A 72089-nucleotide genomic window follows, 5' to 3' on the forward strand; every position below is an offset into this window, starting at 1 on the left:
ATTTATTCAAGGTGGAGCCGCGTTTATGTCTATTAACACAATAAGTTACTCCGTACATGTTTCACTTCTGTGGACGTATGCAGACTCTACGCCATCGATAGCATCCAGTCCTCCCAGTGCGTTCATAAGCGGCTGTAGAGGAGATGAAACACCAAAAAATTTGCTCCAAAACATCGGAGCTTTCAAACTATTGTCTTGTCTTCTGTTTCATACTGTAGTGAGTGATTGATTCAAGCATCTGTATCTGTTATCGGTCTGTCTAAAACAATTCATCTCTACTGCCCAGCTGCTGCCGTTGTTATTGCTGCTGAAGTTGGAGCTGCTATTTTCGTTTCTGCGCTTTCCTCTACCAGTTAATGTGTTTGAGCCTCATCACGACTGTAGCCACGAAGGTTTTTACGGCGTATCATTCAGCGATGGATGAGCACAAATCCGGGGTAAATCCTATGGTGAATATTTGAATGTCCTTCTCCAGCTTTACTCGTTCTTAACTAAAACGTTTGCAGTGAATGGCCACATCTTCTGCGCTCTCAAATGGATTCGAGCAACTACGGCCAAAAGGGTTGACAGCCAACTAGAAATGATGTAAGTATTCCAAGAAGCAAACGTGTCCAGTGAGCAGCTGAGTTAGGTATTAGTGGATATCGCTCGCCATGCTTCCTATTGAGCCAACGTTAGAGATCTGATATAAGTTAAAATTCTGAAACTGATTTAGAAAGAAGTGATTACTGTACTAGAAATTACTACAGCATTCGAAAAAATAAATGAAAAGAACTGTTTCATTGAAGTACTGAAGAGATTTTCATTCAGGAGAAATACAGAAGATTTGAAATGGTTATATTTCACTACTAAATACAAATATAATTGGCGAAGACATAATTTTTTAGGTTTTTACCCGAGTCTCTTTTTAATTACTCAAAATGCCTCTTAATGCTGTCCTACAAACTATAACTTTATTTGAAAAAAGTTTTTTTTTTATCGTTTCCTGTTTCATATCATTGAACTTTGAACCAACTGAATGGTAGCTGAAGGCTTTCGCACTTACGCAAATAAATAAAATACAAGGTACTCCTTCAAAACTAACTTTCTAGAATTTTCCATACCTATCAGTTCCCTAATAACTAATAACTAAGCAAAAAATATAAGATTTTCGTTTTAATATGCAAATTTTATTTTACTTGAATATCTGTTCTGTAAATACGCTGTAATCTCTTCACCAATCTGGTTGCTTCGTTAATCTCATCCACTTCGATGCTCTATGTAATTCTCACTGGTAATTGAAATGATCCGATTACTTCGAGTGCGCTAACGGAAATGATGTTAACTTCTTCTATTACATTTACTAGCATTTTCTTTTCCATTTTCAATTGCGCTATTTTATATTAGTTACTGCATACTTATGCGCACACACAAATACACGTATAATATTTTCCAGCTGCCACTTGCAATCACATTTCAAGGTTCGCAACATGACACGGAAGCGAAAGAAAAATTGCGACTGCAAGCGGAATAAAAGAGTACAGAGTAGAATTGACAAAGGGGAAAAAAAAAATATTTTGCGTGCATAGAAGTGAGAATTAATTCTTTTTTTTATAATTTAAAAACGATCTATAAACATATAATAACACAAATGCTGTTGGTATATCCAAGGATTATAGATTGCCAGGTTGGGCCATTAGCATGGTGAAAAGATTTTTAGAGGTGTACAACCAGCAGACCGTAATTCGGCTCTGAGCAAATTTGACAGATATGCGGACGTCATTCGTTTTGAGTTTCACAAAATTTAGCTTTAGCTTAGTGTAGTGTAGACTCCAAAGTTCCCCTCAAACAAAATTTTTTCTCCCATACCTAGCAAACCTTGTATCTATCACCCTTGGGCCAATAGCTATGGTGAAAAACAAAATTGTTAGAGTAACTTCGACAGCCACTCCAAGAATGATAGATTTACCAGGCTTGCCCTTAATATATATATATAATTGGCGCGTATACCCTTTTTGGGTGTTTGGCTGAGCTCCTCCCTATATTTGTAGCGTGCGCCTTGATATTGTTCCACAAATGCAGAGACCTACAGTTTCAAGTCGACTCCGAATGGCAGATATTTTTTATCAGGAGCTTTTTCATGGCACAAATACACTCGGAGGTTTGCCATGGCCTGCCGAGGGGCGGCTGCTATTAGAAAAATGTTTTTCTTAATTTTGGTGTTTCACCGAGATTCAAACCGACGTTCTCTCTGTGAATTCCGAATGGTAGTCACGCACCAAACCCATTCTGCTACTGCCTGCCCTTTAGCTTTGGTGAAAAAGAAAATTGTGAGGGGAACTTTAGCTGTCACGTCATATGGGAGATTTGGCAGCAGAATCGCACTCGTCCAATCAGTTGTTGTTCAGACGGCAACGAAGTGATATGAGTGGAGACTTTGTTTATTTCTTTCGTAAACGAACCGCTGTCATGACTCCGGTACGTCAGCCAATCAGCTGATTCCTTCAAAATCGCTGAGAGCCAGGTATGATCTTGACCTCTAAAGAACTTTTCACCATTGAGATTTCACCTTTTTTGATTTTTGAGAGTTATGACCCGTTTCCTGATTTTATTCAGTGTTGGTGTCAACAATTGATAAAGAGGTCTGCATTTGAGCGCTACAAAGATTCAGTTGACGTAAACATGCTTTGATATTGTCACAAATTAGAAGTTACAGCTAGAGTAAATAACTGGAGATTTTTCGGAAGAAACTTATCGAGATATAACCCAAGTTAATATTGTAAAAAACAAATATTGTAGATTATTGCAGATACAAAAACTTTAGCAAGCAAAACAAAAATTACAAAAATTACAACTTTTTACAACTCTTTTCTTCGGAGAAGTTTGGGCGTTCTTCCGTTCTCCGGTCCCGCTGTTCTACAGGTATGTGGTCGCGCACGTGCTCTCCACAGCTGAGAGAAAAATGTGGCTCACTGCCAAAGAAATTATAAAGCAAAAACAATTCAGTGCTAAATAGCACGACACAATTACCAATTATACTGGCACGAAATCCAGTTACACCTGTGTATATAAAAAAATTCAGACGTTTTTAGCAACACCCAGATTGGTTATCCTCTCGAGGCTGTGGAAAGATTATTTGTGGACACACACATCCTCCTGGACGTTAAGAGCAAAGCGACTACCGCAGCAATAAAGCTACCTTTGCATAAAAATTAAATGAGTATTTAGCTGATGGCTCGATTGGCTGCGGAGTCTGACAACAGAACAAAGAAAGTTTTGGTTTTAAAATACAATGTCGCGTATCATCCATTTTGGAAGTTAAAGGCATTGTTAGAGACATTAGATGTTACTCATCCGGTGCCCACGGACAAAAATTGTTGTCTTCTCTATAAAGCATTTGGTTCAACAGAAGAGCGCAACCTGCCTTATACCAAACGAAGTGAAAGATTTTTAAAGACAGAAGATAAATGAAGAGTTATCTCGCATCTCAGTGAATGTGAATTGGCCACTATAAACATGCAATGTGAGACTGACCATGAAACCAAAGATGATAATTTTTAATAATTGAAAATTGCCTTCCGCATGAACGCGGAATCTACGTTCTCTATTACAATAAAAATAATTAGACTTAAAAATACGCAGTCCTATTGAATCACCCTTAATACGAATGCCAATTCAGCTAAGCTGGCAAATCCACGCACTCTTATTGCGTGAAATCGCTGTTATGTGTTGATTGCAGCTGCACTATTCTTGGAAAATAAATTGAATTCCACCAGACTTCTGCAGTCAGCGTCGACTGATTTTGCATTTGAAAATTAGTTTCACGTCTTTTCTATGTACACTTCTTTTGATACACACATATATTAAAAAATATATTATTGTTGTGCCTGCCACCCACTACAACTTTTTCGTTTATAGTTTAGCAATGTTTATTATCCCTAAGGTGCGGACAAGGGGTCGCACAGACCGCGCGTGCTTTTAAATTTCGGAGAGTTATACTATCAGCGAAATTTAATTTATAAGGAGAAACAACATTTTTCGATTGAATTTTAATTTTAACGCACTTCTTTGCCACGATGAGATGCAGTCGATCAACGTGCAGTTAGAAAAATCCAAGTTGTGTGTTGTAAGTATAAACAGGTATATTTGACGTGTATCTCTCCCTATGGATAAAGTTTTTATAATTTAGAAAGATTTATCAAATATAATTTAATAGTTATTATAATGTTAAAAAATAAATTTGACAATATTCAAGAAAGATACCGAAAAGGTCATTTACTTAACTCTTGCCTTGGACTAATTTTGGATAGCAAACTCTCATGGAAGCACAATATATTGGAGAGGAAGAAAAAGGCCAGTAACGCACTATAAGCATGAAAAAGAATGCTGCGAGTTACATGGGGTCTATCTCCTTCAATAATGTATTGGTGCTACTCAGCTGTAATAAAGAAAATATTACTCTATGGTGCTCTAGTGTGGTGGACGTCTTGCTGTTAGGTATGAGTTATCGGACCAATACGGACTATATGACTCCGAAATACAATTGGGTGCAGAAATTCCGAAAAACAATGGAAGAAGAGGGGTGGAAAAGTGATTTGAAACCTAGCCCCAATATGCTTAATATACTTACTCACGGCACAAAAATGATAGACGGAGTAGGTGCAGGCAATATACGAGGTTTGTTCAAAAACTATTTATTTATTCATTAATATCTATTTGGCACCCCTTAAAAGTAATCCCCATGAGTTATTATGCACTTGTGCCAACGTTCTTTCCATCTTCGAAGCTCTTCAAAAAATCATTTTTTTATCCTGCTCAGCTCCTCCTTCGATGCCGTCTTTATCTCGTCAATCGTAGCGTAGCGTCGTCCTTTCATGGGCCTCTTCAGTTTCGGGAACAAGGAAAAGTCACAGGGGGCCAGATCTGAGGAATACGGTGGCTGGGGCATCATTAGTGTGTTGTTTTTGGCCAACAAGTCGCGCACAAGCAACGATATGTGAGCAGGGGCGTTATTCTAATGCAAGAGCCGATTTGTGTGCTTCCACAAATGCGGGCGTTTCTGGCGGGTTGCTTCGCTTTGCGCAAATTGCGCATAACTTGCAAGTAATATTTCTTATTGACCGTTTTACCCTGTGGCAAGAACTCATGACGCACAACGCCCCTACAATCGAAGAAAGCGGTAAACAAAACTTTTACAATCGACCGAACTTGGCGCGCTTTTTTCGGTCTTGGTTCGTGCGGCAGCTTCCATTGAGATGACTGAGCTTTGGTTTCCACCGTCATAACCATAAACCCATAAACTCACCATTCGTCACCAGTTATGACCCTCTGGAGCAAATTTGGGTCGTCGCGGACAGAGTCCAATATCTCATGAGCAATTTTGGTACGAAATCGAATGACACGAGCCAATCGATATGTCTAGATCCTCAGCAACTTCTCTAACGGTGATTCGACGATTGGCCAATACCATTTTCTTCACTTCATAAATTTTTTCGTCTGTTGTTGAAGTGCTCGGGCGTCACGCTTTTCGTCGTTCACATCTTCTCGGCTTTCTGAGAACATTTTGAACCACCGATAAACGTTTCTTAGGTCCAAAGTAGCTGCTCCGTATGACACAGTCAACATGCGGAATGCATCTGCGCACTTAATTTCGTTTTTCCCACAAAATTTGTTACAGGTTCTTTGATCCATCTCTTTCAAGAAGACGAGCTGAAACATGTGCAAGCAAAGCAGCTGTCAACAATTAGCTGAATATTCAAAATGGCCAAACTCGTCGGCATGAGTGAGAGACATGAGTACCAACATATCGCCACAAAAAAATTAAAATTCGCGATACTTTTCGTACTCATATGAAATTTCATCTAAATATGTTCTAAGGACCAGGGAATCCATAGAAAGATGAGCCGCAGACAGACGGTTACACATCCATTGGGTAAGGGAATTGCAGGAAATGAAATTGTAGATGAGATTGCCAAAAGCGCTGTTTACTGACAATTCGAACAAAAAAATGATATACTGAAACCCCTTAAATACGATATACAATGACATCGCTGCGGGCACGAAAACACGGATAGACAGGAGTTGGAATAATCTAGCCACTTGTAAAACCGCGAAAATCATGTGTACACAGAATGCAGACAAATACGCCAGATTCGTACTAGCCCTGTCTAGAAAGGAAAGCAGAACTATCGTAGGTATACTGACAGGCCACAATTTGTTAGTGGCACACGCATACAACATGAGAATTGCAAACAATGAAAGCTGCAGATTTTGCAATGAACTACAAGAGAGGGAAACGCTTGAACACCTTCTTTGTTCTTGTCCAGCATTAGCTAGAACCAGAATGAAATGTGTACGGGTTCTACAATATGTGTGGTTGGAATGTCTCTCGGGGTTAGAGCTTCGGAGCTTACTTAGATTTGCAAAAGACGCAGGCTTATTACAACAAGCCTACTACTAGGAAATGTAAGGGTCAAGCTCCATCTGGTAGCACTAACGGCCAATAGGTCTGTGTCATGGCGTTCAGCCAGACAGGCCAACCTAACGTAATCAAACTCTTGCATCCCATTTATGTAACTTCTATATCTTTTATTTTTTTTATTTGATCCCTTTCATATCCCCGTAGGGTAAAGAAAAACTGAGGCACAATTGTCATATTTCGTTCATAAAATTATTAATAGTTACATCTCATAGAAGTTAATAAAACTACCAAACCACCAATATTCCTTCATCTGCAGTATTCCATTGAATTGCAGTTGCGTGACTTTTATTGAAAATGCATAAAGTGTAAGTTAAAAGTTTTCGTTTTTCTCAATTGAAAACTAAAGAGAAAACAATTTATAGAATAGAATGTGAGAGAAGTGAAAGTAATTTTATCGAGAAGTGGAAGAAAAAGAGAAAGAAAGTAGCTTGAAAAATGTAGTTTATTTTTATATAAAATCCACTCATAAATAAAAATATGTATCGGTTGTTCTTTTAGCTGCGTGCGTGAGACCTATCGATATCGATAACTATAGTTTGAAAGCTGGGAATGGCAAACTGTGTTGGAATTTTTGTTTACTAGCGTTCACAAAGCGGGTTATCGAAGAAGACGTCGAAATATCGATTTTTCATCCTTCTGAACTTCTTGTTAAATTTGTCCTTCGACTACGTGGAAAATTGTACGTAAAGATCTTGGCTTACGTGCCGATAAAATACAGCTCGCATTTACTTACAGGGACCAGCCCTGGTGTAGCCAGTGGAACCAACTTCACACCGCTCAGACGGGTATCAGCTGTCTGCTAGTTGACTAAATGACAGTCCAGAGTATTATTTATAAGCGCGCAGAAGCATTTTGCCGAGAGTGTGAAAATCAGTAATGGATTTCAAACGTAATCGTGTGATTGCAATATATTTAGTTGGAAAAACCCAATCGCTGGTTCGTGAGCTCGAGCGCCTTAAAGTAACTAAAGTTTTAGTTTATTGCACCATTACTCGTTACAGTGATACTGGTAGTATCGCGAAATGTCATTGAGGCGATCATCAAAAGACCCCAACGTCACGTAAAATGGTTCAAAAAGTGAAGAAGCAACTTGAGCGAAATCCCCAAAAAAGTGCTAATCAAATGGCGAAATAATTGAAAATATATTGTATAATATGACCGTAGCATCCATGATCTCAAAGTCAAGCCTTACAATATCCAAGAGAATCACATCAAAACAGCAACAAGTCAGACTTGAGAGAGCGAAGGAGTTGCTTCGTTTGGCAGAACATTGTGTTTGCTGACGAGAAAATTTTTCAAATTGCAATACGTAAACTCCCAAAATGGTAGGGCTTATTTTACCGACCGTTCATATGAGAATTTGAGGCATCGATTAGCCACCAGGAGGCAGCACCACAGCCGCAGTGTCGAGGCGCAAGTAATGATTTGAGCCGCAGTAACCGCAGATGGGCGCTCTCCAATCGTTCTCATCGAGTCTGGGGTCAAGGTAAATGCGAAATATTATCGGGAAAATATTCTAAAGGTTGCTTTGAAGCCGTGGGCAGACAAACTTTTCAGCGGCTGATCATGGACGTTTCAACAGGTCTCGGCACCATCTCACAAAGCTCGAGTGAACCAAGAATGGCTGAAAAAAAACGTTTCGAACTTTACGACGTCCACCAAATGGCTCTTAAATTCACCACACGCAAATCCAGTGGATTATTCTCTGTGAGCCAATTTGGAGAACAAGATCCGAACTGAAAGATTCACCAGTCTCGAGGCGCTGAAAAATGCTATTGCCCGCGAGTGGGACAAAATACCTGCAAGAAACATTCGTTCAGGCTGTGAAAATTAATATAGATGTACTTCTTTAATCTGCGAGATCGGCGAACAAAGAGAGATTGTGGCAAAGAGTTTTGAAAAGTACTCGCATTTAAATGGACTTAGGTCGTAATATTGGTAAAATCCATTTCAATTATACGTCTCAAAATTATAAAATCTCCTGGATTTTGAAGGCCAGAGGCGATCTTATTTATCTCGGAGGCCACACAATACTAAACTGCTCTCTTTGCAATGGATTAGAAAACATTCTCAGGAAGGTGCCCTATTTGGAAACAAATCAGGTATTTTGGGCAATTTGACTTAGACCAAGATGAAGTTAATAATAGACTGAATGGAATTGGTTCAGGCGGATGGAATAGTCTAGTTCGCCACTATTTCGTCACTAGTGCTTTGAAATAAAGACAGTTAAATGTAAATGAATATAATTAAGTTTCGCTCATTTTATTTGGAACAAATTTGGTTTTAAATGTCAATTGAATTATACTTTTCCAGCAGAGGACCATTTGAGTCATTGTTGTCTATTCTTTAATAAATAGTTTTTAAGATATTTAAGTGTATTTTTTATAATCAAGAAAGTAAGCTATCTATTTGTATAAGTTAAGACCACCCGCACAAATTCGCTAACTATGTACAATTAGCTGATGTTATATTTTTTGTTAAAGCTCAGCTTACGCTTTACAACACTACTTTTGCCTACGTGACCAAGATCGAGCGACTTTATGATGGTAACAACCATTGCTCTCACACTTTACTCAAAACTAGTTTTGACGAAGAACTAATGAATTATGAGTTGCATGGCCTAGCGAAAAACGTTGGTGAAATTCCATCGAGCTGGGGTTTGATTGAGCGAAGCATTTAAGTTAAAGAACAGAATAAAGATTGATCTTGAAACCGAAGGTACAACTCGAGTTTTTATAAAGTTATTAAGTTATATAATAAAATCTAGTCTACCTGTAAGTAAGTATTTTATTTCCGAGCTCACGCCCTATAGGGAGGCAAAAATATGAGTTTCATGGTGAATGTGGTTTAGTATCCTGTTAATGAGGTTGGATCAATAATACTAAGCACGACATATGCGCGCATTTTTCTTCGTAGTAAGTTTTTCAGTTCGGGAAATCACACAAGAGCAAGCTCGTTTCATTATTGGAACTCGCTAGATCATTTTAATGCAAATCAACTATCTAGGTTATACATAAAGAAAAAAATTTAATTTTAATGCAAATCAGCTGCCTAGGTTAGATATGAATAAAAAAATGGCGCTTGCTCTCTTTATGGAGTATTTTGCTGAGCTCCTCCTGCATTTCTGGTTATGTTGTTCCACAAATTGAGGGACTTACAGATTTATGACGAGCTTTTTCATGGCGGAAATACACCCGGGGATTTGCCATAGCCTATCGAGAGGCGACCGTTATTAGAAAAAATCATGTTGGTGCTTCGTGCCTACAGCGAGTTCCAACCCATTCGGCTACGGCGGCTGCTATTTATGTTTCTTTAAGAAGTTAATGGTAGTCAGATGCCCAAAAAAATTATGATTTTCAATAATTTTTTTTACTAGTGAATTGCTTTATTTTACAAAAATAAAAACATAGCATTAATACACCATGTTGTGACTTGACTTTAGAAAAATTTCACCAAAAAAAATTAATAATTGGAAAGGTTATCGCTGTTTATGTGGAGCCCGTTTCTCCAGATGTCCCTTGCGGTGATCATCACAAGTCCTTGGAGATTCATCTAAAATCAATCGGACAAGAGAAATTAGTTTTATTAATAGATAATCTTGTGCCTGAAAGAAGCTTTTTTTCAAAAAACACAATATGGTGGCCTCATCGAATATTTTTCAGATTTTCGAGAAGAAAACCGACAATTAATTGTTGAAAAAACCAAAATATTTAAAAAAAAAACCCTCGATGAGGCACGAGGTTTTTATGTTTTTCAAAAGCAGTTTTTAAGTCACAGTGATCATCAGTTCAGAAAACATGGTTTTGAGAAAAACGCATTTAAAGTTCTGCTATCGATTTGTGTGAGTTGTACGAATAATTTTATTACTTACACTGTGCCATCTATTCCAGGGCTATATAACAGCTCTTCAGCCGTCATAGCAGCTTCCAAAATATCGATTTGCTGTTGCCTACGAAGCATTCTACCTTCTCGAGTGTTATTGTTAACGGACTCCGGAGCGCCCGAGCGCTCTTTGTTAATTGTTGAATAACTCGAAAAGGATTTGTCGGATTCACTTCAAATTTTCACTTAATATTTTAAAGATGATATACTTTAAGAAAATGTTATAACATTATAAAAAAATCCAATTTTTTGAAAATTCTAACCCCTTAACCATTTTCATTATTTTTTTTAACACGTTTTAAAATGTTCGATTACTATAAAATTTTAGCATTACGAAATTGAATTGTAGCACTACATCGAAAATAGCAAATACGCACTCCAGTTTAATATAAAAATACTTTTATATGTTTAAATCTTTCTGCAAGTTGGTGCGCTGTTCAGATGATCATTTATCATTATCGTCCATTGCTTTAGCCACTAAAACTAATCAAGACTTAGCGCAACTAAAATTTAACTCAGCATTTATATTCTGTATGACTAACGAAAATGATATAATGAAAAACATACTTAATCCGCATGCAGGAGAAAATTGTCGATCGCGAGCGAAAAGCTGCCAACGATTACTAAGCGAGAACCAAAGAAAACAGAGAAGCATAAATAATAGAAGCATACAAATAGGATGAAGAAGCAATACCACTAACTATCATATATACATACATGCATGTACTCGTTTTCCAACACGCTTCACAAGCGGGCCTCGTTAAGTTTCCACGTACGCATATGACGTGCTTGTATGTATGCGTGTGTGCATGCGGTGGCAGCATCAGCCATCAGCAATCAACTGGCAACATAACTCAAAAAGTTGCCAACTCACCAGTAGTTCAAACAAAATGAAAGAGGAAATAATATATTAGAAAAAGCACAGCGAGAATGGAATGAACAGCAAAATTGGAAAAATAGTTATTGGCTGAAAAAATGATAGCAGAGCGTGCGAACTCAAATGATGAACTATGCTTGGTAATTTAAAGAGCTGTTTGCGGGTTGCCTTAATGCATTTGTGTCTGTGTTTGAACATATGCTTGTGTGTGTGTGATTTGGTAAATAAAACTGTGAATGTGTGTTAAGAATTTATTTCCACATTCCAAAGGCAATTAAATCGATACATTTGTTACTAAGCACTTATTGAAGTGGTCGGGCAATGCATCAAAATGAGCAGCATACCAGCGTACCATACAGAATGAGAAGGAGTATTAAGGAGCAGCAGAGAACACAAAGAGATTTATTACAATTAAGCAGCAGAATGGTGGTGAGCAAATGTTTGCGATAGAGTATGAAAATAATCAGCGTGACTTTTGGGTTTCTGTTTTTTAAACTGAAATAAACTATACAGTTGAGGCTGAGGCTGAGGTTGAGGTTGAGTCTCTTTGTTCCATATAGAAAGGAAACGATCAAGTAAATGTCTCTCTATAATTCCTCTGAATTCGATCACTGAACTGCTAAATAAAAGTAACAAACTAATGGGAACACAACTTTCTTGCTTCATTGAGTGTCAATTCTTAATCACTAGGTGTGGCAAGTCGTGCCTTTTAGCAACTTCAATCAGGTCATCTAGTGCAAAGGTGAACTCCTGTTTTTTTTTGTTTTAGTATTATATTTCATTCGCTCAGTTGGTTGATTGGTTAAAGTGGTGATTCTTCCAGCATCCAACTGGCGCTTCCGCACCATTTTGTAGCTACATCCTCGTTACTAACTTGTTTAACGGTGATTTACAGCATGACTATATCCAGTCTGTGCAGTTTAGGAACCTTATCAGGTTATTGACGTCTAAGCCAGACAGTTGTTGCAGACTCTCGAGCAGCGGTTGGCCTAGGGTTAACATTCTGTTCTTCCATAGGACAGGACATTCACAGAGGAAATGGATCTTCCATTGGCTTGTTCTTCGATAGACCAAAATCCAGTTATGACTGCCTTTAGTCTACAGGCGTCCCGTCATTTCATGTTTATCAATATCGACGATTGCTTTAATTTGTTGGTGGGCTATAACGCTCTGCTAATTTTGCATTTCATCTGGTCTCTCTGCTTACAATCCGCGATTCGAAGGTGTTTTAGGTAAATTGCTATCTTGACTGCACCTAATGGTGTGAATACCGGTTTTGCAACAGCGCTATTCATAGCAGATCCTCCTCTTGCCAGTTCGTCTGCTTCATCGTTACCTTCTATGTTCTGGTGACCCGGGACCCAGATTAAGGTACCTTTTGGAGTTTTCATTCAAGGTGGTAAGGCTATTCCTACTGTGCTCCATCACTTTAGAGGTTGTAGTAGCCGAACCCAGTACCTGGATTGCAGCTTGGCTATACGAAAGAATAGCGATAGTTCCCCCAATAGAGAAATCTGCGATTAGTAGCCCCAATTGCCAGTACTTCCGCCTGGAAGACACTGCTGGTATCAGGCAAACGCACAGTTTTCTTTGTTATAATATCAACTATACAGTTAGCTGCGTAGCTTAATGCATTTGTGAGACACGAGTTCGAAACCTACTATGGCATCGACGTCAAATCACAGAGAATTGATATTTGAAACTAAATTTGAGTTTAAAGATAATATTTCCAGTATGAGACTCCTTTTAATCGTATTTAGAAAAAAATGCGTTAACGGATATAGAGAATCTTCAGTAATAAGGAAATTATCACTGAAATTTTTTAAAAGCTATAGTACACCAGAAATCGATACAGAAATTAAAAGAAATGATATACTTTTGCACAAACTAATAAATAACAAATCAAAAATCCTCCGATGCAGTCAGCAGCATTAAAGACATCGTACTTGATTCACAGAAACTGTTAAACTCCCTAAATACTTCAGGACTCCTACCACGCGATTTATATATTTCTTTTCCTTAATTGACGCGAAAACCGCTTACGCGATTTTGGCCGAGTTTAGCAAAGCGCACCAGTCGTTTCTCTTTCGTGCTAACCGACACCAGTTGGAAGTGAACCCAAGTCCTTATCCACCTGATCTTTCCAACACAAAGGAGGCCTTCCTATTCCTCTGATACCACCAGTTGGTACTGCAGTGAATACTTTCAGAGCCGAAGCATTTGTAGCCATTCGGGCGACATGACTCAGCTAACATAGCCGCTGGATCTTTATTCGCTGCGCTATGTCTATGTCGCCGTAAAGGTCAAACAGCCCATCATTCCATCGCCTGCGATATTCGCCGTTGCCAACAAGCAAGGGTCCAAAAATCTTGCGCAGAATCTTTCTCTCAAACACTCTCAGCTTCATCGGATGTTGTCATCGTCCACGTTTCTGTGTTAGTTTTGTTCGTCGAGAGAGGGCTTTACCACTCAATTGCCTGCTTAGAACAAAGTTGCACTTGTCGGCAAGAGAGATTCCATATTTTTCGATTTACGTACATAATACGAGTACTATTAACGGTATACTCATAAACAGCTTCTCACAAAAAAACCATTTGCCGTTCGATGTCGACTTCAAACTGTAGTCCAACAAATAGGTGGAGGAGCTCGGTGGAAAAGCCATTTACGAACTCATCGTACTTTAAGAAAAATGTAGCCCACCTAGTATGTGTAATGGCACAAAGTTATTAATAAAATAACTAATATAGAAAATAATTTGATAGCAACAACCATTCTGACTGGATCTGCAGCAGGTCAACTAGCACACAAGTCGGATATTTTTATAAATCCAACTGACTTAGTTTTACTTCTTGCAAGGCTACAGTTTCCAGTAAAAGTGTCATTTGTTCTTAACAACCAGTTGAAAGTTGCAAGTCACAGAAGCAAACATTCTCAGTGATGTGCTTTGACTCCAACTCCAGCTGACGCCAGGCGACACTCAAGTCAACTGATTTTAGGTTGGGTTACCACATCTTTGATTAATATTCCCACAAAAATTTAATCGCCATTAATTAATATTCGCACCTGCTCGTGTTTTCGATTTCTTATAGTTTTAAAAATGGATTCGAATTTCCAACAAAGAGTTAGAATTAAATTGCGCCTTAGAAATTAGTCAATGGTGCGAAAACCTTAGAAATGTTTGGTAACTGTTTCGGTATTCAGAAGAAAAGATAACAGCCGAAAAACACTCCAGAGGAGATAGGGAATCCATCGTGTATGATGCACGTAGTGGCAGGCCGCCGACATCGACAACTGATTTTTTTGTTTTTTTGTACTAAGGCACTGTATACAATTTACAGAGACCGTTTAATACTAACAAGCAATCAATAAAAAAATTAAATTTAAGAGAATGATTTTACATGGTATGTTATGAGGTCTTAGTCGTCTTTGCATAGTATTCAGCTGGACGCTGCATCGTTGACTTGATTTTTTAGTCACTGTGTGTGAGCTGTGGCAAATTGTTTCGTTACCTCAGTGACAGTTATCACGCCAAGATCACGGTGAAGATTACTGTTTCGTATGTATATAGTGTGGCACCTTTAATATGTTTCGAAGAACTTTGTTCTGCAGAGGTTGAATGGAAGTTATGTACTTTTTGCTTGCACATCCCCCGAGTTGGATGCCATAGGTCCAAACAGGCATTAAAATTTGTTTGTAGATAAGTAATTTGCTGAAAGTTGATCTTTTAGAGCGCTGTTCAATTAGGTAACGAACTGATGAAAACATCAATAAAGTGAAAGAAAAGTTCAGCACTAACCGCAAACTAACCATCAAAGAGCTACAAAAGGACTTGAACATTGCTTAGGGATCCATTTAGGCATTTCAATTATCGATTTAGGTTTTCGTCGTGTGGCTGTAATGTTAGTCCCAAAGGTCGCGAATCTTGGTGAAGAACCACAATCAAGAAAAAGTTTGTTTCTAATAGCGGTCGCCCCTCGGCAGGCAATGGCAAACCTCCGATTGTATTTCTGCCATGAAAAAACTCCTCATGAAGAATATCTGCCGTTCGGAGTCGGCTTGAAACTGTAGGTCCCTCCATTTGTGGAGCAACATCAAGACGCACACCACAAATAGGAGGAGGAGCTCGGCCAAACACCTAACAGAAGTGTACGTTTTTTTCTACAATAAAATTAACTTTAATTTCTTTTGAATGGATAGACTTTTTTTAATTCTTTTTCCAATGATTTTTCTACTTTAAAGAAAACTTTTTTTTGTTGTTTTATTTAATTTTTTTTGATTTTGAGGAACTTTGAAAACAACTATCATCATAGCAGTGGCAGAATATCCTTTTTCGAGACTATTCCCTAATTAATTTTCTACCTCCCTCATTTGCATGGTCAGATTAGGTTAGCTTACGGTTGTTGCCACTCTTCATAAGGATGCAAAGAGGGCGCACTTAGGCTTAGAGGCAATTGTAATACTGTTAGTTTGGACTCAAGTTCCTCCTCTATTTCGCAATGTGGGAAACCACTTCGTCTCTCGGTTGAACGATAAAATACTGTGGATGGCTGCCAATTCTAAGTCTGTTAGACATCAAAAGAAGCAAAAGTTTAGGCAGCAGTGTAGCGTGCTGAGAAGAGCGGGGTGATGGCAGAGGAGATCTTCAATGCTCTCCACCTTCTCCTCGTTTTTGTAGTTATGACAGAAGTGCATACGTTTGGCATCATTTCCCATTAAGCAGAGCCCGGCCATGACGCCAATTATCGTACTAATGGATGTTGAGGGATCTAGTTTCGCGCTCATTTGTTCTGGATCCAATATATGTGGTTATCTCGCAAGTGGATTCACTTGTCCATCTGGCATTGACTTCTGCAATGTAGACCGACCTGGTTAGGTTAGGTTAAATGGCTGCCCTAGTTTAGCGCACACTTGGACGAATATTTAAAATTCGTCCGTTGTGATGCCATACAGGCGAGAGGAGAAATGAGAAGGGAAGTAAAAAGTAGCCTTGGGATTAGAGACGATGATGACCATGCATTTTACGACGGTGGCTGATTTGCGTTCGTAATTAGCCGCAACAAGCTCCTGATAAACCTCACCAAAGTAGTGATATTTAGACGCGCTATATCCGCAGGAGTAGTGAGGAAATGAGAGCCCAGGTGTCTAAATCTTTCCCTTACGAGAGCAGAACAGCTGAGGAGAAAGTGTTGAGATGCTTCTGCAGAACGGACTTGAGGCAATCCCAACCCTCACCGCAGGGACACCTAACGGACAATGTCTGGTAAGGATACCCACCACATTAGAGAGCTGGAGCTTTGTTAGCCTTAGGAGTTCCCTCGAGCGTCCCCAATCTACCCGTGCCCAGAAGGATCTCGCGACCTTCCACGTTTGCGCACTAGCCCAGCGCTCGCTGAGTTGACTCGAGGCCCATCTTTCCAGGAGCAGACCACAGGTTTTTAAGGGAACCCCAATCCTCTCCTTTCGTGACGAAACCGTCTCCAAAGTTCCAGTCTGTTCCTGTCTAGCCAGCTCATCGGCCCAGCAGTTGCCCTATATGCCACTGTGACCAGGTAGACCGACCTGATCCAGAGCTTGCTTGAGGATAAAGGAATGTCCACATCTTGGGCAGAATTTACTTATTTTTGATCATTTCTCCTCCTAGGGAGCTTTTCCGCGATGCATTTTGCAGGACCGCATCTCTGTTCAGAAACCTGTACATCGTTCGTGGTGCATCGTTTGGGCAGTTCATCAAGAATAGATCATCATTCAGTTTCGACTTAGGAAGAAGTTTTATTGAACTACAGAGATTGTATGACACATTGACTTGATCAACTGTGATGCATGCCTGTTGCTCCTGCCCACAGTGCGGCTTTTTTAATAGTTATCAACTCAGCTTGAGAGGCGCTGCAGTAGTCGCGTAGCCGTAGACTTTGGTTCAGTAGCATCACTTTTGCGTAGTTGCCTTCTTATTTAGCCTTGAACCATAAATCAAGATAGCCGCTGTGAAAATAGTCTCATTAGCAATCATAACCCAAGTACTTTTGTGCCCTTCAAACACTGCAAACAGAGTTCAGTAATCTACTTAACTAGTTTCAAAAATTGTAAATCGAAATATAATAAATGCAGTCAAGATAATACAGGTGAGCTTAGCGGACGTAACATAAAACCGCATATTCATTAGTATGCAGAATTTCAACGCACGTGCACACCAAAATACTTGGAAATCATTACTGGTGCCAAATTAAACTAGCAACCCTCCTATGAGATTAGTTTCTTGCTTCGAAAATATTGACGCCCTGCAGCAACGGTTTGACTGCTGCGTATGTATTGTATATACGCATGTACGTATTCTCTCAAGCTACAGTGATTTCAACTGATGATGATTTATCTACATACATCAGCATTCTCGCTACATTTGTCTTAATTAAATATGCACGCACACTTGCACCCATTTTTCTAAGTTATGTAGCTGGTATTGCCGCGAGCGAACGAAAGTTTGCGCAGTTTAATAAAAATATATGCGAGTTTCAATGTAATTGCATGTATCTGCTCACACACATACATACGCACACATTCCCATATTCCTCATTTACAACTATTTACCGTCATTTTGCTTTTTCCACCACACCTTCATAATATTACGCGCAGCTAAATGTGGAAATTTATTCATTTAATCACCCCGCTCACACCTGCGGGGGCAGAAAAAATTATACGCACACATACGTACATACATTAGCTGATGCATAGAATGGTAGAAGAACAGCAGCAAAAGAGGAGAAGCTTTGCAAGCCGAGCAGTGGGTTGGAGTCAGCGGAAACTTGAATGTACAGATAAACGCCTGCGTTTTCACAAGTATGCGAGTGGGTTGAGCCAAATGAGCTGGCAAGTTGAACACGAAACAGTGGTAAGTTAGTGCACGCGTTCTTGACGTGACTTCATATGCAACAAATACAATAACAACAATAATTTCTTCTGTGACAAAAATGGAGTGTGGCTGTGGAGTACAATTGCATGGCAGCCGAGCGTTTGTAAGGCGTTGAGCACCTGCTGAACACTAGCGACAGCCGCAATTATATACATGAATGTGTGTGTGTGTGTGTATATACATACATATACATACGTACATATATTAGTAGAGATATATATCATCGTTGTACATGCATTTGTTACTCTTGCAACACCTCTTCGCTTGATCTTCTAGCTGATATGAGCACCGATTAGTTGTGGCTTTTCTTATTTTCTACAATTTGTTGATTTTTATTTATTTATTTGAGTTTGTTCCATTCTCATTAGATCTGTCAGTTGGTCGGTTGATTGCCTGATTCATAGAGCATTGTTATTCACTGGAGCATACTTTATTGATTACATTGATTTTGTTGCATGCCACATGCCAGCAATCATTGCCATCAATCCTTTGCCTTGTATTTCTTGTTGGCTCATATTTGTTGTAGTGCAGAGTTGACCTCATTACGGCGTATATATATATATATATATATATATATATATATGTGTGCATATGTGTGTGTGTGTAGAAAAATAAATATGTACTTATGTGTATATAAAAATATTTTGCTTACATATATACATTTAAGGATAAGCACATATATTTGTATGTACGTATTTTTTAGGTCAACTGAAGCAGGTAGAATATGGAGTTCAAGTTGGCTTTCACTGCGGCCCTGTGCTTTGGAAATATGGTGAGGGAAGATGGTAGAATAAATACTTGCAAATGCAATACGCTTACAAATCTCAATTCAACTAAACTAAATTCTAGCTTCTAAAAAAACTCTTTTAGCTGAAAGTACCTTAATTAACCCCAGAAGGATAGCCATATTCTGGCACACGTGAAGGGTATCATACGTAAATTTGCTGCGTGAGTTTTAATCGAAAAAGAGATTGAAGTTGTATTTTGTACATTACTAGCTGTACCCGGCGCGCGTTGCTACGCCAACAACTAAAATAAATTAAAACAAAAATAACTTAACGAAAAATCAGTACACAAATATTCAATTCATTCTAAACCATTTTATTGATTTTGTTTATTTCGAAAAAATTGTGACATTACAAAGTTTAGTTTCAATTCGATGTTTATTAAAATGCTGTGGAATACACAATATTTCTTGTTTTTCCATCTGGTGCGTAGAGGAATAAATCAGAAAGTTTTCCGATACGTGAGCAAGCCACATAGAGCAATCCATGTGAGAAGAATGGATTCTCCAAATTGTTTGACACGTTTGGAGTACTTTTCCCAATCCATAGTTTTTGCTGACATTGCATGTTGGTGCCTCAGTGTTTTGCAAATTCAACGGCAGTTTCAATGCTGAATTCGGTGTTCGGCCACCATCCAAAAGAGTTGCCGCAATTCCAGATGATGCAATAGCCAGTGTAATATTATTTTGTGATGGTAAGGTTACCAAAATCAGTGAAAGAAGAAAAGTCTTGCCTGTACCACCGGGCGCATCTATGAAAAACAGTCCACTGCTTTGTTCTATGACTGCACGCATAATTCTATCAAACGCCATGCATTGTTCTAGAATCAACTGCGGCAAATTTGTTCTAACGAATGTCCCCAGTTCGTCAGAATCACGATCGGAAAGGTTGTTTCCAGGTCGGTTTGAAGCAGGCATTCCCAGTTGCACCAGTGGCTTGTTAGCGATTGTCAAACATATGTCTTCAATCAAATGTCATGTCAATCATGAACATGTCATATTCGTTTCCTCTGTGTAAAAATTCATGGTCATACCAATTTTTATAATAATCGATCCAGTAGTTTTTGAGTTCATCGAGGACATACAGACAAACATTCATTTTTATATATAACCATCTGTATTATATTTTGTTATTGCTTGTATTCATTACAGAAAATGTGATTTTGAGATAAAAAAAAGTTCAAACTTAAAAATTTTTATTTCATTATTATTATTTTTTTTATATTATATTATTATTATTATTTCATCGTTATAAATAATTTTTGAAAGACCGCCAGCATACGCGTTGTGGATCTAATTTCTGCGTGGCTATCATTCGGTTGAAGCGGATTCGCAACTCACTCTGAAAATGAGGCATCAAATGATGTAGAACTTGTGGGCGAGGAGCAGGCCGACCAAACTTCTGGGAGAGGATGTACGCACGGTGGCCAGGTGCTTAAAAAATATTACCAAAATATTCAAAAAAAATTACCAAAAAGTAATTAAAAGTAATTACTTGCACAACAATCCTGAATTAAATTTCTTCCCTGAAGAGCTACCAAATGGATTCTGGGGCTACGAAGTTTGCAATGTAGGTAACTTAAGGGTAACTTAACGATTTGTTTTTGTAATGTACATATATTCAAAAGTATACGCATGAAATTTGAAGTAGATCTAAGCAATACTTTCGGAGTTATACCTAAATATGTAGAGATGCCTCGGCACGTTTTAAGGTAGGTATAGAAACTTTAAACGTGTTTTTTCAAAACGGCATTTTTCAAGTCGGTGTACACGATATTTCGAAAACGGCTTGTTTGATCGGTCAACCGTTTTAACTCAATCTCAAAGACACATTTTCTAGTAATTAATCGTTCCTTTTGTAAATCTGATACTTATTTTCCATTTTATAATCAATTTACGGCCAAATTTTGACGTAAAAATCGAAATCAATTCTTTTATATTAAAAGCTACCATTTTGTGAAAATTCACTATTTTGATTAGCCGAACGATTAATTACTAGATAATCTAATATATTAACAAAATTTTGTTTGGTTTTTTGATTTCAGATAATCCAATCCTGAGTTACGATGTACACCGTAAATCGTCTTTTTTTAAAGGAGGTTCCAGAAATCGCCTGCAGCGCGCTCTATAATCAACATTTTCATAAATAAAAAATTTTGTTACGTTCTTGAAGGATGCTTTTATAACCGTCAAAAATTTTCAAATTAAAATATTCTGAAGTTTCTTCAGGATAAATCCTTGACAACCCGTCTTTTATTTGCTTCATAACTGCGTATAACCCCTTAATAGACATAAAAATAAAAGCTTATGCAAAATTTCAGCTCTTTATCTCTCATTCCTATGTGTTACCCTTTACGTGAGTGTACTAGTCGATGGTATAATAGTAGAAGTTATTTTCGACCAAAAAACATTTTTTTCTAAATTAAAATACGCCAAAAAAAGCCCATATCGTAGTTAAAGGAGGAGAAATTTGGTACATTATTTTTTCCATTTGATATGGCAGGAAGTAGGGAAATTATTTCTAAAAGTGATCCCTTCATTAGGTGTAATTTAGTCCATAAACAAGTTATAACTAATAATTGAAATATTAGGTGTGCAACTAAGTTCTCGCTGTTTGTCAATAGATGCCGCCAGCAGTGTGTGCTAGTCGATTCTAACATAACCTAAACGTCATAAACCAAGCTTAGACATATGGTAAACAAACTGCTTCGACACATTAGTGGTTTTATTTTGGTATCATATACTTTTTCTTTTGCGAAAATGTCTGATTTTGTGCCGAATAATCGTCATTTGCGGGAAGTGCTTTGATTTTCCTATTTTATTCGAAAGAAATGGTGGCTGAAGCGCATTGAGAGCTACAAAAAGTTTATGGAGGTGTTGCTTTAAATGAAACAACGTGCCGAGATTGGTTCCGTCGCTTCAAAGACGGTGATTTTAATGTTGACGACCATCCGCGGGAAGGAAGGCCAAAAACCTTCGAAGACACTGAATTGGAGGTATTGCTCAATGAGGATCCATGTTGAACGCAAGAAGAGCTTGCTTCAGTATTAGGAGTTACCCGCCAATCCATTTCCAAGCGATTGCATGCTTTGAGAATGATTCAGAAACAGGGTACTTGGGTTCTTTATGAGTTAAAACCAAGGGATGTTGAACGTCGTTTTCTCGCCTGTGAACAACTGCTCCAGTGGCAAAAAAGGAAGGGTTTTCTTCATCGCATCGTGACGGGTGATGAAAAATGGATTCATTACTGGAATTCAAAGAAAAGATAGTCATGGGAACAGCCCGGTCATGCTTCTAGGTCGTCGCCTCGGCAGAATACTCACGCTGCGAAGGTTATGCTATGTATTTGGTGGGACCAAGTTGGTGTTATTTATTATGAACTGTTAAAATCAAGCGAAACCATCACTGGGATCGGTATCGACTTCAATTGATGCGATTGAGCCGAACACTGCACGAGAAGCGGCCGCAATACGCGGAGAGGCATAAAAAAGTTATTCTACAGCATGACAACTCTCGGCCTCACGTTGCCAAATCGTTGCCCGTTAAAACGTACCTGGAAACACGGAAATGGGAAATCCTACCCCACCCGCCATATTCTCCAGATATTGCGCCGTCCGATTATCACCTGTTCGGATCAATGGCACTTGGTCTAGCTGACCAGCAGTTCCATTCGAATGAATAAATCTAAACATGGCTTGATCAGTGGATAGCCTCAAAAAATGAACAGTTTTACCGCTATGGTATACAGTTCTATTTTCATCAAAAAAACATGGAGAACTTAGTTGCGCACCTAATATTTATATCTTACAGGTGAAAGAATATTAAGGAAGGCCTAAAATGTTTCTTAAAGAATATTTTACAAAGCTATTTTAGTAATTTGGGTACAAAGTGTATACAATCAAAAGAACCTCATTAAAAAAAAAATATTTAAAAATTGCACTTTTGCCCAAAATCTCGAGCTTCTGACCTACCGGCAGGTACCGCATTGAATACTTTCAGAACTGAAGTGAATCTATCCACCAACTACTGTCTAGCAAGTGGAGCTGATCTTTATTTGCTGTACTATGTTTATGCCGCTGTAAAGCCTACTTAGCTCACCGTTACATTGTCTGCTCACAATGGACCTGCGAAAGGTCTAAGTGTGTCTTTACGACAACCACCCAACCTACCTACCTACATTGCCTGCGATATTCGGCGACGTCAACTGCAAGGGGTCCAAAAATCATGATATATTTGTTGATTTTTCTATTTTGAATACTGCTTCCGAAAATCATTCCCAAAGCACAGCAATAAATTTAAATAAATTTTTTTTTGTTATATCACAAAGGAATGGCTGCCTACACTCAACTAACCAAAGGACAATAGAGGGGAGTCCTCGCTATAAGCACAAAAGAAGCATCATAAAAATGGTATTAATACTTAAGTTAATACGCACGTACATCAAGTCCATACAGTTCAAATATTTACGCAACTATTTCCACTTACCAACAAATTTATTATTTGATATATTCGATATTTATTAGTTAAAGAAAAAAGGTGAATCTCATGGCAATCGGATATAATGAAAAAGCTGAAGCAATTTCAATAAATATTAAATTCCATTGATTTCATAGAAATATTTTTTGCAAATCAAGAGTCATATTTGGTGCTAAAACTCTCTTGTATATGTGGTACAATAAATATGCCACGACATAGCACATTTGCCGAGAAACAAAATCACAAAAGCAAAAAAGTGAATATGACAGGTAAACAGAACAATTGCCACAGATTAAGAATTAAGGAATTCAGTTCATTGACGTTTATTACGAAATTTGTTCGAAAAAAAACGAAACTGATGTCTAATTAGAAAAAGTGAATTAATATGTGCCACGAGCGAATGTTGTACAAGTCCACTAATTGCCAATAAATTCATGCGAATTAAATGTAAAAGAAACGAAATATTGCGCTATGGTTTTTGAACTCATACTCATGCAAGCTGACAGTTCGGAAGGACATAATTTCAAAATTGCTATTAATTAGAAATTCATCAGCAAGCATAAAATGGACGCTTTTTAGACACAAATAAATTTTGACGTGAGTATTTGCTATACTAGCGTCTTTCTGGTCAAGCAGCGATAGCTTTTGCACACAAAACTAAAAAGTTATGTTCAGTTAATATAAAAAAGACAGGCAAAGTAAAAGAAAATATGAACAATAAAGTAAAAAATTTCCATATAAATATAAATACATCTCTACAATTTACGGTGAAGAGAAAAGAGGAAGTGTGGCCGACATCAGACCGTAAACAGCTTTGAATGCGCCGTTTGAAGAAATCAGTTGATTTGCTGACGCAATATTGGATGTGACAATATTTGGTTTACAACAGAGGCCGACAAAAACTAAGGTACGAAAAACTCAACCCAGCCTCTGCTAGTTTTACTTAGTTGCCATCTGAGCAACGACTGATTGTATTCGACTCAAGAATGACAAGGATGACAGATTTACAAGGCTTGCTTTTTAACTGTGGTAAAAAACCAAATTTGGAGTGGTACTTCGGCGTTTACGTCACATGGGAGCTTCAGCAGCAGAATTCTTCACGATCATTTCACATGCGTTCAGAACTCGTCCAATTAGTTGTTGTTCAGACAGCAACGAAGTGTCCTTGGCTTATTTCTTTCGTATATCATTAACACAATCTCGGTTTTTTTGTAAAAGCATCGCAAGTGACGTCAGCCCATCAGTTGATTTTGTCAAATTCGCCGAGAGCCGAATGGCGGTCTATTAAAAAGCGCACCTCTAAAAATCTTTCCACCATGCAGGAACAATAGAATGCAAGATTGCGCCATCCAAATTCGCTGCAGCGACGTTAACGCTGCAAATAAACAAACAAAAAGAAAGATTAAGCGAAAGCGATAGAAACTGCCAAACACCAAAAATTCTACACAAGGCTTACATTTTTTTTGGTGAGTAACCAAACACTTCGCACTTAGAGCAATCGTCATCTACTGCGTTTCTGCTAAAATTTGGAAGAAAAGATCGGTTGATGGTCAGTATTATTACAGGACATAACCCATGGGGTCAGCATAACATACCATAGACCATCATTGGAATCATTGAGGACCCAGCGTGCCTGTCTGGCTTGGAGGAGGCGAATAGCACTGAGTACTTTCTCTGTGAGTGTTCTGCCTTTTCTAGAGCAAGGTCACGAGTTTTGGTTTCCGATGTCATGAGAATGAGTAATATTCGTTCTCTAAAATTGAAGGATATTTACAGATTTGCCAAAGAAACTGGGAAGTTCTCACAGGACTAACTAATTTTGCCTCTGTCTCTATTCTTCCCTATCTATTTCTCTGATACTTTTCTCCTTACCTCCTTGACTATTACCCTCTTTTCAGAGCTATAAATAGAATGGGCTTTTTAGACTGAGTATTTTAGGAGCCACGAAATCCCTTGGTACTCCTTGGCACGACCTATTCAAATTTCAGTTAAATTCCACAAAAGCAATCCTTCCTCATCTGAAGAGACTTGGGCCTACTTTCTAGATTACTTCAGAGGAACTCAGAATGGCTTCCATGAAATCGACCAGTTGTATTCACCGATGTCTGGGGCCACCATATTCGCAGCCAGACGTGTTTCTGTCTGTGAGGCTTCGCTTTGTTGTACTGCGTCGAAGTCTATTTTTTATTCCGCAACAAGGCTTTAACGTATTTTTAACCACATTCCAGCTGTCCTCGCGTTCAAGCATTTTGTTGATTATATTGGTCGGCGCTATGTCGCCAATCTGCCACCCTCTGCCTATCTCAGAGCATTTCTTTCCATGAACAATCTATTGCGACTAAGGAACGTGTGTTCGGCCTCAGCACTCGGCGCTTCGCAGTATATGCACCTGTGGTCACTTAACCTATCCGCAAGAAGGAAATTCACTTCCCTGAAGTTCCTTCGAGCCTCTTTCTCTATTATTCGAATGAGTTTCACCGTCCACCTGCCACTTGGTTCAGTGACCCAATGGCTTTGCCACCGCTACATGGTTTGACAACCCCGTTCCGCGGCGCTAGTGGTAGCGTGTTTTTTTCTGGGAACCCCACGCTTCCATACATTCTGAGGCCATAGGTCGGTATCTCCCCGCTGACCATAAAAACTGCCGCGCCTGCGGTAGAGCTTGGTTTTGTAGTTTAGCGCAACTCCCCACATTTCGCTGCTGCACATGAGTATTTAGTTGTGGTCGCCATGATCAGCCGTCTTTTGCTCTGTGTTGGCCTACCGATGTTTGCAATTCGTGTGCTTAAGATTCCCGTGACCTACGCTGCTTTGGTAACCATGTGCTGTATCTGGGTACAGAAAATAAGCCTGAGATCTAGTTGAATGCTTAGGTATTTCACTGCTGTTTAAGCCACACCAGGAACGTGCCGCCTATTTGCATGCTGACCTCGAGTAGCACGTATCCTCGTGTCATCAGAGCTGCACTTATTTGCTCGTAATAATAATACGAGGGGTGCCTTTTATTTGGCAGGATTTGGCAACCCTGGTGTTGCAATCTGGCAACTGGCAGCTGTATCGCAAAGTTTGACATTTTTTGGCTTTTACGTACTCAGAACGTTTTGAAATACCAGCGCTATTTGTGTTGTTTACAGTAACTTAAAGATGGACTCTCGGTCCAAAAATGGAATTAAATCGTGAACATTTTCGTGCGATTATTTTTTACAACTTTCGACGTGGATTAACTCAGCAACATTGCATGGATGAACTTAATTCATTTTTTGGCGATGAAGCTCCATCAAGGACCAGTGCTTATCGATGGTATGGTGAATTCAATCGTGGTCGTAGTTCACTCCAAGACGAATTTCGTGAAGGTCGTCCAAAATCAGTTGTTGTTCCGAAAACCATTGATGCTGTGCGCGAACTGATATTGCAAGATCATCATGTGACCTATCATGAGATTGAGACTATCTTAGGCATTAGTGGGGCCAGCATACATTCAATATTGCATAAACATTTGACTGTCAAAAAAATTTGTTCGCGTTGGATCCCACACAATTTGTCAATCGCTCAAAAAAAGGCTCGTGTCGATTGGTCGAAGGAAATGCTCAAAAAATACGATCGCGGGGCTTCGAAACACGTCTATGACATCGTGACCGGTGATGAATCATGGATTTACGCGCATGGGCCCGAAAGTAAACAGCAGTCGACTATATGGGTGTTTCAAGATGAGCCAAATCCAACAAAAGTTGTTCGCGCACGAAGCACTTCCAAGCAAATGGTCGCCTGTTTTTTCGGAAAAACTGGGCATGTCGCAACCGTACCACAGAACAACGCAGAACAGTAAATTCTGAGTGGTACACAACCATTTGTTTGCCAGTTGGCTTCCAAGACATTAGGAGAACCAATCGCCAAAGACGGATCACTCTTCACCAGGACAATGCGAGCTCTCACACATCGGCTCAAACACCTGCATTTTTGAGCACCCAAAACATCGAAATAATGGGTCATCCGCCGTATAGCCCTGACTTGGCACCGAATGACTTCTGTTTATTCCCGTACGTAAAAAACAAACTGAGAGGTCAACGTTTTTCGACACCTGAAGAAGCGCTTGAGGCATTCAGAATGCATGTTTTGGAGGTACCTCATTCAGAGTGGCAAAAGTGCTTCGACAATTGGTTCAAACGCATGAAAAAGTGTATAGATCTTCATGGAGAATATTTTGAAAAACAATAAAGTGATTTTCGATGATTAAAATTTGTTTTTGTTCTCTAATCCCGAAATATAAAAGGCACCCCTCGTATAACAGCAAAGTTGAGAAGGTACTCCTAAAACAATATAACCCCATAATTGTATGTATGAGGTGTTAACGCAAATAGTTCTCGCATAATTAACTTCAGTTTTAAAAATATTTTAGTCTGTGTAGTGAATAAACAACTTACTTTGTGGAACAGATGTATTTATGTTTGTAAGTATGTACATATTTTATAAACTTAGCTTTGGTATCTACAAAACCCAGCAGCCAGCGTCTGTAACTAATAAATTACGGTATTAGACGATATTTACAGAAGCGAGAATCTGCGCTTAAGCCAAAGCTGCGACTAAACCACTACGAGTGTACAAAAAAAAAAATATTTGTATGTGCGTATCTTTGTTGTTACATGAATAGCTGCGTTCGTGTACAAAAGCACCTGTTCTTTACTTTCTATAAACATTTATTTGTTTGTATGTATGTGTAACTGTCAGCATAAATAAATTAAACAAATACCACAACTGACATGGGCGCTGAAAGCAAACGACACACATGCACACACATGCGCACATATGTGATTATACACCGACGCACCTAACAAGCGAAATCAAATGCTGAGAGCAAAGGCAAACAAATCCCTACCAAAACACGTTCCGTGCAGTAAAAGTGAACAAAAATATACAGTAAAAATGAACAGCTCATGTGCGCTCGAAGTCATATTTATTTATTTTTCCAGACACACATTTATTTGCTTAAATTCATGTGCATACACATATACAAACATCTGGCAACGTCATATTCATTATCATCAATGCCGGATCGACGGCAATGCGCCAGCTGTAGATTAATAACCATTTTTCCATTCTACATTCTAACTCGGGTGAGCTACGGTCGATAATGTGGGTGAATGGGAAAGGTAGCCATACAAACTATTTGATGGCTTAGAGTTTTGGCGTCTGAAAACGACTAGTCACGGGTACTTTTGTCTTTCCCACAAACAATAGGTTGTCATTCCCTTTCGCCATTGTCACTCTGATATCAGTGAGAGAAAAAACAAATATGTATAATATTTTGATTTCATTGTCAACAGGCAGTCAATATGAGCCAATGCATGCGCAAATGTTTACTTGAGAGTAGTTGACATGAGCGGTAGAAATTTCATCAACTGGAAATAATTATTTATTTACTTAACTTTGCCAAACCGCAGTATTACTGTCGATTTCAAGCAAATGCTCATATTGACGGCCTTTGGCAAATATTTTCGTAGAACATTTTAGTTCTTAAATATTCTCTTTAAACGTATTCTTAGGACTTATCTTAAAGGAGGGGCCAAATAAAAAAGTAAGGGAGGCTCAAGAGTGATGTTCCACTGAGGGATATTACTAATAATATTTCTAGCAACTGGCATAAAACAATTCTCACAAATAAGGTAAATGATTCCAAGATCAAAATTCGGAAATGTTAACCAATTCACAAAACAAAACAAAAAAACAAAAAAACTTTGCTCTTGCTACACTATAATATAACTTTGATTCACTCCGCTCGAGAGCATAGGGCCTCGACAAGACTCGTCCATCATACACTATTCTAGTCTGTTGCTTTTGCGTCGTCCCATCTGATGTAGGCATCTGCTAGCTCGCACTAAATTGCTCTTATCCAAGTATTCTTCGGCCGACCGCGACTTCTGCTCCCTTGCGGGTCCCGGTTCAGTGCCGGTCTCGTGATGCTAACTGGTGATTCTCTAAGAGTGTGGCCTATACATCGCCACTTACTGCAACTGATTTAAAATAGGACGGGTTCATCATTCGTTAATCTCCACAGCGCGTCGATGCTACAGATGATGGGGAGGCATTTACTGACGACATATTGTAACCTCTGTGTGATGGTGTTAGAGGCTTTTCATGTTTCACTTCCGTACAACCATACTGACTTCCTTCACACACTGAACATTCCAGCCTAGAGCGCCTGGAGATTTGCGAACTCGCCCAAATGGTATGTATTCGCCTGAACACTGCTCTTGCTTTGTTTAGTCTGCAGTTGACTTGTTGAACTGCTTCACTGTCTGCCAGTGGTAGCAGAAGCTTGCAACAACCATCAAGTATCACTGGGCTCCCATTAAACATCATAAGTATTGCTTTATTGTGGTTGACTCTCATAGTCAGTGCGTGACTAGTCTGTCCGCCTTCGCTTGCATATGAGTGAATTTGTGAGAGAGGAGGCAAAGAATAGGTCCTCAAGAAGTCTTGTGAAACTCCATAAGATGCCTCTTTTGTGCAGGGTCAATTGACTCCTGACGTCGTATAGGACTATGGCGAAGAGAAGGGGCAACAGGGGATAACCTTGCGAATGCGTTGGTAGTAAATGGGTCACTGGCATTGTGAAAAACTGCCAGTCCGCAGTTCGCATGAAGGACTCTGATGAGGTGGACTATCTTAGCGGGAACTCCCTTTCTACGCAATGCTAGCCATAGATTTCCATTCCAGCTTCCATCGTATGTTTATGACACATTATGTCGTAAACTTTTATACAGATGGTTCGAGGCTAGACGATAAGGTTGGCTATGGAGTTTTCTAGAAGGAATTAGGACTGGAACTATCAGTTTGACTACCAGACTACTGCAGCGTCTATCAGGCAGAGGTACTAGCTATAAAAGAAGTGGCTACATATCTAAATACGCACGCCGTAACAAAAACGACTATAAATATATTCTCGGCTAGCCAGGCGGCCATCAAATCAATGAATGCGGCTTTACTAAGTTCGAAGGTTGCACAGGAATGCCGGGCAGCTATAAATGATATTAGTGATGTATTCAAGTTAAGCCTTATTTGGGTTCCGGGACATAGACGTATTGAGGGAAACTGTAAAGCTGATGAGCTAGCCAGAAAAGGTACTGCTCCCCAACTGCTCAATGATAAAAGTACCATTGGAATACCCATGGCCACGAGTAAACTAATAATAAAAAACCACATTATTCAAGAGGCCAATAGGTCATGGAGAAATGAAGATACGTGTCGAACAGCAAGGCTACTATAGCTGCAAATAAACAAGAAAAGAGCGAAGGAATTGCTTAGTCTCTCAAGAAACAATATCTCGAAGGTCGTGGCTTGTTTAACCGGTCACTGGCTATTTGCCAGGCATTCCTCGAGGCTAGGAGTTTTCTCCCAAGAATACTGCAGAAGTTGCAGATATGACGAAGACGAAGAAACAGTCGAGCACTTCCTTTGCAACTGTCCAGCCCTAGCTAAAATCAGAGTAATGGTTCCACAAAGGAAGATAAATGAGGTTCCCGTGTAGCACAGTGGTATCACAATGGACCTTTAAGGTCTAAGTGAGTTGGTCGTGCAGACTGGCTATCACTGCACGAAATTTTCGTAAACTCAAAATGTAGACTTAGATTCAGTTGGAGCCCATTTGATAAGTTTTATTTCAAGCCAATTATAAATTAGAAATTCGCGGGCTTTTGGAAGGTTTATAAGAACTATTTTATACCGTTACAGCAATAGTAAAAATATTGCATTTAATTACCGGTTTCCTTAACGAAGTTATGTACTAAAATCAGTTTGCTTACTTTTCCATTGATTTCAAATCAGATTGAGCTGGAGCGAAGCATGTCCGAGTTTGCTATTAAAATAATAAAAAAGATATGCTTACCCAAATACTATTCCAGTTATAATTTTTTAAATTTTATTTTCATTTATTTGTTACAATTTATATTAGATAATAATTACTGAAGGAAAATGCCCCAAAAAGAATGCCCTTTTAAATAATAAAAAGCGAAAGAAATAATAATATTTAAACAGTTATGCCTTACAAAAAACTACGCATGGTAGCGGTAGCTCTACACACGCACAAGTAAAGAAACACTCTCGCACCACTTCACATATGACGCGTGTTGCCGAAACCGCCATGTCCCGATTGCGAAGCGCCCTTGTTGAAACCCATCTGCAGGTTAAGGTGACCTTCGCTTGCGCGCAATTGTTCCTCAGTGAATTCACGCTCGTTCTTCTCGGCCATCTTGGGGCCAAGTGAAGGGCCATTGTATTCTGGATGTTTTTGTGTCTGTAAATATAAGACATTTATGTATTAAGAGTTTCCATCCACTTCCCAAACTTCACTTACAATGCGTCCCAACGAGTAGAGTGATAGCGTCACTTGGGGAATATTGCGGCGCTCGAAGAGATCAGCTGTTTGGAAGATTTCCTCTTCTGGTACACCGTATTTCTTGACAGCCGCTTGGAAGCGTTGAATGTTCTCCATCAGTTGGAAGTTCGTGCCACGTTCTTGGATTTTTTTGACGGAGCCTGGTGCCAATTTGTTGATTAGCTTGCAGAGCACAATGCCATCCTTGAGAATATCCTCGTATTGGCCAGCGGGCACTTTCTCGCCCAACACAGCGAAGATCCAGTTGAGGACTTCTTGTTCTTGTTCCTTGTTGCGGGGCTGGAAAGAGTAGAGGTAGAAAAGAAAATAGCATTTAATTAAAAATGGGTAAATTCTAGTTAATATATTTTTTTTTAATTCTAAAGCTAATATTTGTGGAAAACTTTTCATTCTAGAAAGCACTATATTTGTTTTCCATGTACATTTTATATAATATATTTATTAGTTTTCCTGCCAACTATCCCACGAAGGTGGTATTATTTCGAAATAAGCATCCTCCCATGTGAAATTCTCTTTGGGTACCACAGTGCGTATGAGTGACCTTCAGTTGTTTGCCAGTGTAACGCAAAAACTCGTTTAATAATAACTTTTACCGCTATAAAAGCTAATCCGGTATTACATACTTCGCCCCACTAACGAAAATTGATTTAGATAGCTGTGCTCCAACAACCCTAAAAACAAGTAATTTCAAAAATAGAATGGAAAATTCCGTGTAAAATGTCGCCAACATGTTGCAACCACACATAATAATAAATCAAATGCTGCTTTCAGTTTTGTTTTTGCTACATGAGTAGTTGGAAATCAACACTTTTCTCACTAAAATTGCTGCCATTGTTTTTGCTGTCACGGCGACAGCTAATATTTATCGCAATTAATTAAAATGCAAAGCGTAAATAATACTGGACAAGCGCGTAACAATGAGACCGCGAAGGCAGCACCAGAAATTTAAATAATGACCACAGCAACACTTACAACAACAACTAAAACAACAGCAACAACATCATATAAATTTTACAAAAATAAATACATAATATTAATGGCATACGAAGAGCAAATATTTTGGAATGTTCATGATCGGGGTAAGCGACAGCACTGCGCTGCATGCGCAAAAACAGCAACAACCGAAAGCCAATATCAGATACTTCGCATATATTTGCCGGACTAATTAAAATTAATGAAATTCGAATTGCAAATACTCTCACTTTTCGTTTGCCCATCACGCGCCAGCTAACGTGGGCTTGCTACACTGCAGGCAGAGGTATTCGCGTGCTCAAGGGTATTACACGTTTGTTCACATAAAGATCGCATGTACCAGCATAAAGGATTCGAGATAGATATAGACATGTATAAATTTAAAAAAAATAAATAAAAAAGTAAAAAATAAATAACTGGCGCCTTTACTTCAGTGTTTGGCCCAGCTCCTTCTCCTATTTTGTGGCGTTCGTCTTGATGTTGTTCCACAAATGGAGGGCTTCACAGCAGATATTGTTTTTAAAGCCATATATGTAGTTATATATACCATAAGGCTGAGAATGAGAAAAGATGGGTATTAGGCTATGTCTGGCCACCCGTTCGTCCGTCGGTCGTGCGCACAATAACTCGAGAATAATTAATACAATACTTTTTTACGAACATAGGTATATCGCGCACACACATATCGATCTCTGTCCAAGGTAAGATGGTATTAAAAATAGGTTGAAAATCTATTTGAAATTACCAGCTCGATTTTCTACGTTTTTTTGTTTCTACAAAAGAAATTATTAAAAAAAATTAATAAATTAATATTTGCAACACTTTTTATAATATGCGTCGTGAATTTTTAACCTTCTTAAATAATAAATATTTTTGAAAAAAAAATATAGGGGAGAATGGGGAGTTGTGAGACATAGGGAGTTGTGAGACATTGTTACCGTTCGGCATTATTCATTTGTTTACATTCGATTTTAAGTGTCAACAAGTGTTCTCGATGAGATCTCACTTTTCAGCTAGCATTGGTCATATTTACACGCATTCGACGCGTCTCTCCAGTTACTGTGTTTTGGAATTTCTCGGTAAGTTTATTTCATCATTTGTTTTGCGATACATTCGATCAGTTGTTGAAGCAAATTGCAAATGTAAATATATACTAGTTATTAATTGTCCTATTAGCTTTGAATTTACACATTCACTTGGGCATGAACGTTCGATGTGTTTATGACTACGCGGCCATTTATAAAAAAAACGATTTGGGGAGTTGTAAGACAACAAATGTGGGGAGTTGTGAGACACCGTTTTTTTCGACGTTTTAACGCATCTTTCATAAGTACCTCGCAATATTCATGCATTGTTTGTACATATATCATGACATTTTTGGTTAAATTTGAGTTTTTATTGTTTTTCCGCTTTTAAAGTTAAGCAGAAAAAACTCCATTCATTGCAATGTATGCGATCGAGCTGTGCACCTAAAGTGTGCCAATTTACGAACTGGCTCTCACTGCGAATCATCAGATTGATGGCATTGCATTTTTTATACACTTTTTTTATAACAATTGTCTTTTCTTTTTTATTTTTCATCTTAATAAAGAACTAACAACTAAAATAAGTCATTTTTATTGATTTAAACTATGGTGTCTCACAACTCCCCACATTTTTGTATTTTGTATTATTATATACAATTTTAATTTTAAGGGAAATTGTAGTTTTGTTAAATAGGCCATACCAATAGCTTCCAGTATTCATTGACTAAAGATTCCATCGTTGACATATGCAGAATATTAAGATTTTGAGTAATACGGGTCCAAAAACAAAACCCGTCTCACAACTCCCCATTCTCCCTTATATAAAAAAGTGCGTTTAGCGTAGTACACATAACAGAAATGAAACTTCAAAGGCAGACAAAGAAAGAGGGAGAGATCCGAGAGAGAATGAGAGAGAGAGAATATATAACTAAATAAATTCACACCATTTGCAGAGAATACGATTAGACAAAATTTACAAAAAACGGAGAGGGATCGACCGGTGCAGCTAAACGCCGGACACAAACCGTGGCAACAACGCGCACTGCTCCGAGCTTTTATCACCCACACAAACGCAGCGATTCCAGGAACGCTGCAACGGCACAAACTACCGGAAAGTAATACCAATAAATCCGACGCCGGAATGGATAGCACTTTATCGTTTGCACAAGCATTAACCAGGAATCGGAAATAAGCGCCAAAAATTAAAAAAATTTAAAGTTTTACAAAAAAAAACATTTTTATTTAATTTTAAATTTTCTTTATTTGTTGTGCGCGGGTATATAAAGTTGCTTTGAGCTATGTTGCTTGTCTTTTAGTGTTTCGTTTTGTTTCGTTGGTGGTTTTTTCTTTGTTGTGTGATTCTTGCTTTAGTAAGTAAGTATACAAAATTATAAACAGCCGTTTCAAGTTTTTATCATTAAGTTCAATTTAGAAATTTGTCACGGCAAAGTGATGGGTATTTCAAATCGTTTTTTAATCAAATAATTTGAAAAAAGGTTGTCGTGAATTGTTGAATTTGCCCCTAATTTACTGAATATAATAAATATATGCATATTCAAAAATAGTTTTTGTTCATCACATCTGAAACTTTCACTTTTAAGCATTTCAAGTGTAGAAGGTCTTTTTTTATGATTTAGGAATTTATAGCAGTGAGTTTGAAATTGGAGAAAGTGATCAGCATTTTATTCATATTTTCTTTCAAATTTTTTCCTAGAAGTGAAGAGTTGCACTGAACTTGTGATTCCGACTCCAATCTGTACATCTTAAAATAAAACAAAAAATTGCAGATCCGGTCGTGCGCTCTTCAAAAAAGGGTCCATCTATACAGCTATGCTTGTCGCATTATTTATATTTGATCCTTACAATTTAAGACATCACAGTTAGCCTATTGAATACAGAATCTTATTTTACCACGCTGAAAAAAAATCACAAAATACGAGGCGTGTTCAAAAACTAAAGAGAATTTTCATTTTTCGCAAAGAATATTTATCATCATAATATCAATCTTTATTTTATCTCCTTCAAAGTAGTCCCCGTAGATATAATAGCTTGTGCTAGCGTTTTTTTCAATCCTCGAAGCAGTTCTGATACGCACTTTTTGGTATGCCCTGGAGCTCTCCCAGCGATTCTGTTTTTATCTCCTCAATTCGCCGTAAAACGACGTCCTTCATTCTTGGGAACAGAAAAAAGTCGTAGGGGGCCAAACTAGTGAAAACGGTGGCTAGGACGTGATAATGTTTTTTTGTTTGGCCAAATAATCTTTCGCAGACAATGATGAGTGAGCAGGTGCATTATCATATTGCAAAAGCCATGCATTTTTTTCCACAATTCCGGGAGTCTTTTTTCGTATTCCTTCACGCAAACGGTGCATAACTCCAAGGTAATACTCGTAACCAATTTTGGCCTTTGTAAGCAGGCCTAAATCATCGTTGATGTCACTCAACAATTCCTGAGCGATGCTCATGCCACGTTATTTTTGGTCAAAATACAGCATCTTTGGAATGAGATTCACTGCCATACGCTTCATGCCCAAAGTTTCTAGAAAAATTGCATGGCATGAGTCAACTCATATGCCGACATCCTCAGCAACCTCTCTATTCTTCAATAATTTTCTTGACTTTCTTAACATTTTCAACGGTTGTTGATGTGCTGGGACGTCCAGAGCGAGCGTCGTCATTCACATCTTCTCGACCTACTTTGAAAAACTGTACCCCTTGTAAACATTTTTTTGACTCCCACTATACGCCACTGTCAACATTTTATGTATTTTTGAGCACTGAAATCCATTTTTCACACAAAATTTGATGCAACTTCAACTCCTTGATCCATTTGTTTCGACAGTAAAAAATCGCCGAACACGCAAAACACTTTGTCTTATTTATGCCTCTAACGAACAAACTAAGCCGGGAAATATCTTGGAAAGGAAGGTAAAAAAATAATAACTGAAAGTCGAATGTTCGTAGCCCGCGAAATTTGAAACCTTTACCTTATTTTTTGAATACACCTCGTACGTTCTTGTAGAACTCCAACGCGGGATAAATCGAACTGAAGACAAATTTTACAGCAAGCCAAAACTCTGACCAGATTGCTGAGCTAACAATAATGATGGTGATGAATTACATTACTTTCTCATTTAAGTCTATCAAAAAATCTTCATAGAAAGCTAGTCAGTTGATATCGTTGGAAGAACTCAGGTCATACCAAAGCGCTTTTGTGTCAGATGTAGTTCAAGAGTCTGAAGGGGACTACTTTAAGGGAGACAAAATAGACATTGTTGAATAAATAAATATTTTCGCTCAATTTTTGCACACATCACACATTTTGCATGCTGCTATTATTTTTCAAAGCGACTCTATGCTTTAGCAATATATTTATTAAAAATATAAATTAATGGAATAATTTCAAATTCAGATTTTTTTTTGTTTTTTTTTGGAGCATAAATAAGTTCTTAAGTCACTTTTTCAGATACTAATTAAATATACAATAAAATATTTCGAATTAGTTTTATTGCACATGAAATTTTCATAAATAAAGGGTAGTTAAATTTCAATGGCCGATGTTGAATGTGAACCACACCTAAACGTCACCGACACCGTTGGACTTCTTACTTTGGAGTTATTTGAAAGAAAAAGTGTACATCGATAAGCAAGCAACAATTCAAGAGCTAAAGGATGAAATAATTCGGCACATTAACGGCATAGAACCTCAATTATGCCTAAGAGTCATCGAAAATTTGAACTATTGGATGGCGGTGTGCCACCGAGGCCGCGACAGCCATTTGGCCGGTATTTTATTCTATACGTAATTGAACTATACCAATATTATCATAATAAAGATAAATGACAATAATTTCCAAAAAAGTTGTATTTTATTTAAAATCAACATCGGCCCTTAAAACTTAACTTCCCTTTAGTTTGCTTTAAAATTTTTGTTAGAATTTTTAATTAAATATAAAACAAAACATTGCATTTCTTCACTGTTTATAAATAATTTCACGCACATTCTCCAATTCACAAATATTTGCAATCCAGGCTAATTAAATGTAAATTTAATTTCCGTTAATTTTTGTTTATTTTCTGCCTTTTCTTAGAGCTCCAGGGCAGTTGGCTCGATCTGGAACCCTCGTCAGCATGAAAGTGACAGACAGTTTTTGGTGTAAGGTAAAAGGGATACCAAGCGCAATTTTGAGCGTAAAAATTCGTTAATATGAAGAATAATACAATGTGCTATGAAAATATAAGAGCACAATAGCGCAACATGATAGGAAAAAAATTCATAATGAATTCTGCGAACGCAGTCTCGCTTAAAAATACACAATATATCATATGTATGTATATGTGCGTGTGTTTATTTATGACCATATGGTTTAAAAACAAAGCTTTGAAGTTTTTTTCGTTTTTTTTTTTTTTTTTTTTTTTTCGTTGTTCTCATATATTGATTTGTTTTCATTTGGCACAACACTTGACCTTAGGCGTTGTTTTTCAGCATCCAGGCACGTCACTGCCTGCTTAGTGTTTGCATAAAAACAGCCATTTTTTCATATATATATTATACATATAATTTTTTATTGTATTGCCACTCAGCTAGGCTGCTTACCCTGGCACTTAAGCTAATTTAGTTTAATCACACGTACAGAAACACATTCATGTATATACACACAAGTACTTACAAGTACTCCTATGCTGTGCTGAGTGGCGTTTCGATTTTTGCTGTAAGGGTCTTAGCTTCATTTGCGTAGCACTCAAGTGCTTTCAAGTACTTTCGGAATTTTCTGCTTTTTGTGGTTATTGATATGCCTGTGTTTTTCATTTGTGTTTATTCAGTTTTTTATGGTATTACGTATGCTTGCACTGGATCTCTAAATTTGTGGTGCTCAACTTTTATACACATATAAGCACGCGCCTTTTCTGACAAGCCATTTTACTAAAATAAATTAAAGAAATAATAACAATTTTTGTAATCCAAACACTTTAAATCAGGTGCAACAAATTTGCTGTCATTAACTAAGATGCAAAATTGTATGCAAAATACATTTTTATGTTGGCTCTATACCTTTAGTGAAAATGGATTTGAAACAAACTAATATCAGATAGCTCCACGGCAGTGGGCGTAGAACTAATTTTCGAAAAACCATAATTACAGTTTTGGTTATTTTATTTCATTTATTTATTTATTATAAAGGGTGGTTAAATTTCAAGGGCCGATGTTGAATGTGAACCGCACCTAAACGTCAAGTTTTTTCTGCATTTTGACGTTTTTCAATTTCAGAATAACTCAATTTAAACCATGGAAAGATAACCAATCGAGCAACGCGGTAAAGTTATTCTGGCTTATTATGAAAACGGGCGTTGAAATCAAAATGCATATCGCGCACTTCGTGATTTTTTCGGTCAATTTAATAGTCCAAATGTGCGTACAATTGGAAAAATTGTGCAAAAGTTTGCGCAAACCGGGTCTGTAGGAGATGTGAAAAGACCAGTGCATGCTCGTACAGCTCGTACTGCAGAAAATATTGCTGCTGTTTGCGATAGTGTGGTTGAAGAGCCGTCCACCTTAACTCGTCGTCGTGCCCAACAATTGCACCTCTCGCGCTCGTCGTTGATGAACATTATACATAAAGACTTGCATTTACGTACTTACAAGGTGCAATTGATTCGAAGAAAATTAAATTAAACCAAAAAAATTTATCGAGCGCTTCGAAGAAAAAAGTTTACTGCTAATGACGAAGTGAGGGCGACAGAAAGTCAAGTTTAAAGGCATGAACAAAATATCCTCGTTTTTTATGGTACAAATGATTTACATGGAAGATCTGAGAAGAGTATTAATCTTTGAAAAGTAGTAGCGATTTCAAAAATTGTTTTCATATTTGACGCCACTGCCCTCCCCCTCTTGGGTGCTTTTTGATTGTTAGCAGCATATTTAATGTCACTCCCCCCCCCTCTGTGATGCTTTTTGATTGTTAGCAGCATAAAATTAAAGGTGATTTTTACAATAGGCGCAACATTCGGCTTTTTTATGAAGTTTTTATTTTAGTACCTCTTTTTTTTTAATTGCAAATAGTAATTTATAAATTTCAAAGCACAATTTCCGCTCTCCTTCACCCAAGTGTAGATTCGCCATTTGTTTAATTTTTTATTGTTTCGCTTAGGTCAATAGTTACACTGCATAGAAATATCATAGTATTTTTGCCATTTCCGCACTTTTGAATAGAAACATTTAAAATGGCAATATTTCGACTAAAAGCGTAAACAATGTGTTTTTAAGTAAATATAAAAAAAAAACTCATTGTTTAGTTCACAAGAAAAGTGGAAATGGATATACAGCTGCGCGGATATACCTAAAATATTAAAAAAGAAATATTTGCTTTTATCGTAGCTGAGGTCAATTTGCTAGAACAAAGTGAACTATAACATAATTGCCTATTTTGCGCAGTAAAAATTTCCAAATATTTCGTCCATCTATTATGAAAATATTTGTTTACAGTTTTCTGCATAAATGGAGCGGCAAAATGAAATGTTTTGTTTAGAGAAATTGCGGTAAATATTTTTATATTTTTTTTTGGCGAAATAATTTTATTTTCGTAAATTTATATAAATTTATTCACAAAATTGTACAAAAAAAATGGTAAAATGAATAACTAGGAAACTTCAAACAAGGCTGCAAAAATTGATTATTTTATTTTGGTAGTCGCAAGAGCTGTATGAGTTTCACGACGGCATAGACATAGCGCAGCAAAAAAAGAGACAGCGGCTTCAATAACTGGATCATATCGTCCGAATGGATGCAAACGCTCCGGCTCTGAAAGTATTCGATACTAACTGGTGATAGCAGAGGAAGGGGAATGCCTTCTCTGCGTTGGAAAGATTAGCTGGAAAAGAACTTGGTTTCACTTGGTTTGCGCAACCGGCGTCGGTTGGTGCGAGAAAAAAACGAGCGCTTTGATAAACTCGGCCAAAAATCGTGTAAGCGATTATTGCGCCAATTAAGAAGAAGAAGAAGTACAAGATTTGAAGCCGGGCGAACTTCCCAAACCTCATTATTTCAGTCGTTGGGCTCTTCAAAAACTACCCGAAGATCCGAATTTTGTTCAGCGATGAGGCGCATTTTTGGCTTAATGGAGACGTCAATAAGCAAAATTGTCATAGCTGGATTGAAGAGCAACCTGCAGGCTTTCAGGAAAAGGCATTGCATGCATTGAAAACAACTGATTGGTGCTTAGGATGTGTGGAGGAATCATCGGCCTATATTTCTTCAACGACGAAAGGACAAACAATCACTCCTCACTTAACTTCCACTGCATTCTGTGAATTTGCACACTGCGAGTTTAAGATTCTGATTACCGCTTTGCAAGGAAATGTTGAACTCCACTTCATAGCTATTCTTACCATTAACAAAATACTTTCTTTTGGTAGCCTACATTTAACATTAATGAGATAGGGAACCTTGAAAACTTAACAGCTCTAAGAGCGAGAATTAAAAGTTTTGATACGGTCTGCTTAAGGCAACAACGTATCACTTTCTACTTTTTATTTTTAATTTAAAGCAAAGAAACATTTATCTGTAACCATTTATATATTGCAATGTTTATTTCAAACAAAATTATAGTTAATTATACTTGTGCAATCTATTTTTGCCTGTTCTCGCTTTCATGCGCACCCGAATTAAAAATGGCAATATGCCAGGCAGAAAATTCTACCTCAGAAACATTTAATTTCGCTAAAACAAAACGAGCCAATGCAAACGGAATCAAACGAAGAAAGCTAGGAATAAAAAATAAAATCAAAGCAAAAACATTTAAATGGCACCGCACAAAAAGATCGCTAAATAGCGATAAATTCCTAGCGTTTGCACTTTACCGCGCTCTCGCCGCCGGTTCGCTATTAGCACAAAGGGCTGAGCGTTGAAAGGCGAAAATCGGCGAGCAATTTCGCTAAAAACCTATGCAATTAACCCACAAAAATTTACAAAAAGTCATGAACATAAAACAATTTTATTTCAAAGTAAAGCGGAAATATTCAACGAAATACCCAACAAAAGATCATAGCTAAATTAATTTTATTTTCAAACAGATATGGCCGCGTTGTTTTTGTTATTTCGTGTTGGCCTTACTTTTCTTTTTTTTTTGAAATGTTTAATATTGTACATTTGCAATGTGGGCAAGGCAAACAAGCGTTTGGCAAGCGTGAAGACAACAACAGATGGGCCATTATAACAACAATTTTTTTGTATTATTTATGTATTTCACTTTTTTTACATGAAAGTGAACGCATAAATATTTGTTGAGTATTGGGCTTTTTTAATTTCTATATATTTTTTTCACTCACATATTTCGAATTACAACTTTTAACAAAGTAAGGTATTCCATTTATGCCTTTGTTTATGGCAATCCATTAAATATTTAGCGGTAAGTAAAAACGGGAAGTGAAAACATATTTTTTTTAAATTTCCTTAATAGAGATGATATAATCCAGTGATGTGCGTGGTGCGTGGGTACCTTTCGCTAGTGCAAAACGATAGAAATTTTTTTGGCTGTTAGAAGTCGCCATTCGGCAGACACTGATAAGCGTTTGAATGTGTTTCTGCCTTGAAAAAGCTCCTCATAAGAACCACTTGCTATTTGGAGGTCCCTCCATTTGTGGTAAAACATCAAGACGCACATCGTAAATAAGACGAGGAGAACAGCCAAACACCCAATAAAGTGCGTAAGCACCAAAGTGGTACAAAATTAATCATTTAAAGTGGCGCAAAATTAATCATTCAAAGTGGCGCAAAATTAATCATCCTCTCGGAACATTTAAAAGTTTTGCAAACGACATGTTGTCAATCACATTTAATACTTGTGTACCAGGCAGGAAAAGTATAGAAGCATACACAATTCTCTCAAAATCATGTTTTTTTATTTAGTAAAAAAGTTACTCACAACAAAACTTTATGAATAATTCAGCGCTGTAATTATCCACAGCTCTTGCTTTACGAATTGTTTGCTTGAACTTTGCTTTTTAGGTTTTGTAAGAAAAAGATCTTATTGAATTTTTCCTAAACTTAGGAAAATCATACTCCGAAACGAGTCCCGGTATCCTGATATTTCGGGATATTGTCAATGTAATTTTTATTTTGCAGATGATTTTTTATTTCGAGACTTCGGGATATTTTCAATGTAATTTTTGATCCAGAAACTTCGGGATCGATTTTGGAATTTCGAAATTTTTTGAATGCAAATCTAATATTGCTAGTGACTTATTTTATCACGAGATTTTTGGATGATTTGAAACTAATACTTGTTCCCGTAATTTCAGGATTGATTTTGGAATTTCTAAATTTTTTTAACGCAATCTTAATATTGCAAGCCATTTGTGTACCTATGGATTTCTGGATGATTTCAACGTCATTTTTTTTCCCGAAATTTCGGGACTGATTTTAGAATTTCGAAAAGTTTTCAACGCAAACCTAATATGGGTAGCAATTTTTTTATCACGAGATTTTTGGATGATTTTAAAATAATACTTGATCCCGAAATTTCGGGATTGATTTAGGAATTTTTCAAATATTTTCCATGCAATTCTTATATTGCTATAAATTTTTTATCTCAAGATTTCTGAACGCTTACAAAGTCATTTTTGGTCCCGAAATGTCGGAATTGATTTTGGGACTTTGAAATGTTTTCAATGCGATCTTAATGTTCCTATTAGTTTTTAAGTCAAGTTTTCTAGATGCTTTGAATGTTATCTTTACTCCCGAAATATCAGCTCGTTTTCAAGGCAATTTTTGATCCCAGATTTCCGGATATTTTTATATATTTTCATTCTTAATATTCCTAGTAACTTTTTATCCGCTATTTCTAACCCCGAAATTTCCTAATATTTTAACTGTAATCTCGGGACACGAAGTAACAAGCAATATTAACATCTGCATTGTGTACCAAAACTCTTGGTGAATGATTGCTACTTTTATTTGTGAATACAGTTGCTGCAAAAACACAAAGTATTGAATGAAGGCTCATCATAAACATTTAAATATTTGTCAGTATATATAGAAAGAATTGAGCAAAATATTTCATGAATATGCCAACAAAAGGAAAAACCTTCAATGAATGTTGTAAAGTATGAGTACGAAAAGTAAAGTAAAGAAGAAAGTAAAAGAATGATAGCACAAATGAATTAAAATCAAATGGAATTATTGTTCTAGCGTTTCACAATTTAATTTCGTTTTATAAAAGAAGATTGTATATATATGCTAAAAAATTCTATTAGAATGTTAAGTGTACATTCTCTGTTAGACTTGAATTTTACACTGTTTTATTTTTAAATCGTTCACAATGGTAGCCTTTATGCGTCGAAATATTTATAGTTCTTTGCTTTCTGATTCCCAATGTTGTACTCGTCCTTACTTCGGTCCAGGTTAGAATACGCGGTCTATATTAGTAGATTAGAGACAGTTCAGGGAGCTTTTGTGCGCTGGATGAAATTCGTTGATCCCATTTAATCTTATCCGTCTCATTGCTTATTTATAAATCTCATGCACTTAGAGTCTATGCGTGTTCTATGTTTAATGTGTTTTGACTTCAGTATTTGTGTGGGCTCAATAGATTGTTCGTATCTTCTCAATAAAATTAATTTTAATATTCACTCACGCATTTTCCGTAGTAATGAGTTGTTTTTGTGGGTATTGCTAAACTGTTTATGTAATGAATTCTCTTTATAGGCGTACGCTAGTTCAATTTAATGCATATATATTCTTTTTCCATAGACCTTGATATTTTTTACTCTAAGACTACTCTTAGGGAGTTACTTATAAGACTATTTTTTGCGCTAGGAGGTTGTAACAGAATACGGAAAGTCTGGTGGTTGCTGTTGTCGACGAGGTTGGTAGTTGCTGGTACTAGGGTGCCGTCTTTGTTAAGTATATTTGAGAGATAGTATAAACAATTTCTCTTAATTCTTTTCCAATGCTACCCCAATTCGGCGAAAGTGTGCTTAAAATAGCTTATGCATGTGTCATGCTCTGAGTCACAAGCCAATTACAAAACGTTATATTGCAGTAACCATATGGTATAAATTAACCCATAAAGTACAAATAATAAAATTGTTGTCCACTTAAAAGTAATTGACAAAAAAACAGCCAGGTGGACATAAAATACTTTGCAATGAGTAATACATTTAAGTGTGCACATTAAGATGGCCAATTCGGAAAAATGTTTTTTTTGCAGAATATTTACCAAGAAAATGATACTTACATACTCCTACTCATTTTTTTCTTATATAATACCATTGATTTTTATCGTGCATCACCCAGAGGACGAATTACCTGTTAGAATATTTTCGCCCAAACATCTCACGCATAACTGCCACCCTTACAAGTCACTGGAAGGTTGCGGATCCTGCAGCCAGGTTCAACCTTTCCTTTCAATCCCATCTGCAAGAGCTGTCAGGCAGAGGGGGTTGAAAGAAAATCTTTTTCACTACTTACTCGAATGCCCAGAAATACTTCGCTTTTTCGGTAAGCCTTTCGCACATCAAATTAATGAAATCTCAGACATGGAGATAAAAAGTGCGCGTCTTTACTTGGATCTCATGAAATGAATCTGATTCACAAAACAAAAAATAAAAACAAAATAGAAAAACAAGAACAGGGATCACTCGTGAAGAAAGTAAAATGCGCTAGGCGCTAATTAGCATGGTTTCAGTAGAAATATATACTCCACAACTTACGACAACATTTGAAAAACTATTTTATTTGCATACAAAAAATTTGGTATAAAATTTAAAATAAATTAAAAAAATTCAAAAAATAATATTCCATGCTTTACAAAAAATTACTATTTTTTATAGTATTTCCCAACAAAATTTAAAAATTTTAACAATTGAATCTCTTAATCTCGCTTTTCTTTAGTTTTAGTATAATTTTTTTAATATTTGTGAAACGAAATTGAGGGAGAAAATTAAATAGTGCTGTTTTGTTAAGTTTTTATGTTGAACTTACGAAAAAGTACATTTTGTCCAGTGCTATTTCAATGGAAAAATTTAAAAGCGCTCGCGACACTTGTAAATATTAAATAAAATATAAAATAAATGGGGAACTCATTTTTTTAGTCATTGAAAAATTTTTTGTTTTTGCCACATTAATGTATAAATGTGTCACACATTGGAATATATTTATGCCTATATGGCTACTTTTTTTAAATACCTTTAATGTCAAATATAATTTCGTAATTTATACCTGATGCCACCACCCAACAAGAAATTAGAAAAAAAAAATTTTTTTGACCACCTTAATGGGCATGTCCATGTGTATATGCGGATACATGCATCTACTTTTGGCTTTCTTTCCTTCAAACATTTTTTTGAACCACCTTGATGTGCATGCGTATGTGTATATGTGCATATATGCATGTAAAGGGTGGTTAAGTTTTAAGGGCCGGTATTGATTTTAAATAAAATAGAATATTTTTAAGAAATTATTGTCATTATGATAATACTGGTATGGCTGAATTACGTATAAAACAAAATATCGGCCAAGTGACCACCGCAGCCTTGGCGGCACACCTCAATCCGATGGTCCAAATCTTCGATGACGCTGAGGCATAATTGAGGTTCTATACCGTTAATGCGCCGAATTATCTCATCCTTTAGCTGTTAAATTGTTGCTGGCTTATCGATGCACACCTTTTCTTTCAAATAACCCCAAAGAAAGAAGTCCAGCGGTGCCGTTGACGTTTAGGTGTGGTTCACATTCAACATCGGCCCTTGAAATTTAACCACCTTTTACTTTAGGCTTTCTTTCCTTTTCGTAGAAGCTATTTCCCATACATTCCTACGTACTCGCACACACTTATATACTTATATACATATAAAATATTCCAAAAATAAAATTATAAGCTCTTATGTGGAACTGTAGCGCTGCCATCGGCGCGCGACTTTGTCAAACTGGCAGCACAAACAAATAACCACATGCTTTGCTCTACCTATGCGGTGTAAATGTCGCAATCATGATGGCATAGTTTCCGTTGTGCTGAGATTATAAGCAGAGTGGGAGGAGCGCTGCATATTTACTATGCACGTGTTTGCCGCTTCCCATCAGCCAAGTCGCTGCCGCACAAAACCGAAAATGTCAGCCATGTCACAAAAAACGCATCAATCATTGACGCACGCACACGCACGCAGGCACACTCACTTGCAGCGCACAGTGTCACAAAAACTATGCATGCTGTATCAGAAGAAAAACACTGTATTCAATTAAACACAAATTTGCACTCAACCGCATTTCAATTATTCGGTTTTTCAATGTTTTAGCGGTATTTTATTTCATTTTTTTGCATTCATTCATTTGTTTTTTTTTGCATACTTTTTAATTGAAGGTCCATCGGTTGCTCACCGCAAACTGAAATTCAATTAAAACGGCGTAAACTGTAACTGTAATTGTGAAACATTTACGTCATGAAGAATGAATGGGTAGGAGTGATTATTTAAAAAATAAAAAAATTTGTATGTAAATAATTTAAGAATTTTTGTTAATATCTATTATTTATGCATATTTATATTTATCCATTAACTTACAATTTACATCATTTTTTTTATAATTTTGTATTATTTATAACACCAATTATTGGCCTGCCTAAACGAAATTCATTTCATTCTAATTGATTTTGCATCACTGATTTACATCAGCCGAATTCACCAAACAATAAAAGCGCATACGCACTCATAACTCTGAATGTATGTGTATGTATAAGTGCATGTGTGTATATGCGCAAAGTAATTACCACTGCAGTATATAATCCTAACTGTTTACGCAATTGTTCCTATTAAAATTTAATTAGTTCTAATTTTTAAATGCAGCTTTCATTTCATGTCGTTCAATAATTATTAGTCGCCGTAAACAAAGAATTATGTATCCATACAATGCAATCAACAAATGTGGTTTTATTTATTTGCTTCAATTTGTCTGATAAATATGAATTATAAATTTGTAAAAATATTATATAAGTTTGATAATATAATATGTAGAAATTCAATGAATATTCAATATATGTACGTATACAATATAACTACAGTAGAGGTCGGAGAAGCCCAAACAGGTTAACAGGTCGATATGCAACAGAAAAGCGATAGTAATGGGAAGTTATGAAGAATTTCTTTGCAAGTTCCGTTTTTTTTTTTTTTTGTTAACTGCTGTTGCCGTAATTTTAATAGTATGAAACACCTGGAAGACCTCGATATTGCCCTGCTCTCACAGCATAGCGGATACATGCAGAAGAAACTTGATATCCCCAGTTTCCGTGCAGAGCGCGTCGATCAGTGTATAAATGTGAGTAAATCTAATCCCTGCAACTCAACACCTCACAGTGAACAAATAGAAAGCGTCGACACATTCACCTACCTAACATAGAAAGCCTACCACCTATAGGCTTACACCTGATGGCGGAACGATGACAGATGTAAGTGCAAGTGCTTTCGCCTGCCTAGAAAAGCAATGATACTCGAAGCAACTTACAAAACGCACAAAAGTAAGAATTTTTAAATCGAAGCTTGGCTTGTATCAGCATCTACCACACAAAGCAATCCTGCACATGTGGTGGCCTAGCAACTGCATTTTGGACGAAAAATTCCTCGCGGGAAGCGGACAAAAACCTATTACTATTGAAATATGGGAACGTAAATGGAGATTGGTTGGGTACGCCATACGCAAGCCACTTAATGAAATAAGCAGAACGGCGTCAGAATGGAACCCTCAGGGGCATCGCCGTAGGGAACGTTCTAAAGGATCATGGCCATGTAGCCTTTTTGACCGGTTTTTAGAAGTCGCTGACAACCGAACATGACACCAGATCAAGGCAAAAGCGAATAATCGACAACATTGACAATCTTTTGTTTCGCCTGTAATTGGCGTAATAGCAACAATTAGTGATAATAATAATAACTGTAACAGTTCATTGGCAGTTTGATAAATGTTCAATTAAAGTTTATTTGCTCTTGCCCTAACGCCTACGCCCAATAACAGGTGTAATTTTGAATGTGATTGCGCTATCGAGAGCTGATAAACGATTTTTTATGGCCGAAATTGGATGGTATTGATTTGGATAATGTTTATTTCCAACAACACGGCGCTACGTACCACACAAGCAACGAAAACATTGATCTTTTACGGGAAAAGTTTCCGAACCGTGTTCTCTCTCGAAGAGGTGATCACAATTGGCCAACGAGATCTGGTGATTTAACACCTTGTGACTTTTTTCTTTGAGGCCACGTGAAAGATAAGGTCTACGCCGACAGCCCAGGGTCGATTCTAGACCTAAAAGATGGAATTCGTGAGGCTATCGAGGACATAGGGAAGCCACTTGGCAATTCGGTTATGGAAAAGTTCATGAAAAGGATTTATTTTCCACTATTAACGGCATACCTTCTTCTTTATAATGAAATAAACATCCGATCATTTACATTAAAAAATATCATTTTTCTTTGAATATCCAAATAGCACCTCTGTTTGGAAAACCCTGTATTAGCACATACATTTTTGGCATTAAATATTTATGCATATCGTATTTCTGGACAGGAAGAAAAACTCCCCAAATAAGGGGAAGAAAAAAAATCTTTTTTGTACAAACTTTTAAAATTAGGTTTTTGTTAGAAAATACTTCCACAAAAAAATGTCAATAAAAAAAAAATAAAAACGAGCCTGTCAAACTATTGACGCGTTATAATTTTTTGGCAGGCTGCATTACATATTGAGAAAAAACTTTTTTTTTTTTCAATTTATCATAACTTTCTGCTGTGCCAAATTAAATGAAATTTTAATATTGGCTTTTTGCCATATTTTCCAATTACAAAGAGTCTAATTAACTGTATATTAAATGTATAATTTAATTTCAGTTTTGATTGCAAATTATTGATGATTGCGGCTAAGAGTTTGTTATTTTTACATGTAATTAATATATGTATGTATATACTCGTCATAGCGATGAATGATAAATGTACGACTGGATAAAGTATTGCAAATTCGGGCCGAGCGTCTCCTTTTGCTTCCAGGATCGTTCTGGATGTTGCGCAACATGAGAAGAAATCTGCGCTTTCTTGCTTCTTCGTAGGGCAGGTTTTGCTTATAACAGAAGAATTTTTTATGTCAGAAGTGCGTCAGGTGGCTGACTATTACTTGAGCATAGCAGCAGCGGATACTTGCATATGACGTGCAAACTATAGGAACGCAACCGTGGAATATTTTCTCTTGCTACGGCAGTCACCTACGCCAAAAATTAATATATTTTTTCGTTTTTTATAATATGCACTTAATAACTGAACATATGTAGATATCTCTTTATATGTGCATATATGGTATATACAGGTATGCTGCTCTTTTTCTAATTTCATATATTAAAATAAGAAATATAATAAAATAAAATTATTATTTTACAAAGAAAAAGCGCACTACCAAGACTTTCGGCACGTCTGTGTGTATGCGTGTGAATATATTTCAATAGAGTTGGAAAATAATAGGTCTATTTATAAGTTCGTGCGGTTTTACAACAGATGGCGTAACTTGATTATTATTCCATCGATCCACATTTCCAAACATTCATTGGAGAGCTACTGTCGTAAGGCACAAACGTCAGTATAAGTTTTTTATTTGAAGCGTAAACAACAATATTTTTACCACACTTGAAAATGTCGAATTTCGTGCCAAATAATGTGTTTTTGCGGGGAATTCTTCTTCATTATTTTAATATGAAGAAAAAAGCAGCCGAAAGTCATCGTATCTTGGTGGAAGTTTATGGTGAGCATGCTCTATCTGAGCGAACGTGCCAGAAGTGGTTTGCACGCTTTAAAAGTGGTGATTTTGGCTTGGAAGACGAAGAACGCGAGGGTGCGCCGCCAAAGTTCATGGATACCGAATTGGAGGAATTGCTCGATCAAGATCCGGCTCAAACGCAAGAAGAGGTTGCAAAAACTTTGGGAGTTGATCAATCAACCATTTCCAAACGTTTAAAAGCCATGGGAATGATCCGAAAGGTAGGCCATTGGGTGCCGTATGAATTGAAGCCAAGAGACGTTGAACGCCGTTTTATGGCATGCGAACAACTGCTTCAACGGCACAAAAGAAAGGGTTTTTTGCATCGAATTGTGACTGGCGATGAAAAGTGGGTCCATTACGACAATCCAAAACGTCGGGCAACGTATGGATACCCTGGCCATGCTTCAACATCGACGTCGGCGCAGAATATTCATGGCCTGAAGGTTATGCTGTGTATCTGGTGGGACCAGCTGGGTGTTGTGTATTATGAGCTACTGAAACCGAATGAAACGATTACGGGGGATGTCTACCGACGACAATTGATGCGTTTGAGCCGAGCACTGCGAGAAAAACGGCCGCAATACGCCGATAGACACGACAAAGTTATTTTGCAACATGACAATGCTCGGCCACATGTTGCGCAAGTGGTCAAAACATACTTAGAAACGCTCAAATGCGATGTCCTACCCCACCCGCTGTATAGTCCAGACCTTGCGCCATCCGATTACTATCTCTTCCGATCGATGCAACATGGCCTGGCTGACCAGCACTTCCGTAATTACGATGAAGTCAAAAAATGGATCGATTCGTGGATTGCGGCAAAACCGACCGAATTTTTCACAAAGGGAATCCGTGAATTGCCAGAAAGATGGGAAAAAGTAGTAGCAAGCGATGGACAATATTTTGAATATTAAATTTGTAACCATTTTACGTCAATAAAGTTTCAAATTTCGAAAAAAAACCGCACGAACTTATTCATAGTCCTATTAGTATTTAAATTTCTTATTAAATTGCATTTAAATTAATTCAAACAATAATTAAATATAACAGAAATAAATGCAAAATGCAAATATTTCATCGATTATGCCACCCTCGGAAATTTTCGTAATGAACTACTAAAATAGTTAACTTTCAGCCCAACTATAATGATTTTGGCTTTAAGCTAAACGCAACTCTCGTTTTTTTTTTATCGTATAATTTTTCGATCGTAAATTTTTCGATCGTCAAAATAAGTGAAATGAAAAAGACATAACTTTTCATAAGAAAATTATTATTTTCTTTTAATTTCCAATATAAGCGAGGTAACTGAGCTATAACAAAAATTATTATAAATGAGAGTGCATCAATGGTGCTGATATTGGACCTCAGGTTTACTAGAAAAAATTTTTATGAGAGACATATGGATCCAAAGGGAAAAAACTATAAGAAGAGATTCATAAAGGTTTTGGTTTTATTTTGTTTATAATTATCGCTTCTCTTCATCTTTCGAAAAAGACGGCTAGGCTAAAGCTGATTATGAAACTTATGATTTGTGAAACTCTGGTCGATCCTTAAGAATAACTTATCGCAAAATTCGTGATTTTTTGATTTTTGTGAATATAATCGAACGCTGTAACGCAAAGTGTTGCTAAAGAACCTTCAATATCGACGCTCTCAACATTTAGGCATTCATGAATTGATTATTTCGCGGATTTTACATGCAGACGTGCTCATAGTGAACATTTAAATAATATCATTTATCACGTATAATTGCCACAAATCGCACTTTGAATAAAAAAATGAAACGGAAGGAATTGAAATTTTTGCATATTTTATTTTAAAACAGCATCTACGCGCGTCTTTTGAAAGACCATTTTAAAACAAAAAAATGGCTAAATTTTTTCCATCGGAAAAATTTTATTATTTTGAATACTTTGATCAAATATTTAATGATTTTTACGCAGATCTTTTAACCTTAAACTTTTCTATCGTTTAAGCTGATTTTTTGAAAATTTTTTTTTTATAAAAACTTGATTTGGGTCTTACTTTAAATAATCTAAATGAAATATATTGGCAGAAGTCTTGAAATATATTGAGTTCATAATTTTCCGGTGGAAAAACTGCAACTTTTTTTTGGTAAGACACCCTAATATATGCCTGCAAACACCCTAATGCATCCTTTTTTCTCAATATAGTTTCTCATATATTTCTCTCCCTCATAGGCATCTTTTCAGCCAGGCAGTAATAAATAGAGAAGCAAACATTTTTGGAAACTCCAGCCAAAATAATAGTACAGTGAGATCTGTAAAATTCGGCACCCTTATTATTTATTTTATAAACAAACAAACAGCAAACTATTTAACTGTCTTTCTTTTGGTTTTGAATAAGCCCAAACTTTATTTAACTTCTTTCATATGCACCATTCCTTCATTACTCCTATGCCTATGTCACATATTCTCACAGATTTTTAATGAATTCTCGAAGCCTGCTAAGTGAATCGTAGAGATTCTTTAAAAAAAAAAAAATTAGAATCAGAAACTTTAAACCCAGCATTCTCATATAGATTTATTTATAATAGATGAAAAATTTATAAGTTGGTTGCACTTAGTAACGGGTAGCTTTTCGGTACACGCAAAAATCACTTCGCAACCATATAAAATGTATTCCCTAACAGTAATTTGGGTGCCTGCTTTCCCATTAGAACCAACAGGAATGTCAAAAGTTTCAGTCCTCAATATGAACTATTCCATGGCTGACTGGAGGCTGGGTCGCAAATTCAGGTTAAGTGCAATCTGGATATGTATATGAGTGCAATGTTTTAGTATAAGTTGCAGCAAAGTCAGTGACTGTGGATCCCACTGCAGTTTTTCCACTAATCGTGCTTTGATTTCTTCAGTTATTCATCCATGTATTGGCCAGCTCGCCAACGAAACGTTTGAACGCAAAATATTTACTTGCAAATACGTTTGACTTCCACCATTTTTTAATGTTATACAGTTAATCATAAATTGTTTTCTATTCCTATATTTTATTAACCAAATTCACTTACAGCCATTTTTTATTTATTTTTGTTTAAATCACCAAAAGCGTTGACACAAAAACGAAGTTTGAATTAATTTTTGGAATAATTGCGAATTCTGGCGACTGTCTTTTAGCCAACACTGCGACGACTGTCTAAAGCGATCGGCGTGAAATTCTCAACTGACGCAAGTGGTTAATGTGAATTTCCATTTTTTCCGCAACAAACGAACAAACAGCCAGGACGTACAGCCAAAACAAAAACAAATAAATGTTTTCAGAAAAACTCACATGAAAAAAGAAGAATCAATAGCAGCAAAATGTAGGCGTAGAAGTGCAGAACTGCAGGCAAAACAACTGAGACGCTGGGGAACTCATTTTAGCCTACGAATGCTCAAAATAATAAAACACAACAAAATACTGTAAATACAAATGCCGAGCGGATCGCAAACAGCCGATCATGAAACAAGAATGGGCCGATGACGTCAGTGCTAGAGCGGAAAGTGAAGTGAATGAATACCGAATATTCCCGAAGACGACGGCTGTACGCATGTATATGTAAAAAATTATGTGTGGGTGTGTGTGTGTTTGAATTTTACTGAAACAAAGCAAAGTCATAACGGTAAAATATGAACGACTATAAAAACAAAACATTAAATTTCCGTTTGACAGCATAAACAGTTGGCAGGAAAAGCGTGGTAGGCGAGGCAAATGTGAAAAGCACAGCGACAAAGACAAGCCGAGTGATTTTCTCATGGCTGTTGGTGGCCTGTCGAGGTGAAGGTGATGGCGTTGACACTTTTGATGGTGAAGGCAGGCCGCCACGCACACGATCACACCTTCACTCACATACGCATGCACAAAATACAGCTGGCATGGATTGATCATAAAATATTCTCGTCAAAAATAAGTATACTTTTTACTCTTTGTAGCGCAACCAATTGTTTGCATTTGTGTGTTTATGACTGGGTGGGTGTTTTACTTGCCTTCGAGTATAAATATTTACTAGAGCGGCAAATGAAAAGGGAAAATGTGTGGGTCGTAAAAAATGGAAATCTTCGAATTGCATGAGTGACAGAGTGAATGAGTGAGTGCCTTGTTGGTGAGCTATTTGTCAAACCTTAGTTGTGATTATCTGCTTATCTGTCTGTCAATGAGTGTGGCATGAATGTATGGAATCGCAGTGTCATCATGTAAATGTAAAAGTGGGTGAAATTAATCTCGGAACTATTTTTTGTTTAAAAACATAGTTTTTCAAAAACAAATCAAAAAATGATATATTACTGTAAAGTTGTAAGTGAACAAATAAAACAACAAAATTTAAAATTTAAACAAAATTGATGTTTTTTTTTTAAATAAGGCGTTTATTTTGTATGTATATACAACTTCACTAACTTGAATACATTTGAGCGCATTTTATTTTAGCTTCTGCTTTCATTAAGACATCCCATGGAGAAATGACATTCAGTTGAGCTGAATACTCACCTGCTTAAAATAAACTCAGACACATCGATGCGACAGTTTGATGTGGAGAAAGTGAAAATGCAAGCATCTTTTGAGGCATTCAAGTGATTTTTTTTCTCACTGAATTTCGTTTATTTATAAAATTTAATAGCATTTTCCCCTATTTTCCTGTAGACAGATATTGCATATGTACTTATGTGTATGTCTATATATAAGTATATGTGGTGTGCATCTCTATGTGAAGATCCGCACGATTAATAGCGTCGCATCTCGATTTGTCTAATGAAACACAAGCTTTCCGCCACTTTGGTATATGCATTTTTTTGAACATGAATTTTTTTTTTTAATTCTTTCATATGAATTATAGTCGATATAAATGCCGCTCTACGGCGGAAACCTAACAGAAGTATTTCGAGGGCGAAATTGAAAGGGCCACAGCAAAGTTAAAAAAATTTAAGTCGGCAGATCCAGACAGCGTCCCTGCTAGATATGGAGCAGGAGTCCTGGTCTTACTCTACACTTTATAATAGGCAAGGCATGGATCGCTAACTCTATACCAAGTAGCTGGAAAGAAGATATAGTCATTACAATTCCTAAAATTTGACCTTGAAAGGTTGAGCCAAGGAGCACCTAGAGATTTGGTGGCTCCTAAAACACTCAGGCTAAAGAGCCCATTGTATTTAAAGCTCTGGAAAGGGGGTAGATAGTCAAGGAGGGAGGGAGAAAAGTATCAGAGAAAGAGATAGGAAAGCATAGAGACAGAGATAGAGATAGTTAGTCCTGTGAAAACTTTCCAAATTCTTTGGCAAATCTGTAAATATCCTCCAGTTTAAGAGAACGAATATAAGTCATTCTCACGACATCGCTACCCAAAACACGTAGCCGTGCTCTAGCAAAGGCAGGACATTCACAGAGAAAGTGCTCAGTGCTATCCGCCTCCTCCAAGCATGACACGCATACCGGGTCCTCGATGATTCCAATGGTGGTCATATGCTGACCCCATGGGTTGTTGTGTCCTGTTATAATACCGACCATCAACCGAATGTCTTTCCTTCTAAAGTTTTAGTAGAAAGTTTGACAGTTTTCTGTTCGGACTTGTCACAAAACACTTTGCAGTTCTGCAGCGTTCTAGACCGGACCATCGCTCTTTATGTAGATTACCTACATAATCGTTGATCCAATTCTTGATTCCTGAGGGACTGATTCCGATTATTGGCTCTGGCCCCTGTGGGGGCACCGCTGATCCACGGTTGGCCAATTCGTCGGCAATTTCGTTTCCTTGAACACCGGAGTGTCCCGAAACCCATATAAGTACAAGCCTGTTTTGTCTTGCGACAGAATTAAGCTTCTTCTTACATTCTTGAACAATCTTTGAGGTTTTCTTCCCGTTCTCAGGGCCTTCAATGCCGCCTGACTGTCACTGAAGACTCCAATCTGTTTCCCGCTCCATCTCCTCTCCATTATCCATTCGGCTACTTTTAGGATGGCAAAAACTTCTGTTCGGAAAACAGTGCCATTTCCCCCATAGCATAGTGATACCTATTACTATCGTTTAAGTACCATCCGGCTCCAAACCCTATTTCATTCTTGGACCTATCGGGAAAGAAAATATCCGTCAAACCTCCCTGCATGCATTCTGAATTGCTCTATTGCTCACGCAATGGAAATCTGGCATCAAATTTCCTTCCAAATGAAACTGTGGGTATCAGGTAATTTTTGGGTGCCAAAAACAGTGGACACTGCTCAGATAGCAACTTAAAGATTTCTCTGTGTTCCTAAGTTCCATCTTCGTGCAAGAAACCATATTTATGGAGTCTACAGATTGCTTTTATTGCTTCCTGTTGTATCTTAAGATCCAGGGGGCGCAAATCAAGCATAGCATTTAGGGCATCACCAGAGGTTGTACTCATGGCATCCGTGATGCATAAACATACACTTCTTTGCAGCCTGTATAGTTCCCGGATTGTGGACTTAACCATGCTCCGTCGCCACCAGACCACAGAAGCGTAAGTGATGATTGGTCTGATAAGTGCTGTGTATATCCATAGGACCACAGCAGGTTTCAGACCCCAAGTTTTGCCAAAGGCTCTACGGCATTGCTGAAAAATCTTTAATGCACGATTCACCTTCAGTGCAGCGTGTGTCTCCTAAGTCAGCTTCTTATCGAAGATTACTCTTAGATATTTAATTTCGTTGGAAAGACCAAGTGTCACACCTTTCAGTGTTGGAAGACTGAGTCCATCCAATTTCCGTTTTCTCGTAAACAGGACTATGGTTGTTTTGTTCGGGTTAACGGAAAGATCATGTCTCATGCACCAGTCATCGATTTTGTCAAGAATCCTCTGCACTTTCGTGCAAAGCCTCCTTAAGGATTTATCCGATGTTAGCGCACAGACGTCATCCTCATATGCTTGGACATGAAAACCGAGTTCCTGCATCTCCACTAATAGAGAGTCTACGACAAAGCACCACAGCAGCGGAGAAAGAACACCCCCTTGGGGACATCCTTGCTTGGCCCTGACTGTGATTTGTTCGTCACTGCTCCCACCAGCGGTTAACAGCCTCTCAGAGAGCAGGGAATATATCCATTTTATAATGGTTTGATTAACTCCGTGTCGTTCGGCAGAAGAACATATCGAGCCGAAAGTGGCATTATCAAAAGCCCCCTCAATGTCCACGAACACGCCCATTGTGTATTCGTCAGCTTCCAGCCTGGCTTCAATCTTGCTAACAAGATCGTGTAAGGCTGATTCACATGATTTTCCACTCTGGTAAGCGTGTTGATTTCTACTAAGTGACTTCTCGAATATGTTTCTCCACCACTCGCTCCAGACTTTTCAACATGAACGATGTCAAACTGATTGGTCTACAACTTTTTGCTAGGGAATAGTCATCTTTTCCTGGTTTCGGAATAAATACTACTCTTGCGCGTCGCCATTGGGATGGTATATAACCAAATGCAAGACAGGCTGTGAAGATCATTTTCAGGGCCTCAATCAGCCTGTCTCCTCCTTTTTTGAGCATTGCTGGATATATTCCGTCAGGTCCAGGGGACTTAAAGTTCTCAAAGGAAGATAAGGAAAACCTTATCGATTCCCTTGTCACTATCCGACTAGCAATATACCAGCTGTACCTAGAGGTTCCACCGTTGCTACCGTTATTGTTCATGCCACTCTCTACTTCAGAGAGAGTTCACCCGGAAAATGGGTTTCGAGTAGAGCATTGAACGTTTCCGATTTGGAAATGGTGTATGAACCATCAGGTTTTCGAATGGAATCTAGCCTTACTGAACGGTCTAAATGAAGGACCTTACAAAGTCTCGCTGTTTCCCTCATTTCTTCGACGTTACTGCAGAAATTTCTATAGGATTCAAGTTTGGCTTGCTGTACTGTTTTCTTATATTCTCTCTGTGTAAGTCGATAATTAGCCCAGTCCTCTTCTGTTTTGAACTTCAAGACCTTATTAAGAAGTCTCCTGGACCGTACACGAAGCTTCGACAGTTCAGGGTTCCCCCAAGGAACCGCTTTCCCCTGTCTGATTTGCCTGAGTGGGCACAGTTCCTCAAAGTAATTGATTAAAGTACGTTCTAATTTCTTAGTATCATCTTCAATCATTTCTGCTGATTTGAGTTTTTTTAGGTTTGGTAATTGCTCACCATATCTGTCCATAAGCTCACCATACCTGTCCCAGTCCACATTTCGAGGATTCCTACTGGAAGGTATTGATATTGTGTCAATTCCCAGTCGGAATTCGATAAGATGATGATCAGAAAGAGAGTCCTCTTCCAAAACTCGCCATCGGTTGATTTGATTTCCAACTGACCTATTGGTAAGTGTTAAATCAATCATCTCTTGTCACCTTCTGGTCACAAAAGTTGGTTTGTTACCAGTGTTTTGGATGACCAAATCGGATGACAGGATAAAATCCAGTAACTTGAGACCTCTGGGGTTGCATTTGCTGCTTCCCCACACAATGCTCTGTGAATTTGCATCACAGCCCACTATTAGCCCCAGATTATTGGATTCTGCGTACTTGACCACTTCTCTTAGCTCCCTCGAAGGAGGTGGCTGTAAAGAGTCGTAGGGTAGGTAGGCCGAAACTACGATAGCTTCGACACTGTTCCCACTTTTCAAGTACTTTATTTTTGCAGCAACGATATCTCCGGAGCATAGCTCTTTTAACATCGTGTGTTCGATCAACCTCGGCATGATAATAAATGCTCGCGGTCTCACATTCCCTTCACAATGAAGTGTTTGTCCCCACGACATAGCACTTAGACCACAGATACGCTTGTGACATACCCATGATTCTTGTATAAGTATTATGAGTGGGTTTGTTTGCAGTTTTGCATGCCTACGGCACAAGAGAGCCGTAGACGCTTTGCTATGCTGCAGATTTATCTGTTTAAATATTACTTCAGTCATGAGACTGAGCATATTTACGTTTTGTCCTTCACCTTATCCTGGACACGGAAGTGGATCCGCTCCAGATGTAGGGGAGGACGGCACCCGTACTTCGACTTAAGAACCTTGAGGGACTCAAGATCGATACCCAGTAACAAGTGGGAACCCGCCTCCGAAATGGTAGCGGATTTCTGCCTGATGCACGAGTATACTCTCCAGAGAGTCGTGTCAAGATCCTTATTCTGAACACGGATGCGTTTGAGGAGTTCTGCTGAATTACAGGAAGGACCCGGAATCCAGACACTCGCTCATACCAACCTTTCTTTGCTACTCTCAACAAGAATAAACTTGCTGTTTTCCCAGGCTGGAATCTTTGCTATCGCTTTTTCTAGCCATTCTCGGGAAAAAGCATTGAAACAGTGCACCTTTAAGATGCCGTCCACCACGCTTTTCCCCTCGAAAGTCGGCGCGTCTTTCGACTCACCGATAACTTTCCAAAGATAGCTGTCAAGATAGTCTCGTTGCCCTTTTGACAGTAGACCATCTTGTTTGTCGGTATGTATATCCACCGTCATTGCCTTTGCTGCCATTCTGGCGAATGCTTCGCCAGACGTTGACGGAAGAGTGTCATTCGACATTTGAGGTCCCTTAGCCTCTGCCTTGTCAGGTAAAGGTTTGTCTGCCTTGGATTGGGTCGAGGATGCAGGTATTTCCGAATTCCGTCTCTCGACTTTCCTCTTCTTTGCCTTTCTCCTCTTCCCGGTCGTTGGCACAGACCCCGTTTCGTTTCCGGAAGAGCGCAGCGCTACAGAGGAATCCTCTGTTCTGCCACGCTTTCCCGTTTCCGTTACAGGTGTCGAAGTTGACGGAGCTTGAGTCCTTGCCTTAGCTAGTGCTTCGGCTTGCCTCGCCTTCTGTCTTCTTCGTTTGATCTGCTTTGCGGTTAGACCAACACCTGCGTTCGACTCTCCAATAACTTCGGTCTTTTTACCGGTACTTACCTGATTCACACCAGGTTTAACCGTTGTCAAAGACTTACTCGGTACCAGAGATCCGTCTGAGTCTACTGAGAGATTGTCCGCCATCTCCACATCCTCCACAACTTGTTCAGTTGCTTCAGATCGTTTCGACGACGGTATATCGCTCACACTCACTCGGCTCTCCATTGGCATAGCCAATGGGCCATGTTTCACCACTAGTAGTGCGCTTCCTCCGGAACCCTGGGTGTCAGTTCCGGTCATAGGGGAATGTGGTGTTCGGGCCTGCACATCCGATGCTCGAGCCGTCGATTGCTCGACGGGAGGATTTCCCGAAAGTGGGTTACCTCGTGCAGAGAGATCCTTTGTTAACCTCCACATTGCGATGAAATGCATTTTATACCTCCTGCCAGGTTGTCGGTAAGGTACTCTCCACATAGTACTTGGGTGGCCACCAATTCCGCTGTTCCGCGTATGAGTGGATACCCAATTCCTGTATGGAGCTGCCCTATTAGTTCGTGGTAAGTTAATCTCCATAGCATGGGGTTAACTCGCCACTTAAGCCTCATCCCCGCGGCAAGGAGACCGACATGACAAGGAAAAAAAAAATGATGACCTTAGTAACTGTCGTAATTAGAGGCTTATAACGATTTTAAACGCGCAATACAAAGTATTAGCGTTGGTTTTTATGGATAGAGTAGCACCAGTCATGTATACTCAACTTCGAAAGGAACGATTCTATATTAGAGACAAAAAAATCGCGAAACCCCAGACGGTATTCAGATAACATATGCTTCATGAGTCACACATTTGCTGGTATTCGATAAAAATTTGGAAAATTAATGGCAAATGCAGAAACCATAGGCTTGAAAATAAACATTGCAAAAACTAAATTTATGCGATGTGAAACTAAGAATACCACGCCCCTGGTTGTAAACTCTGCTGATACAACTGTTGAAGCAGAAGATGTTAGCGAGTTTTGGGCTTGCTGAAATTATTGCAGACATACCAAACTAAGAAATTTTAGTATGTATGGTTGCGAAATCTGGAAATTCACTATTAGAATCTACCAGAGTATGCAATAAAAAAAATAAATAATTGGCGCGTACACTTCTGTTAGGTGTTTGGCCGAGCTCCTCCTCCTATTTGTGGTGTGCGTCTTGATGTTGTTCCACAAATGGAGGGACCTACAGTTTCAAGCCGACTCCGAACGGCAGATATTTTTATGAGGAGCTTTTTCATGGCAGAAATACACTCGGAGGTTTGCCATTGCCTGCCGAGGGGCGACCGCTATTAGAAAAATGTTTTTATTAATTTTGCCTTCACCGAGATTCGAACTAACGACCTCTCGGTGAATTCCGAATGGTAATCACGCACCAACCCATTCGGCTACGGCGGCCGCAAACCTTTGTAAATAAATGTCTTCGACGAATTTTCCGAATTTTCTGGCCCAGAGTTGCAACCACAGGGTGGGCCAAATAAGACCTACTATTGTTAAACACAAATAACTTTTGCAATAATCACTTATTTTGGTTAATTGTTTTTATACATTGAATATATTTTATGGAAATTATGTATGTAATATTACCTCAGGCAAATGTCCACCATTTTTTTTCGATACAAAGACTGGCTCTTTTTAACGCGTTTTCCATTACACCATATATGTTTCTGATAGAAGGCTCAGTATTTCGTCTCGAATATTTTTCTTCAGCTGTCTAATAGTCCCTGGTTTATTAAGATACACTTTGTCTTTTAAATATTCCCATAAAAATAAGTCGGGCGCAGTCAAAATCTGGCGAACGAGGTGGCCAAGGGAAATCTGAACTTTTGGAAATCAGACGTTCGCCAAACATTTCTCGCAGGAGGTCCATAGTTTGCCTAGCAGTATGGGCAGTTGCTCCATCTTGTTGAAACCACAAATTAGGATACTGCTCCGCCATTGGCCGCAAAAAGTTTTCAATCAATGTTCTGTAAGAAGCTCCTGAAATCGATTCTGGCGTTTCATCCTCATTTTCGAAGAAATATGGACCGATAACTCTAGTGGCCATAACCCCGTACCAAACAGTACCTTTAGATGGGTGGAACTGATGTTGGTGAGCTGCCCTTGGGTTTCCAGAGCCCCACAATCTACAGTTTTGTTTGTTGACACAACCATTTAAGTGGAAATGCGCTTCATCCGACATCAAAACATTATTTAAAAAATCAATTTGAGTGGCTAATTGTGTTAAGCGAATAGCGTATTGTAGTTGTTGTTGGTGGTGATTGCACAATTTTAATTTTGTATCTTAAGATCCAACTTTAAAATTCTACACAATGTCGTTCTGGAAATGCCAAATTGGCAGGAACGACGTCGAGTTGAGACAGATGGATTATCTGCACCACTCTGCCGCACAGTTTCCATGTTGTCTTCAGTGCGAGTATTTCGATGGGCACTTCGTCCAGGACGGTCGGCCCCTGAACCCAGTTCCTCAAAACGACCAACCAAACTCTTAATCATGAAGGCTGTGGGAGCTGATCTGGAATTAAAATGTTGCCGATATTTACGCTGCGTTAAAATAATTGATCATTGACAAGAATAGAAAAACTCGATAATTTTAACGCGATGTGTTGTACTGTAGGGTTCCATGATAAATTTTCCAACAATTCAATTATAACCTACAAAAAGAGAAAAATAAATATGTCAAAAAATAAAGAAGTTATTTGTGCTTAACATTAGTAGGTCTTATTTGGCCCACCCTGTAATAACAATCTACTAGCACTAAGAATGTCAGAATCTAATTACTATTTCAATTTGGTTAAAAGGTATTGGAAGCGACACCCATTAGACTCTAGAGGTCTCAAAAATTATAAGCCATTGGAATATTTCATCTTTGATTTGGGCATAAAAAAAATTGTATTCCAATCTGTCAGTTCTCCCTTTGTCTTCAAACTATTTGAAGTTGACGCATCAGTGTATTTTTCATAAGGAGCTGAATTTCATGGAGTAATAAAATTCTCTTTTTTGGCAGATTTATCAGAAATATAAAATCACAAGGCAAAAGTCAAAAAGTGACAATTTTTGGTCTTTTGTATTCAGGTCACTGACGCCGATGCTGCAATGTCCGCCGATTGAGAAGCCCCGCTGTGACCTTCCTGGAAGAATTGAGAGTACATCCGCCATTTTTAATGATTAAAATGAAAAAAAAAATTTTTTGTATTATGTTAGTGTATAAATAAACTGTACGCCAATTTTGAAGAAATTGTATTGACTTCTTCATTTTAAAAAATTTTAATTTTCAAGTTCATCATTTCATGAGTGAATTCTGTTTTAGAACCTTTACCTGCCTTAAAGTTACAAAGAGATATAAAGTTATATGGTTTACTAATTAAGACTGGCCACTCAATGTAAGCGGTTTCCCTAATTTCAAACGAAATTGAGAATAATATGGAGCCCTTTTTGCTAAATTTTCTTTTAGAATGCATTTAATTCCACATAAGAAAATTAGTTTCATCGAATTAGCTGAGTTTCTCAATTTACCCCGCGATTCAATTTTCCAAAACTATATGAATCGTCCAACCAATAGAAAATACTGGTCTAGTTTTCCGTTTTCATATATACGCATTTGTGCAACTTTAAATAGATGTAATTTTTTTTTTTAAATTAATGCCACCAGCAGCAAAGGCAAAGTAGCTCCAGTGCTGAGGGCAAAGAAAACGAAAAAAATAAAAAAACAATTATTTCAAAATGGTTCATCCAGAATTTGGCACAATTTATTATGTCATTTTGCGCGCGGCCACCGTCCACACATTTGACGTTTTCAAGTTCGCTATAGGCGGCAGGCTGTACAAATTTCAATCTCTGCTCCGACAGCGCCATGAATGCTGCCGCTATCGTTTCGACTGAGGCTGTGGCCGTTAGCTGTTGCTATTGCCCACGCCGTTGATGCTTATGTGGCGCGTGGGCGCTTCAAAATGTAGCCAAAACACGTCATTGCAAACGCCACATCGTATAGAATTTTCAAAAATAAATATAATAATTTCTAAATGCTCTCGTCTGCTGCTAAACACTATATATTACAAAATGTATTTAGTGTTGTTAGTGTTGCAAATTTCCGGCACTGCTGAATGAAAAAATTCAATGTAAATGTTCCATCAGCCAGTTCTACAAATAAACGCTTGCAAGTTCAACAAACAGCAGATTTTAGGCAGATGCGTTCATTACGTATACGTCCTGTCTAACCTCGTATGCAAAGTCAAGCATACAGGCATAGATAGAAATATATGTGCATATGTGCTCATCTCAATGTTATAAATATTTATATACAAATGTTAATTCTGTGCATGCAAAATTCAAATTAAAATCTTACGTCAGATGCCGCAAAAGCTTTTTGTGAAATTCGTTATTGCAATTTTAATTTACGAGCTCTCTAAAATCCCAAAATCACCGAAAATTGTTTTGCTACTCATTTGAAAATCTGCTTCATTTTTCATGCAATTTACAAAACTCGTAACACTCTTACGTTGCGTATGTATGTAACATGCTTAAATGATTATATCTATTTAAAATTTTTCACAAATTTATTTTGACATTCACAGGAAGAAAGGTGACAAATTTATTAGAAATTAAGAAAAATCTTAATGATTTCAATGTAATTATTTTGCTGCTGTAAAAAAAAACAATACAGGAAATAATCAAAACAGCTCAATTGAGAATTTTTTTTTGGCTGCAATGCATTTACAATTTAATTTGCAAATAGATTATTCGTATTTTGAGGTACGACGATTGCTTAAATGTTGCTAAGGCATATAGAAAATTGTAACAGATTGTGAAAATAAGCTGCTTTATGTAACTATGTTATAGCACTAGAACTTATTGGCAAGTTTCGATAATTTATTGGCTTCTTATTCAGATTTATGAATTTCTTTTATGAAAGTAAAGTTCATCCTCACACAAATGTTATACCCTATGATCAAAAAGTACCGGGAATGTTTAATTTAAACAAACCGCGCACGTGGGAACCGGTCCATACTTTTTTCTTATGTTGGTAGGACAGTAAGACACACATATCTCACTTTTTAGCCCGATCTGCTCATTACTATACGCCTGGCCAGCCGAAAATGTGGGCAAACAATTGCTGGATATCGCATAATGATAGCGCGCCATCGCACCGAGCCCAAATTGTGCTGGATTATTTGACCAAACCCGAAGTAAATACCATCGTGCAAGCACCGTATTCACCTGATGTGGCCCGTGCGACTTCTTTTTGTTTCGAAAGTTGAAGTTACCACTTCGTGGAAGGAAACATCAGTAGATAGAGGAGATCAAAGAGAATGCGATGAAGGAGCTGAAGGCCATTCCTTCGTCGGCCTACCAGGGATGGATAAAGGACTAGGTTAAACGTTGGCACATGTGTGTTACTTCAGATGGGTCATATTTTGAAGGAGATAAAATAAATTTGCCAGAAATTTAACTCTGTCTTGTTTTATTTAAGTACTCCTGGTACTTCCAAATCGTAGGGTATAGATCCAAGTTACAAAGTTTATGGAAATTAAAGAAAAAAGTTAAAATTTTTTCTCAAGTTTTAGAAGATTATAAACCATGTTAGACTTTTTGGGAGAAAATAAGATATCTGTGAACTGAGAATGTGACTGCATTGGGAGTATATCCAAAAATCTAATTGTTTTGATTAGGTTGATAAAATTTTTAACATTTTCATGCAAACTTTTTAAGGTAAAGTTTTTTTATAATCTGCAGTGATTTTTTCGATAATAAAAATATTTAAAAAACTTATTTTATTTGTGAAAAACTAAGATGTTTTAATGTTTTTCCGCAACATTTTGAGGATAGTCCAAAAATATGATAAAAAAGCAGGTTGTCTGTAAAGTCGTTTTACTGACGATAGTTTAACGTGACATTGTCATAAGAAAATACTGATGGAATGGTTGCAATTTTCAAAAGAAAATTTTAATTTTATTTGTTTGATAGATATTTTGTATGGATATAGAGAAGGAGGTAAATATAGAGATGGAGGTAATTACACAAACGTGAAAAATGACGAAACATTTATCAAATTCATGAAAGATATGTTAAATTTCAATTGTGCATCAGACGTTAACAAGTCAACAACACTAAAAGGCACCATCATCGATTTGCCTTTTTCAGGACACATTACACTCGAAATACTCCTTTCATTTCCTAATTTTTTTATCATATCATAGCGTAGTGAATAGATTCGTACATTTGATATGTCCACATGATTTGTATGCATCTTTACATATAGATTTGTTCTTTTTGATTGAAAATTGCGCGAAATTGTATATATACATGTTTATATGTATTGGCATAGGACATATGCATTTATATTAGACTATGAAAATTGCACCAAAGTATATGTATGTATGTATGCATGTTTATATACATACATATATTAGTATACAACTTATCTTATAAGGTATGTGGTAACTATTACCATACATTTTTTCCTTCTTATATAATAATAAATTAATAATAAATACATTAAAACAACAGGCGTTATTAACAACTAGTCGTCACTAATTATAAATTTGGTATATACATATATATCATTATTTATAGTTTTATATTTATATATGCAAATAATGTTATATCTATTTATTTTTACATCAACATAATAATAACATGTATAAACATCATTATTATATTTATTTTTATATTAACCTAACAACTATAATATACACATATGTATATGCATATATAAACACAACATTCTTATGAATATAAACATAATAACACACACACGCACTCAAACCAAAATATAACAAAACACAATCAAACACACAACATAACATAACATAACATAACATAACATAACATAACATAACATAACATAACATAACATAACATAACATAACATAACATAACATAACATAACATAACATAACATAACATAACATAACATAACATAACATAACATAACATAACATAACATAACATAACATAACATAACATAACATAACATAACATAACATAACATAACATAACATAACATAACATAACATAACATAACATAACATAACATAACATAACATAACATAACATAACATAACATAACATAACATAACATAACATAACATAACATAACATAACATAACATAACATAACATAACATAACATAACATAACATAACTTAACATAACATAACATGCATTTCAAGCAAGGTAACGCCGCCTGAGCAAGATAACGACGCATTGGTGCGTGCAGCCGGCTACATCGAATTATCACGTCAAAAAAATTATAATTCCGGTGGAAGTCCTGCAATTTTTTGGTGAGGAACTCATTCCCAGAAAATATTAAAAATAAAAGCTTTGGCTACTTGCTTACTTTATTTTCAATTTTAATTATTTATTATTTTTATAACATATATATAGTTCATTCTAAAGCAAATACCATAATAATACAAGATCCAAATGTTCCATATAATGTATAAAATGTGTATATAAAAATTAGCCAAATATTGATTAAAATTATATATGTATATCACTAACCAGATTTTTTTCTGAAATTAAAATACGCAATTTTATAGCCCATTAAATTTTAGTATAACAAAGTGCAAGTTGGACGCCGCTCAACATTGGCGTTGATTTTTGATACTTTTTTCCAAACAATTTTTCGCATTTCTATGAAAAAAAAATACGGTGCTTTTGTTTTATTTCTCTATAAGTGTGCGTTCTCCACGCACATTTTTAAAACCAATGTGCAGTCACATAATTTTAGCGAGTTTTTAAATTAACATTTTCACACCTTCCATTTATTTTTAATGATTTTCAAATTCACATTCTGACCATCATGAAATGAAAATGCCTAATGAAAATAAAAGCACCATCAAATTAACCTCCATAAATAAACATGAAAATTTTGTTTATGTGGACTTGAAATAGAAATGCACCCGCTGTTGATGGGTATTTGGCACCTAAAATCATTTCACACCAACAAACAATAAATGCAAGCTTATGGCCAGCAGTTAATTACAAAAATATATACAACAAAATTATGTTATATGGGCGGAAAAAAATACAAAAAAAATAAAAAACACATACAAAACAAGCCAAGAAGTAAAAAAGTGTGCATACATACATATGAATGTATAAGTATTGAAAAAAGTAAGTAATAAAGTACGCCGACCATCTCAGAGTATCAGGACCGTACCTATCATCTGTAAAATTACTTGTGACTAGCCAGAATCGAGGTGAGGGGCTACTGTTCATACTTTATGTTACTGAGTAGCCGAATTTTCATTTCTAGCGCTGCTATTTGCCATTTTGGTTATGAAAATTTTATGTTTCGAAAGATTCCATATGGGCATTTCTCCAATGTCGAATGCGACATTCGTACGCATTCAAAGTGAAAAAAAAACATATACCAAAACATTATTTTATTTTGACAAAAGGCGAAAGCTATAGCACTTGATGAGCACTATGATTGGTGCTAAGGTTGATTTTGGGAAATTGTTCGTTTTCAAGATAATTACAAAAAACCAAGCCATTCGCACGCGACAAAAACAGAAGTCGCTTTCAAAGCAAAAAACTCAAACACTTTTTCAGCGAAACCTGAAGAAATATATTAATGCGACTAATTTTTAAATGTTATGCATTGATGTATCTTAATAATGCTTTTTATTTTATTCAAAAATATTAAGTAGTTTATTTTTTATTTAATTTTAATCACTGTCGCACGCGACATGTCGCATGCGACATTTTGTTCCATCATACTTTTTATGTTTATTTTTTTTACTTTTTATGTAATTAGACATGAAAAAGATGATTATAAGTGATTTTTAATATATTCAATATATTTATTTTCACAACCATAATTATAAACTTAGAAAAATATCTTCAATAAAGAAAAACAAAAATAAGTATATTAATCTTATATACTATGTAAAAACAAAGAACGGAAACTAACTTAACTGAGAATAGTATTAGTATTGTCAAATAAAGTTCTTTTAGTGGAATATGCAGTCCTAGCTGCTTCTAACTGTTGACCATCGCAACAAAACGAATGCAACTGGGATATACCTGGAAGATTTTTCACTTCCTTCCATTTTTCGTCCAACTTATAATGAAGAGACAAATTTTCAATTTGAGCTGATGGCATAAAATACATTTTAATTCCATTTGTGTTGTTTTGTGCACATTGATAAAACGATAGTGCATCTGGTAAAACAACGTTTTTAGATTTTGTTATTTGCCAAACTTTTCTTTTAACGACGGCTCCAACTCCATCAACGGCTCCCTTTCCGTGAGAACTAGCAAAAAAATTCCATTCCATATATATACATCCAATTTGTTTAATAATGTCATTCAAGCTTGTCAAAATGTATTTATTTTTAAATTGAGCGCAGCTTCCATCAGAAAATATTAAAATTTTTGAAAAATGCCCATAATTCTTTTTAATTTCGATTAAAAGGTTTAAAACAAAAACAAATACGTCGTGTTTATTATGCGTAAGTTTATCGCTTATAACTGCAAACGACTGAGAAGCACCAGTGAACCAACCTACGCAAGTAAAAATTGTTACCTGGCGGTAGCTGAAATGAGCACTTTGTATTTCGTTTTGGTACGTCAACCTATAATTCTCGGCAAAATCATCATCCTTTAACCTTTCTCTCCACCGTTTACAGTTCCCCTTATTTTTCTCGCCGCCGTTTTTACTCATCTACATTCAAAAATTTTATATTTTGTATTTACATATACTAATAAAGATATTTTCGAACGAAAATTTATTTTGAATCTGTACATTTTACACTTACGATGTCGCACGCTACAAACTTTAAATAAGTAAAAAGAGCAAAGCGCTGATTATTTTCCAGCAAAGTTTGGATTATTTAATTAGCAATAAAAATATCTATTTGCTACTAATATTTGATGCAAATTGTACAAATACCTTCGACTCACTGACAACAAATGTTCTTTTTCAATGTCGCACGCGACATCGAGTTATACGGTAAATCAAAGAAAAAATTTACCGTAATTGGCAATCGCATCGTTCCTTTTACATTTTTCTTACATATAAACCGAGATTTAAAAAAGCAAATGTCACGGCATAATATATCTCATCAAGATCATTAATCAAAACAAAACATGCAACAGAAATCTTTAAAACGGAACTTTTGCACTGGTTCGACTTTGCATTCGAATATTTCAAAATGTGGTATGTACTAATGTAAAATTTGTTTACTTTAGTTACATTTGATATATTCCCTATAAAAATATGTTAAAACAACATAATTTTATAGACTTTGAATTTTTTGGCTTCGGTTGACATTTCTGTGGAAATGCCCATATACAAAATGCAAACTTTTTTTGTTTCTTTGTGAACAAATGACTTGTTACAGATTTATTTACAAACCGTTTTTATGCAAAACTTTGAATGTATTAAGTGCGCAACTAAGTTCTCACTGTATTTCTTTTGAAGAAAATACAACTTTATTCTGAAAAAGTGGTTACAAGTGAATCATTGAAAGTATTGCCCATCGCTGGCTACTACTTTTTCCCATATTTCTGGTAGATCTCGTATACCGTCGCGGTAAAACTGAGGCTAACCACGGATCAAGCAATTTTTTGATGTCTTCATACGAATGGAACTGCTGGTCAGCTAGACCATGTGCCATCGATCGGAACAGGTGGTAATCGGACGGCACAATATCTTGAGAATATGGCGGGTGGGGTAGGCTTTCCCATTTCAGTGTTTCTAGGTAGATTTTAACGGTTTCGGCAACGTGAGGTCGAGCGTTGTGATGCTGTAGAATCACTTACTCATGCGCAGTGCTCGGCTCAATCGAATCAATTGAAGTCGATACCGATCCCTAGTGATGGTTTCGCTTGGTTTTAAAAGTTCATAATAAATAACACCAACTTGGTCCCACCAAATACATAGCATTACCTTCGCAGCGCGAGTATTCGGCCGAGGCGACGACGTAGAGGTATGGCCGGGCAGTCCCCATGACTTTCTTTCCTTTGGATTGCTGTAATGAATCTATTTTTCATCACCCATCACGGTGCGATGAAGAAAACCCTTCCCCTTTTTGCTTTTTGCCGCTGGAGCAGTTGTTCACAGGCGAAAAAACGAAAAAACGACGTTCAACATGCCTTGGTTTTAACTCATAGGGAACCCAAGTCCCAAGTCTCCTGTTTCTGAATCATTCCCAAAACATGCAATCGCTTGGAAATGTATTGTCGGGTAACTCCTAATACCGAAACAAGCTCTTCTTGCGTTTGATACGGATCCTGATTGAGCAATGCTTCCAATTCATCGCCTTCGAAGGTTTTTGGCCTTCCTTCACGCGGACGGCAGACGGTCGTCAAAATTAAAATCACCGTCCTTGAAGCGACGGAACCAATCTCGGCACGTTGTTTCTTTTAAAGCCAGCGTTTTTTTCGAATATAATAGGAAAGTCATAGCACTTCCCGCACAAAATGAGACATTTTCACAAAAGTAAAGTATATGATACCAAAACAAAATCACTAATGTGTCAAAGCAGTTTGTTGCCATATGTCTAAGATTGGTTTGTGATGTTTAGGTTATGTTAGAATCGACTAGCACACACTGCTGGCGGTATCTATTGACAAACAACGCAAACTTAGTAGTTAATATTTTTCATTGACAGTGCTTTAAATATGAAACTAGTTAAATTTTTTTTTTGTATTTGTGTGAATGGCCATGGCTTCGTTTTCGTT

General features: G+C 37.2%; 1 protein-coding gene across 1 annotated transcript; it reads right to left on the minus strand.

Annotated features, from left to right (window-relative positions):
- Window positions 1-31275: 31275 nt before the first annotated feature.
- On the minus strand, window positions 31276-53749 carry LOC128863099 (myophilin). The gene is made up of 3 exons (XM_054102041.1): window positions 53583-53749; window positions 31734-32054; window positions 31276-31673 (listed from the first exon to the last, which is right to left on the minus strand). The coding sequence occupies exons 1-3, from the start codon at window positions 53586-53588 to the stop codon at window positions 31491-31493; spliced, it is 510 nt and encodes a 169-aa protein (XP_053958016.1). The 5' UTR covers window positions 53589-53749; the 3' UTR covers window positions 31276-31490.
- Window positions 53750-72089: the final 18340 nt, after the last annotated feature.

The sequence above is a fragment of the Anastrepha ludens genome, chromosome 2 (genome assembly GCF_028408465.1).
Source record: "Anastrepha ludens isolate Willacy chromosome 2, idAnaLude1.1, whole genome shotgun sequence".
In the NCBI taxonomy this organism is placed as follows: domain Eukaryota; kingdom Metazoa; phylum Arthropoda; class Insecta; order Diptera; family Tephritidae; genus Anastrepha; species Anastrepha ludens.

What these genes read in the sequence shown, in the direction of transcription:
- LOC128863099 (XM_054102041.1), bottom strand. An exon ending in TCTACTCGTTGGGACGCATT is followed by an intron (nt 31,674 to 31,733) that starts GTAAGTGAAGTT and finishes TTATATTTACAG; the next exon opens with ACACAAAAACATCCAGAATA.